General features: G+C 40.8%; 1 protein-coding gene across 1 annotated transcript; it reads left to right on the top strand.

Moving 5' to 3' along the window:
• Positions 1 to 5754: 5754 nt before the first annotated feature.
• On the top strand, positions 5755 to 57199 carry cdc45 (CDC45 cell division cycle 45 homolog (S. cerevisiae)). The gene is made up of 18 exons (XM_060844068.1): positions 5755 to 5892; positions 9860 to 9919; positions 13011 to 13103; positions 17931 to 18068; positions 21024 to 21170; positions 21871 to 21929; positions 23072 to 23120; positions 27012 to 27073; positions 27228 to 27278; positions 33343 to 33462; positions 36541 to 36672; positions 39868 to 39966; positions 41301 to 41459; positions 46792 to 46930; positions 49134 to 49217; positions 52993 to 53111; positions 54810 to 54886; positions 55629 to 57199. The coding sequence occupies exons 1-18, from the start codon at positions 5842 to 5844 to the stop codon at positions 55691 to 55693; spliced, it is 1704 nt and encodes a 567-aa protein (XP_060700051.1). The 5' UTR covers positions 5755 to 5841; the 3' UTR covers positions 55694 to 57199.
• Positions 57200 to 57415: the final 216 nt, after the last annotated feature.

Here is a 57415-nt window from a genome sequence, read left to right as displayed (position 1 = left end):
AAATTTGTGAATATATTTTTTGTCTGTTTTAAACGTAGTAGTCAAGCTAGCTATCTTACTTCGGATAATTTTCATTGTTAACTTACTGAAACAAATTGCAAAGTTATGGTCTAGGGCTGCCTGCTTAAGAATGTTTTAAGTTGTCTGGCCTAGTCCAGAACACCAGCTATCCCAATCCAATCTAGTCCCACCTGCCAGCATCTGACCCATATCCCTCCAAACCCTTCCTTTTCATATACCCTTCCAGATGCCTTTTAAATGTTGCAATTGTACTAGCCTCCACCACTTCCTCTGGCAGCTCATTCCATATACATACCACCCTCTGCATAAAAAAAAGTTGCCCCTTAGGTCTCTTCTATATCTTTCCCCTCCCATCTTAAACCTATGCCCTCTAGTTCTGGATTTCCTCACCCCAGGGAAAAGGTTTTGTCTATTTATCCTATCCATGCCCCTCATGATTTTATAAACCTCTATGAGGTCATCCCTCAGCCTCTGACACTCCAGGGAAAACCTGACACCCCAGCCTATTCAGTCCCTCCTGATAGCTCAAATCCTCCAACACTGGCAACATCCTTGTAAATATTTTCTGAACCCTTTTAAGTTTCACAACATCCTCCCCAAAGGAAGGAGACCAGAATTGCACGCAATATTCCAAAAGTGGCCTAACCAATGTCCTGTATAGCCGCAACATGACCTCCTAACTCCTGTATTCAATACTTTGACCAATAAAGGAAAGCATAACAAATGCCTTCTTCACTATCCTATCTACCTATGCCTTACTTTCAAGGAGTTATGAACCTGCACTCCAAGGTCTTTTTGTTCAGCAACACTCCTGAGGACCTTATCATTAAGTATATGAGTCCTGCTAAGATTTGCTTTCCCAAAATGCAGCACCTCACATTTATCTAAATTAAATTCCATCTCATGACTGAATACCAAACAAATTAAAATCAAAGCAAATTGATAATATATTAATATAATCTGTACCTATGGCATTAATGTGTTTCCTAAAGCTGCCCATTTTTGATGCATACTGACTCGTATAGCATCAACCTCATGTTGAAGGTTGCTCATGAAGGAAGGCATGATTTTATAATCCTTCCTGCCACACAAATAATAATGAATTCAATTTCCAGTTGCGTAGCCCAAATGTGGTACAGTACACACAAAATGACTTGGCAACAGTTTTCCAGCAGCAAAAGTTTGTTTTCTATATGACTATGCAACTTTCTCTGATACAATGGAACTCTTACAACTTAGACTACAGATATAGAATGCAATATTGTTGTCAATCTATTCTCCAGCCAACTTATGAAATTTGAACTCCTCAATATTCTCTTTGTAAAATAACCATAAATTTTTTTTAATAAAAATGAATGGAGTTGGCTTCAGCCTGAATTTGTGGCAATTTCAAGTGCTATGAAAGAAGTTTTACTGATTGCCTAATGCTCCTTTAATTTTTGAGCATTCTTTTACCATGTCACTGAGCAATGAAAATAAATCTACATAATCATAGAATCCCTACAGTGTGGGAACAGGACAGTTGGCCCAACAAGTCCATTCCAACCCTCCGAGGAGCAACCCATCACATTGCTCTACATTTACCCCTGACTAATGCACATAACCTATACACCCTTAAACACGAGGTGCAATTTAGCATGCCAATTCACCTAAACTGCACATCTTTGGATTGTGGAAGGAAACCCATGCACTCACAGGGAGAATGTGCAAACTCCAAACAGACAGTTGCCTGAAGCTGGGATCAATACCAGAGAAAAAAGTGAGGTCTGCAGATGCTTGAGATCAGAGCTGAAAATATGTTGCTGGTTAAAGCACAGCAGGTTAGGCAGCATCCAAGGAACAGGAAATTCGACGTTTCAGGCCAGATCCCTTCATCAGGAATGAGGAGAGGGTGCCAGGCAGGCTAAGATAAAAGGTAGGGAGGAGGGACTTGGAGGGGCAATGGAGATGTGATAGGTGGAAGGAGGTCAAGGTGAGGGTGATAGGCTGGAGTGGGGTGGGGGCGGAGAGGTCAGGAAGAGGATTGCAGATTAGGAGGGCGGTGCTGAGTTCAAGGGAATCGACTGAGACAAGGTGGGGGGAGGGGAAATGAGGAAACTGGAGAAATCTGAGTTCATCCCTTGTGGCTGGAGGGTTCCCAGGCGGAAGATGAGGCGCTCTTCCTCCAACCGTCTTGTTGTTATGTTCTGGCGATGGAGGAGTCCAAGGACCTGCATGTCTTCGGTGGAGTGGGAGGGAGAGTCAAAGTGTTGAGCCACGGGGTGGTTGGGTTGGTTGGTCCGGGCGTCCCAGAGGTGTTCCCTGAAGCGTTCTGCAAGTAGGCGGCCTGTCTCCCCAATATAGAGGAGGCCACATCGGGTGCAGCGGATGCAATAGATGATGTGTGTGGAGGTGCAGGTGAATTTGTGGCGGATATGGAAGGATCCCTTGGGGCCTTGGAGAGAAGTAAGGGAGGAGGTGTGGGCGCAAGTTTTGCATTTCCTGCGGTTGCAGGGAAAGGTGCCGGGAGTGGAGGTTGGATTGGTGGGGGGTGTGGACCTGACGAGGGAAATCAATACCAGGCATTGTGAGGAATCAGTGCTAACCACTGAACCACTGTGCCGCCAATCTTAAATGCTGCCATAAAAATCACTCCTTAAAAACACTCAAATTACCTTGGCAATATATTGAATATCTCTGAGATGTCATCATGCTGGCATTTTGATACAGTACATTTGTATTAGGCTCTGAAGGCAGCTGATGACTAGGATATAAAATGTGCACAGGGAAGGCTAGAATGGCTTAAATTGTTTTTAAACAATTGACTTTTCAGCCATAGTTCAATAATAGTACTCAGTCAGAAATTTTTTGAAAATATATTTTTATTGAAAAATAGATTTTTAATTTTTCAAATACAAAACAAAACAATACAAAGGAAGAACACAAAAAAATTAAAAACCCAGATCGTCTCATGTACAAATGTATAAATATATATAAAAATATACTTTTAAAAAACCCCAACTACTTAACAAAATAAATAATAATTCACAACAAATTAATAAATAGTAACAATACAGCTCAGCCAAACAAAGCACTAAGTCTCAAATATCGAGACTTTGTTTTGTTATCGTTTTGTGAATAAATTTTGTCTGTTTTACAATCTAGTAATCAACCTAGCTAAATTAACCTGGGTAGTTTTCACTGTGCACTTACTGAAACAAATTGCAAAGTTATGGTCTGAGCTGCCTGCTTAAGAATGTGTTGAGTGCTCTGGCCTCGTCCATGACATCTCAGAATTCTTTTTTAAGTCTTACTCAAGAAACTTGAGCACATCAAGGCAGACAGTTTGGTGCACTACTGAGGGAACATGGTATTGTTGGATGCACTGCGTTTCACCTGAGACATTATGGCACCTTTTCCATCTCAGGTGGATATAAGAGATCCTAAGGCAATATTTGAAGATGAGTGGAAAGTTTGACTACTGGGTATTATCTATTCTTTAACAGATTATCTGCTCATTCTTACTGTTGAATGTGAAGACATGCTCTGTGTCAATTGACTGCTGCACTCCCCTCAATTACAATATTGCTAAACATATTATCGAATTTGCCAATAAATGCAAGATCACATATTCAGAGATATTATTCTGCAATTCCGAAACAGGCAGAACTAGGGGCTCTCAATCTTGAAGTAGGAGTACTACTAATGGGCCACAAGAGCCCTTAAGTTTTATTTTTCAAAGATAAGAATCCCAAGATTCTGTGATGAAACCAGTAAAACCTGCCTGAATTACTGAATGTTACAATTGAAACAACTTCTAAATAGTTGATTAGTTAGGTTTATCCGATTACAAATAAGTATCTAATTTGAAATTACACCACCAAAGGAGGGGAGGAGAGTGTTGTTTTATTCAAGGTTATTTTAAAACACAATAAAAAGTAAATCAAGCATCAAATTTGCAGAAATCAAAACAAAATGGTGAAGAAAAGCACCCAATGTGATGGTTATATTCTGCTGCTCAAGAACCTTGGTCATAAAGTTGGTAATTAACTACAAGCAACCTGCCTGGGAATCCTGTGCACCTCAGTCTTGAGTATTTCATCTCCAGTTTACATTATTTGTTCTCCTGTCCTCGACTAAATGTTCTCAGCAGAGTTCAAAATAGGAACATTTAACAATTCAAATAAAGCCTAAATACTGAAGATCCTGGAAATCTGAGAGAAAAACAGAAGTGCTGGATAATCTTAGCTGATCTGTCAGCAGTGGCAAATAGAGTAAAAGCTTCAAGTCCAATATGACTCCTTGTAAAAGGTCTTGTTTATTTGAGATGAGGTCCTGTTGGTTGTTATTTGGTAGGCAGTATGACTGATATTGATAACAGGGTGAAATTCCTGTGAATTCAAGGTTTGTGCGAAGATTTGTAGCTCGGGTGCTCGTTGTTGTGGTTCTGTTCGCCGAGCTGGAAGTTTTTGTTGCAAACGTTTCGTCCCCTGGCTAGGCGACATCATCAGTGCTTTGGAGCCTCCTGCGAAGCGCTTCTTTGATGTTCCTTCCGGTATTTATAGTGGTCTGTCCTTGCCGCTTCCGGGTGTCAGTTTCAGCTGTCCGCTGTAGTGGTTGGTATATTGGGTCCAGGTCGATGTGTTTGTTGATGGAGTTTGTGGATGAATGCCATGCCTCTAGGAATTCCCTGGCTGTTCTCTGTCTGGCTTGCCCTATGATAGTAGTGTTTTCCCAGTCGAATTCATGTTGCTTGTTGTCTGCGTGTGTGGCCAATATACCAACCACTACAGCGGACAGCTGAAACTGACACCAGGGGACGAAACGTTTGCAACAAAAACTTCCAGCTCGGCGAACAGAACCACAACATTCCTGTGAATCTTTGTATGGGTAGGAGGTACAGCTGAGGACCTGCCAATGGAAAGGCTGTGCAGTGACATGGAGATATATACTTTGGTTCTCCTTTCACATTGTTGCTAGTGACATAGGTTCAGAGAGGAAAAGTACCAAGGCGTGCTAACTCCTTCACCCAGACACACATTACTTTTAAGATTTGGAGATGCAAGTGTTGGACTGTGGTGTATAAAGTTAAAAGTCACACAAGACGGGTTATAACCTGGTGTTGTGTGATTCTTAAATTAGTTTTAAGAAAAGCATAAACTGTTGGAGGTGGAGAGAAAACAATTAAAATTGACAGTCACCCACGACCACCTTATGAATGAGCAGCCCTCCAAAAGCTAGTTCTTCCAACCAATGGAAATAGCTTATCAAGCCTGAATTTATCTAGTGGGGTATAACTAGAGTAACTTCTGCATCCTTATACTCCCCATATAAAGATCAGTATTCCATTAGCTTCCTCAAATATTGTGAACCCTGAACTCTTCCAAGAAAAGCTGCCACAATTCCGGAGCGTATGAAGACTCCTCGATTGAGTTCAATCAAACCTTTGTAATTTTGTGCTTTCCATCCAATCAGGAGGTAGGATGTGACCAATCAAGAGCAGACACCCATTTCCCATCCAGTCCATATGCAGCGTGCGATCCGCCTAACCAATCAAAAAACAGGACTCATTCCAATCAGTGAGGAGATGCTATTCCATTGTCCAATCAACTGCGGACAGCCGCCATCCAATCAGTGAGGGAAGTTACGCGACAATCCAATCGGCGAGGAGATCCTGAGCCTCCACCCAATCACTAATCAGTTGCTGCAGCTGACGGGCCGTTTGGCGCCAAGTTTGCAGTCGGCAGGCTCCAGAAACGGGTTGTTGTTGTTCAGTGTCGGTGGTGGCGGCGGCTGCAGACTGAGAGGGTGGAAGTCTGGTACCGGGTGTATTAGCACACCATGTTCCTGTCGGATTTCCGGAAGGAATTTTACGATGTGATTGTACATCAGGTGAGGAAACGGGAAGGTGAGGCGGCCGATGTACAGGCCCGGACGCTGCACAAGCCCAGGCAGCAATTCTGAAGGCGGGGAGGGCAAGGCCTGGTGATATTATCGTTGCACTGTTAATCCAGAGACTCCGGTCATGTTCCAGGTTTGGATCTCGCTACGGCAGATGCAAGAATTTGAATTCAAAAGGAAGCTGGAGTTTAGGGTCTAATGATGACCATGAAACCACCGTCGATTGTCGGAGGAAATAAAAATTTGATTCAATATAATGTCCTTTCTGGAAACTGCCATCCTTACCTGGTCTGGTGACTATATGTGACTTGAGACACACGGTATTCTAATTGACTATTAACCACCCTCTGGATGGGTAATAAATGATAGTTTAACCAGCAAGGCCGTCATCATGAATGAATAAAATAAAACTGACCTTAACCTGCAATCACTGCCACTGGGAATTAGCCTCCTTTTGATTAAAGTGACATGGTAGCATTTGAAATTTAATATGCATCAGTGAGCTGTCACTTTTAAGTATAAATAGGCTTAGGAAAAGACATCGAGTCAGGCCATGAGCTCTTAATAATAGGAATGGCAACATTCAATTTAGATCACTTTGTAAGCAGGCAAACCGGAATGTTTGTTAATAGTGTTAGGTCTTTATTCGTATGTGATCTTGTATTTTACTGTTTATCATATCTGAGAACCAAGGCTACCAGCATTTATTGACCAATCCTTGTTGCTTTTGAAAATGCCATTTTTAAAAACAAATCTGCTATAGTCTCTGCCAGGCAAACACAGTGTTAGGAAGGGAATTGTTCAGCAGGCCCTCCATTAAATTATGCAGCAAAAAGCTTTCAGAGATTTACATGGGGCTTCATTGTAAATCTTCATTTAACGCCAGCACAAATTTCCATCTTTCTCTGTTTGGAAGTCTATTTAAGGGCTCAGAACCCAGAACATTTTTAAATTTTCTAATCGGCCAGTATGGACATGTTATCTCACAGCTTTGGAGCAGTTGGGACTTGAAGCTTTATCTCCTGGCTCGGAGATAGTGTGCACAGCAGCACAAAAGCCCAGTTTTGTTTTTATATTTAAACATGCTTTTATGCACTCCTGAACTTCCCACCACTAAAAAAGCAAAGTCTGATGATCGTCACCTACTCTGAATCAATTCTGGAGCTGTTCTGGCTTACCATTAAAGGGACATACATTTCTAGCACTCATGGAAAGTCCCAGTGACAGTGAAGGAGCAGCAATATATTTTCAGGTCAAGATGTGTGTGACTTGGAAAAGAGTTTGCAGGTACTGGTGTTGCCATATTTTTTTGCCCTTGTCATTCTAGGTGGCAGAGGTTGTGGGTTTAGATGGTGCTGAAAGAGCCTTGCATTTTATTGCAGCGAATGGGATTTGCTGACCCCTACATTCCCCTCTAATCTTGTCAATTACTTCAAATCTTTGACTCTGTAATTTTCCTTTTCTAAGGAAAATGGGTTGTTCTGATCAACTTTATCAAAGTATCTGATAATGTTGCATACTTCACTTAATCTCCCTTCAACCCTCTGTTCCAAAGAAATAAAACTCTCCAGGCTTTACTCAGATAAAAAAAAAATCATTCACAGATTAAATCAAATCTGTGCCAATAGTACTGCTTTGGTGATATTGAAAGTTGGCAATAAATAGCTGGACTTTATCTTATTTGCCTATCATTTGTATGATTGCATTATTATTCAAGGTGATTTGATGCTTCAGCATCATTCAATACCTGAAAGGAAATGATTGAAATGTGGGAAGAAATAACATAAACAAGGAAACTTAAATAGGTTTTGAAGCACAGTATGCTTGAACTGATTGAATGACAGAAACGGTTTTCGGGGCTTGGTGTCCCTGTTTTCGTGAAAGACTAGTTGGACTTCCTTTGCTTGCCTTCTATTTAGAACTTTTTTGTCACCTAATCTAGATTAGTATAACGGTAATAGTAACATAGAATAAACAAGATGTAACAAAGACTCAGCAGTTGAAATTCTGGATAAGTGAAATGCTATGCTTTGCTGCCTTTCATATTCAATTATTTGTGTACTTTTCTCTTGGTTTATCACCTATGTAAAGATCGGTACGTTCCATTCATGTCACTAGTGTCACTTCTGTTTAGATGGCCAATCACCAATGTGCTCTGAGTGGCAAATTTTCACCCTCTACTCCATATAATGATGAATTCAAATGGAATATGTAGCAAGATAAGGATAGAATTCAGGTTTGAGCTGATCAAGTAACAGTCCAGCTGCACAAGTACCACAGAATGATCATCTCCAATAAGAGAGATTTTAATCACCTCTCTTTGTCATGTTCAATAGCATTACCATTACTGAATCCTCAATCATTACATATTGTTTTTACTTGACAGCAGTTATTGAAGACCAAAGGTTCACCTTTATAATGCTTTTTCTGGATGTGCACATCTCTGGAAAATCCTGCATTTATTTCCTATCTGATGGAAAAAGTTCCTCTTCGTCTACCCCATTAATTCCTTTCAAAATCTTCAAGCAAATCATCTTTAATTGTATACCCCATATATTGCTATTGAATACAGAAGTTTGAACTTAGTTCATCTGTACAAGAAGGAATCCTCATTGCCAATACCTTTGGGCTAGTGCCAAAATTGGACAGCTGTTTCCACACCAGTCAAGAGACAGCCTGACATAGTCTTCCTAATTGAATCATACATTGCACACACTGTCCCAGACAACACCATTAACCCTGGGTACACTCTGTTCTATCAGCAGGGCAAACTAAGCAGAGATAATAGCATAATAGTATACAGCTAGGAGGCAGATGCCCTGAGAGTCTTCAACATCAACTGCATACTCCATGAAGTCTCATAGCATTGGGTCAAGTATGGGCAAGGAAACCTCCCGCTTGTAACCATATCTATAAATATCCGCATCCTCAATGATGGGGGAGCCCAGCATATCAGTGCAAAAGGTAAGGGTAAAACATTTTCAACTTTCTTCAGCCAGAAGTGCAAAGTGAATGATGCATCTCAATCTCCTTTTGAGTGCCCCAGCATCACAATGTCAGACTTCAGTCGATTTGATTCATCTTCGGGCTAGTTTTAGCATATTGTGCACATAGGTGTTTGAGGTTTTTGAGAAGATTTGTAGCTCAGGTTGAGGTTCAATGTAAGTTTGCTCGCTGAGCTGGAAGATTTGTCATCAGTGAGCCTCAGGTGAAGCGCGGTTTCTATTGGGACATAACACCAGTGCTTCACCAGAGTCCCGCTAGTAATGTTACCTGGTATGGTGATGAAACGTTTGAAAACAGACTTTCCAGCTCAGTGGGCAAGCATACAACCTGAGTTCGATTCAATGATAAGAAAGGCTGATGGCTGCCCAAAAGTTGATGCTGTTATTTTTAAGTAACAGAGACTTAAATCTCCTTTAGAAACTGTTGACATCCAACAGTGGCGGCATGGTGTCTCAGTGGTTAGCACTGCTGCCAGTCAGCACTGTGAATCAGAGTTTGATTCTAACCTCGAGAGACTGAGTGTGGAATTTGCACATTCTCCCCGTGTCTGCATAGATTTCCTCCGGGTGCTCCGGTTTCCTCCCACAATCCAAAGATGTGCAGGTTAGGTGAATTGGCCACACTAAATTGTTCATTGTGTTCAAGGGTGTGGAGGTTCGGTACATTAGGGGCCAACGTAGAGTAATGTGTGGGGTACTCTTTGAAGGGTCGGTGTCGACTTGTTGGGCTGAAGGACCTGTTTCCACACTCTAGGGATTCTATAAATTAGACCTTTTTAAAGCCAGAAACAAGTTCACGTTTGCTCCCTTCATCTTTATTCTGCAGTGCAATGATGTTAGATATATGGATGCAAAAAGGTGAGTTTACCCTTGGTATTCATTCTGAGTCATGTTGAAATGGCATTCCCACTGTCTGTGAAAAGGCTTACTTTTTGTTTTGTTTTGTTTTCCAGAGGGTATTATTACTTGTTGCCTCAGATGTTGATGCCCTGTGTGCCTGCAAAATTCTTCAGGTGGGTAGTGTTGACTATCATATTCACTAATCTCCATTATGAATTTATATAGTAATTCAAAGTTTGGGAGAAAATTTGTAGCTTGGGTGCTCGTTGTTGTGGTTCTGTTTGCCGAGCTGGGAATTTGTATTGCAGATGTTTCGTCCCATGTCTAGGTGACATTCTCAGTGTTTAGGAGCCTCCTGTGAAGCGCTTCTGTGATGTTTCTTCAGGCATTTATAGTGATTTGAACCAGCCGCTTCCGGTTGTCAGTTCCAGCTGTCCGCTCCAGTGGCCGGTATATTGGGTCCAGGTTGATGTGCTTATTGATAGAATCTGTGGATGAGTGCCATGCCTCTAGGAATTCCCTGGCTGTTCTGTTTGGCTTGTCCTATAATAGTAGTGTTGTCCCAGTCGAACTCATGTTGCTTGTCATCTGAGTGTGTGGCTACTAAGGATAGCTGGACATGTCGTTTTGTGGCGAGTTGGTGTTCATGGATGCGGACCGTTAGCTGTCTTCCTGTTTGTCCTATGTAGTGTTTTGTGCAGTCCTTGCATGGGATTTTGTACACTACATTGGTTTTGCTCATGCTGGGTATTGGGTCCTTCGTCCTGGTGAGTTGTTGTCTGAGAGTGGCTGTTGGTTTGTGTGCTGTTATGAATCCTAGTGGTCTGGCTGTCAGTTCAGAAATGTTTTTGATGTGCTAGTACTTTGGGTTGTGGGATGTCCTCATTCTGTTAAGTATAGTAATCTCAAGCCAAAGGTATTCAATGGATCATTTGATGGGGTACCAAACCAAAGAATTTGTTGCTTTACTCTTCTTTGTTCTTCTGAGGGAAAATTGGAAGTAGTTACGTCTGAAATAAGGTCGGTATCCCATTATTTAAACATGGTCAGAGTCAGTATCCAGAATTTCTTATTTTTATCTGTCAGCCAGGGCTCCTTGATTGCCCCAGATGAACAGGCTCAATTAAGGAACTGAAATTCTTTGATGTCTAGTTGGTTGCCCTCATTACAATAACTGCAGTGTCATATTTTTTCACTATCTTTGTCTTGTTCAGCAGAACTCCTAACTTGGGACATAAAATTGGAGAAAAGTTATCTGAGATCAGTTCTTCCCTGTTCTCTTCACCAAAGGGTTTGAACTGTTGAAATGTCCTGCAATTGGGCACAGAAGGTCTATATATTCTGTTGAATCTCTGAACAAAATTTTATTGTGCATTTGAAATAACAACTGAATTGGTAATACACATGGTAATTGGCCTAACTTTGAAAGCTCCCTATGAATTCCAGAGAATTCACAAGTGACACTGTATCATATAAAGTGATCACAAAACTTGACATGATGTGGTGGATGCTTATTAGGGCTGTGATACATTATAGGTTTTATAGGGACAAGAGATTAAAGCAGTTTTATTTTTTGGTATTGTATGTTATAATTGTAAAGGGAATAGCTTTATCACTTCCCATCATTGTGAGAAATTCAGTGTGATCATAATGTGCACATAACAGGATTATTTAGAGTAGTATTTTCTGTGTTCTTTCTGGCAAGAACTTGTGGATATTGGGTTGACCTGCCTTGGTGCCTTCAGATTCAATGATTGATCTGTTTCATACAGATGTACTTTGTTTTGCATGGAATCCCTTGGATTCTGTACAGTATGGCGAGGTAGAGAACATGATGAATTTTCTCAGTTCCCATCCAAAATCATAGAATATCAATTGATCTACAAGCCTAAAAGAAAGAAAATTAGGCAACAAAACATAGAAAGTAGGATCAGGAATAGGTCGTTCAGCTGTTTAAAACTGTTCCATAAAATTTGACAGACAACAACTTACTAGAACAAAGGACCCAATACCCAGCATGAGCAAAACCAATGTAGTGTACAAAATCCCATGCAAGGACTGCACAAAACACTACATAGGACAAACAGGAAGACAGCTAACGGTCCGCATCCATGAACACCAACTAGCCACAAAACGACACGACCAGCTATCCCTAGTAGCCATACACTCAGACAACAAGCAACATGAATTTGACTGGGAAAACACTAGTATCATAGGGAAAGCCAGACAGAGAACAGCCAGGGAATTCCTAGAAGCATGGCATTCATCCACAAACTCCATCAACAGACACATCGACCTGGACCCCATATACAAATCACTACAACGGACAGCTGAAACTGACACCCGGAAGCGGCAAGAACAAACCACTATAAATACCGGAAGAAACATCAAAGAAGCGCTTCACAGGAGGCTCCGCAGCACTGATGATGTCCCCTAGCCAGGGGACGAAACGTTTGCAACAAAAACTTCCAGCTCGGCGAACAGAACCACAACAATGTTCCATAAAATGCCTTACAGCTCCTTCCATGCACCAATCCCACCTATTCTCCCTTTTATAGATACAATAAACATTTTATTATCCAATCAATGGGACCAGGAATGTGCTGATTGATCAAATATTCTGGATAATCAAAAGGTCCACATAGTATGTTATTACATTGGTTAAACAATAGAAGGGTAATGCAAATGGTATACACTTGTTATACTTTTCATATAGCGTAAATCACTTAAATAATAATGTAACTTTGCCTTGAATAAAACTTATTGGCAGAGAGCCTTCTCACTCACATCCTCAACTGACTATTCGGACTTCGCAATATTTGCGGAGAATTTGACTCAACATTGAATGAATTATTGACATTTTATATTGCCGGTAGATTGAACAAGCATATTTCCATTGAGGTAAATAAAATAAAAATACACTATACTTATTGGACAGAATAATACAGTAAACTTTGGTATTTGAGGTATATAAGTTTTGTCGATTTATCAAGAGCACCAGCTCATAAGGTGCTGGATAAAACAAAAGTTTGCTTTATTTTCTAATCAACCTGTTCAGAGATGCAATTACAAGTCTCTGGGAGGGCTTGAACCTGGCCTCCTATCCAGAGGTAGGAACTCTACTACTGTGCCACAGGTAAAATGGGGAAAGCTGCAAGCGGTACTCAAACTTAAATTAGTGTCTATGACCATGACCTCATAGTGAAGAAAGAATGTATGTTGGAATAATGTAATCAGACTGCATATTTGTATAATTCTGTCCAGGCCCTTTTCCAGTGTGACCATGTTCAGTACACATTGGTTCCAGTGGCTGGATGGCAGGACTTGGAGACGGCATTCCTTGAGCACAAAGAACAGGTATGTAAATTTTTTGGAAGTATGATAAGAAAGACTATGTACATTTTTAATTCAGAAATATTTGGGATTATTTCTCTTGGAAGGAATAGTTAATAACTACCTTTTAGAAACCCCTTAGGCTATGGTAATGTGATAGGAAATGAAGGTATCTTAATGTTGTAGTTCTCTTTTAGTGTGAAGATGGTTTTTTTGGAATAATTTCTGAAGAATATTGTCATTTTTTTACAGTGAAAGGCTTTATAGTCCTACATACACTGGAGTGTATTTAAAGTATATGTTCTAAGTTAGCAGGGAATAAATATGAAGTGCTACAGGAACATTACTTGTCTTACATTGGGTTTTTCATTGAAGGCTAATAAGAGGCAAATCGGATCTGTACCATAAAAATGTCAACTATTGACTATCTTCAATAAGAGAAAATCTGATTGTGTCCCTTTGATATGCCACAGAATCACCATTGTTAAATTCCCAATCATCACCATTCGGGTGGTTTTTGTTGACCAGAACCTGAATTTGATCAGACACACAAACACTGGTTACAAGAGCATTTCAGTTGCTGGGAATGCTGTAGTGAGTCGCCTAGCTTCTATTTCTGCAAGGCCTGTCCACCAATGCTTTAATGATACAAGTCAGTAGTTTAATGGAATGCTATCAACTTACTGTATGACACCTTCAGTGTTTGGGAAGCTCAGTACTCAAAACAAAACACCCTGTTGATCAACCTTCCAAACACCACTTTAAACAATCAATTCCTCCATCACCAACAAATAGTGACAAGTGTGTACGATCCAAAAAAATGCAGAATAGCAACTGGCCAGCACAGTGACCTCTGCGACTTAAACTAAGAATAACAGTGAGCACATTGGAATATCATTACGTTCAAGGACCCCTCCAAGTCACAAGACATCATGGAATTATATTTTCACTTCTGCACTCTTGTCGATTCAATATTCTGGTGCTCTCCCCAATACCACTCTGGCTGTACATATTAGTAACTCAAGACTAATCACTACCTTAAGGGCAATAAGCATTTGTAGAACACTGTTCTACTCCTAATCATGGTCTAAACTGAAACTGTTTTAGCTTTTATTTGAGCTTCAAATATGTTATTATTTCTTTATATTATGACTTTCAAGATCACTTTAATGAGATGACTCAAACCTATAGTTCTAAAATAACTACATTCCATTGCTTGGAAATCTTATCGCTTGGTATGTACCTTTGATCTCCAATTTCTGTTACTGCTTCTATTTCTATTTTTTTAAGGGCTTTTAGAAAGTCCAGTGTTACTTTACCAATGCCTGGAAATTTTCCTGTATTTATCATTTCAAAGCATTTATTTTCAAACTCCTTACATGCATTCTTAGTTTTCTTTTCAATTTCACTATGCTCAATGTGTGTTTCCTTTCTCTCCCCTTTCTATTATCTGTAAACATATGTTAATACATACTTTGTAAGCTATGAACCAATGTTCAATTTGTTTTTATCATCAAAAGCTAATAGATGTGCTGTTAAAATGTGACTTTGTCAGCAGAGATGTGAGATTTACCCATTATCTACATTGGATCAAACAGTGAGTTCCAGGCTAGAAGGTAGACAAGCAAGGATTTTTTGAGTGAAGAGAGGAATACGATAAATCTGTGTATTCTCTCCTAAATTAATCAGTCAGTACACAGAATTCAGTGAGTTAGGTGTGCCTTCACAGGTAAGATAAGAAGCAAGAATATGACAAACTTGCAGTATGCTGATGATATAGCAGTTCTTGCCGAATCAGAAAAGACCTTTAAACATTTTCATAGGTCAAACAAAATCTAGAAGCTAAGAATAAAAATTTTGAGTATGAATACCAAATGGACAAAAATGATTGTAGTTTAAAGGAACATATTAGAAGAAACTAAACGAAAAATACAAGTTGATAGTCTTGTACACAGTTGATACACTGGATCAAGTAGTCAGCTTTTTCTGCATAGGATAAAAAATAATAAAAAATCAGAGGTGTGATGTTGATGTCAGAAGGATAGAGATAGTCAAAGTGACATCATGAAAATGAAAGATGTAAGGAAACACAACCTCAAAAAGGAATAAGAACTCTTTAAGGTACAACATTCTATTCTCTTTGCTGTGAGCCTCAGAAACCTGAATAATAAACCTGTGGGAGAAAACAGAAGGTTATGAAATGTGGCTATGAAGAAGTATGCTTAAAATTTTCATGTATAAACCATAAGACAAATTAAAAGGTGCTCAAAGGAAAAGTCAGCATTTCAACCATTTGAATAAGAGCTGAGAAACTACAGAGATCCCTCCCAGAGGTCAAAATTGAGGGTAGAGGTCAGAAAGAGGGGTAGACTTGACAAAGTGGATGTGTGAGAATGGTGCAGGACATATCATGATTACAGATCATGCAAGCAGGACAACTGCAGTCAACAAGAAAGAGGTGAAAGTTAAGATTAAAAAACAGAACTTAGATTATTCTCCTGACTATTCTCTTCCATTGTGGGAATTTTGCAGTCAACAAGTGGGAAACCTGTCTTCCCAACAAGGTCTGGTAAGCATCTAAATGGTTGCACTGTGGATTGATTTCAAGCTTAGCCATGCCTGCCTTGAGTCCAAGTAAACCTCAACCTTATTTTGAAAGAAAATTGTATTTGACTGAAAATTATCCTATTTAGAAGATTTGACTATCTCTACGCCAGTCTCATCAATTGCTGCACCTTCATCAACTTTTTTTTGATAGATATTTTTATTAGAAATTTAACATTTTTAACAAATTTACAAAAATAGACAAAACTCTCAAGTACAAACATTGATATATAAATAAATCTTAAATGTACAATAACCAAAATTTAACAAAAGAAAAATACCGAGAGAGAAAAAACAAAACTCAATTAACTACTAATCTAACCTACAATTAGCCAGAGTGTATAATTGAGTCACTTACATTTTTCAAATAAGAGAAAGTGAGAGAAAAAAAAAGTGGGGGAGAAAAAAAAAACAACGGTTAACATCGAAGTTGGATAGTGAAATACTTGCTCGGAATGTGTTAACATCATATATAACAAAACCCGTATTCGTGCGGATTCCTCTCCCAAGGGGCCCCGGACCAGCCATGTTTGTAATCTCAATTAAATACAAGCTCTTGTTAGGATAGCCAAAATATCTGTATAAAAGGGCTGCCATATTTTATAAAATAATTCGGTCTTTCAGTGCACCATATTTATAAGTAAGTCAAGGGGAATACGTTCCATAATTAATCTGTGCCAATTTGAAAATCCAGGGGGGCCTTCAGCCACCCAGTTTACCAAAATATTTTTCCTTGTATGGAAAGAGAGAACAGAAAATAGTCTCTTCCTATTTGACATTCCAGGTGCACCACTTAACCGATTGATCAACCATAATCATCCGGGTAAATCCGAGACCCCTCGGGAGGGGAAACCCTATCTAAAACATCCCGAGCATAGAGCAAATAAAATTCACAAAAATAAAGGTTCTCTAATACACTCACAACAGTATTATAAAAAGAAAACTATTTCTAAATAATAAAAAAAAATTAAATGGAGATTATCCCCCTTGTTCCCAGGGGTATCACTTCTTTTCCAACGGTCCATCATATCCTCTCCCAACCAGTGCACCTTCATCAACTTTAAAGGAATTCTGACATTTCTATCTTAGCGAACTGAGCTCCTCTGAATATGAGCTGTTGGAGAAAAGAACCTTCACTGAATGCTAACATTCTACACTTTAAAAATCACGTGACTTGATATCCACACCTTTAGATTTTTAAAAAAATTCATAATTGTCAACTTTCCTTTTTTCTTCTTGTATGCACGTGCACCTGTATATATGTCTGTGTTCTGAATGGTTTCTTTGTACAGGGGAATGCAGAATAGATTTTGATAATTGTTGTATGTAACAAAGTAAATAACAGCTTGTATTTATGTAATACTTTTGACTTCAAGAACCATTCCAAGGCACTTAACAGAATTGATGTGGAGATGCCGGTGTTGGACTGGGGTGAACAAATTAATCAGGTGCAGCGCTCTAAAAGCTTCTGATTTTAAATAAACCCCTGTTGGACTGTAATCTGGTGTCATGTGACTTCTAACGTAACAGGAATGTAATTGGACAAAGACTGACACCAAACTGAAAACAAAACACTAGGACAACGGCTTGTTGGAATAGAAACGTTTTTGGGAGTGTATTTAAGAGTGGATAGTGAAGAGAAGAGTTTTACGGAGAGAATCTACATTCCTTAAGGAATTGCAGGTTCCCGTAGAGCTGGAAATGCTATTAGTTTTGTTTGGATTGTTTCAAGCTAAAAAATATATAAACTGATTTCTATGTATAAGTCATTGGACTTGGAATAGCATTTTGCTTCCTCTCCTACTGTGTGCGTTTGCTTTTGGTTGTTTGTGTTTTTAACAAAGTTGAGCATTTGAGAAGATTTGTGGCTCAGGTTGAGGTTCTGGATGTAGGTTTGCATGCTGAGCTGGATGGTTCGTTTTCGGACGTTTCGTCGCCATGCTAGGTAATATCTTCAATGAGCCTCCGGATGAGCTTTGCTCAGAGGCTCACTGAAGCTGTTCCCTAGTATGGTGACGAAACATCTGAAAATGAACCTTACAGCTCAGCGAGCAAACCTACAAAGAAAGTTGAATATGTTTTGTGTTATGGGTAAGTAAGAACTGGCATATGGAATAAGTAGTTTCTCAAAAAAGTAGTTTACTTCTGGATGTTGTTGTGTACAAATGTTGTGCTGTGCTTCTGGCACCAAATCTATCTTTACCTCCAGGATACAGCCCATTGAATCTGTAATTTTCCTGTTTGCAGTTCAAGTACCTGGTGTTAATTAATTGTGGTGCTAATCTGGATTTACTGGAGACACTGCAACCTGATGAGGATACTGTCTTCTACGTCTGTGATACCCATAGACCTATTGATATTGTTAATATCTATAATGATACACAGGTATGTCTGTCAATTAAACTCTAACCTTAAGCATGCCATAAACTGATTTCTATGTGTAAGTCATTGGACTTAGGATTGAATTTTATTCTCAGCCCTACCTCTGTTTAGTGTTTTCTATTAGTCGTTTGAGTTTTTATCAAAGTTAAGAATGTTATTTTGCTTCCACCTTCTGCGCAAGAAATTGCAGGTGAGGAATAATTTGGCTCAGATACAACGTGAACCCTTTCTCTGTTGATTCATAGAAATGTCTTTTGACCCCAATAATAGTCATAGAGATCTGCAGCACAGAAAAAGGCCCTTGAGCCCAGTGTGGCTGCACCAGTCCAAAACAGCCACCTAACTATTCTAATCCTGTTTTTCAGCACTTGGCCCATATCCTTGTATGCCTTAGCATTGCAAGTGCACATCTAAATACTTCTTAAGTGTTATTGAATTTCTGCCTGTATAACCTGTCAAGGCAATATGTTCCAGATTTCTATCACCCTGTGGGTGAAAATGTTTATCCTCCCATCTCGTCTAAACCATCTGCCCCATACCTTAAATCGCTTGAAACCTTGGATGAACATATCAATTTAATTGATGTTTTATACACTGACCTCCATTACAATTTTCAATTCTTGTGTTGTTGAAAAAGACACGTTTTGTCAAAGCTTTTCATAGAGTCAGGCAGCACGGCAACAGATCCTTCGGTCCAAATGGTCTACGCCAAACATAATCCCAAGCTAAACTTGTCCCATCTGCCTGCTTCTGGCCCATATCCCTTCAAACCTTTACCTTACCCTCATCAAAGCAAGATCCACACATGCAAATTTAAAAGGAAACAGCCCAGTGTCCCATCTGTCTCAGTTTACCCTGGAAGCTAAGGTAAGAAGACCATAAAAAATAGGAAGAGGAATAGGCAATTGACCTCTTGAGCCTGCTTCACCATTCAATAGGATTGTGGCTGATGTGACTTTTCTCAAGTCCACTTTCCTGCCTTTTCCCCATAATTCTTGATTCTCCCATGATCAAGAATCTATCTTTCTCAGCCTTAAATACACACAAGGACTGAACCACAGCTCTCTGTGGTAAGGAGTTCCAAAGACCCTCAATTGTTTGAGAGAAGAAATTTGCTGGTTTGTTGCACAGGGCAATGACCGGACCAGTCAGAGTCGCCAAGCCTGACAGTTAACTATCGATCATTAATAGATACATTCTTCATGACAATGCCTTTACTAATCAATGGCCAGTAAATCTCCACACTCGTGATATAAATGTTGTTTTTTTTCCCCCTTGCATTGCTATTCATGAAAATTGACCTGATGAGTGCCAGGTGAAAAGCCTTGATTTAAAATATCTTTTTTTTAAAGCAGTACCTCGAATAGTGTATTACAAAATTACTATGTTCTTTCCTACGCAGCTGTAGGAATTTAGATAGTTTGATGTGTTCAGAGAAACCAGGAAAGAAGTATAAATTGGAATTATGCACTCAGCAAAGGGAATGTGGCCAAAAATGTAGTACATCCATCTGCATTCACTTATCAAGGGTATTTCCAGCATCGGTCGAAACCAACTCCTTCTGAATTGGGTCAATGTCTGCACTAATACCAGTCAGTGACATTGTAAATGCAATATTGTGGTCAGCATTATTATTTAAAAATGATCGTCGTCTAAATGTGGTTTGTCAAATTTGTCTTTGATATGTAAACTGCTCTGCGTTTGCTACATTATTCAGAATAGCTGAAACAATTGCTCTAAATCTGAAATCTAGACATGCCAAACACTAAACACACGTTTGCTGGTTGTTGCTCGAGAAACCCTGTACACTCACTTGTTTTTGATTGTGTTCAGCAGGTTCTAGCTCGGAGCCTAGTTTTGGAATGTAAGCACTTTACTGTCATATAATGACCATCTAACTGAATATATCATGGCATCATTTTCATTGTTGAATATTACCTTTACCTTTAAAATTTGCAGCTTGGATACAGTGTCAGTATTCAGTAAGGCATCCAGGATAAGAGACAGAACAATTTTTCTGTTAATTGCTTTTAGCAGCTGAAATACCTGCATGAGTTCTCTCCTTTTCAAGAACAATCGCAATTCTCCTTCACTTGCGCACCCAGCCATGCATGTTGACCTTCTGGCCACCTTGTCTCCCGTCACTGTATTGCCCTCAACTTCTTCCATCACTGCTCACTGTCTCACCTTCCTGCTGCTCTACATCTCTTTTACTTTCTGCATATGACTCTCTCACACTTTATAGAATCATTTTATATACAATATGTTTCTTTTCTTCTTGATGATGACTTACCCTATTCTCTTGGGGACATTGAACAAATTTGCAATAGCTACAAATTCATAAATATTTTTGAAACGGTTGCTGAGACTTCCTGGATTTTGAATAACTTGATTTACATTTGAAATTACTGGCTGCTATACATATAACTGAAAAAAAAACACTGTTCAAAAATAGCTTGGCTTCTTCCTCAGAGTTTTGCACATAGCCAAAGGAAACTCAATATTAATAGTTTTCACAGATTCCAGTCCTAGCAATTCCAGTCCTAGTCATTCCTACAGCATTATTAGTACAGACTTAGGTTTATCCTCATATTCTACTGACAGCTTGTTGTCTTGGGCAGTGGCACTCACTTTACAGGCAAGGCTTACTTTATAATCCCATTGATAGCAGTGTAATGGGATAGTGACCAATATGGGACTTCCTAAGAAGCATTTCTCCCCCTTTGTGCAATGTGACTGGATTTCAAGGGACAAATGAAAACAAGCAAAATAATTTTTGACACCGGAATATCCTCCTGTTGAGTCATCCAAATTAGGAAAAATTCAAGATAACAAACGAGACACAGTTTGCTTTCAGAACATGGCCTGTGCACCTATAGTTTTGGGATGGAATTCAATATTGCCTGACTTATGAATTGTACAGCAGTTAGCATGGTTAATGTGTCATATGTCCTTTAGGTTAAACTGCTAATAAAACAGGATGATGATCTTGGTGTTCCTGCCTATGATGACCTCTTCAGGGATGAAGAAGATAAGAATTCAGAGGATTCAGGAAATGAAAGTGAAGGGTCAGAACCTTCTGAAAAGCGCAGGCGATTTGATGAAGTGAGTGGATGATGAGAATGGTGTGTTTACTGCAGAAGTTGTGAGAATATGTTGTTTAATTGCTAGGGCAAATGAAATGTTTACAAACAGACTGAAATTGGAGTTGTTCTGAAGGGTAGGAGTCAAAGAAAATCTGAGGGATCACACATTGCTATGCCTTTTTGTTAGTGCTTATCAGCACGGTTTACTACTCCCAGTTGGGACACATCAACATGCGCATAAATTGCCAGTGTTGACTCATAGGCACAGGACATATTAAAGATCAGGATCAATCAGATTGGCTATGTTATTTCCTAAACAGTGCAAGAGTATTTTAGTTCTGGTATTGCACAAAGTGTAATCGTTTTGAGTCAGTTTTAGAATACTCCCAATTTCCTTTTAACAAATTTAAACTCACTAAGACTCAATGAGAAAAGCACATAGAAAAATTACTAACTGAAATAGAAATTTGGGTTCATAAGCATTCATGTATGATGATATAAATGAGAAAACTCTTCTGTACAGTTTGATCATGTCCTGCACACTGAAGTTAGAGAACATTTGGTTTTTTCCACTTCTATAAGCAATTAGATTTTATATATATATATATAATATTTATGAAATCCTTCTAAGTCAGAAGGAGATGAGCCTTTCACAATGTCTCCCGATTAATTTGTGCTAGTGAGTGTGTTGCATTTCAGAAGATTATACTGTCTTCTAGGCAGCCCTGGAGAGGAGAATAGATCGAAGACGTCAGCGTCGGGAATGGGAAGAGCGCAGGTATTGCTTACTATATTTGGTTTCATTTATCTCTTTGGAAATGTCCAATAGTTTGTTCTGTGCATTTCGAAGTCAAGAAGTTAAGCATGAAACAGCTTATTCTTTGCTGTCCCCAAAACATAGAGAAGATGGAGATAACTGAGTTGATGAGAACACAGTAAATACTGATAGGGTTCTTGGGAATCTAGACATTACGTTTTGAGGAATTACATTGATGAATTTCTCAACTGCCTTTCTCCTTACTAGTCTTTCCTTTCCAAGTTTGGATCTGCATCACCCACTCCATGTTGATAGCTAGTATTACAAAAATCTTATTGTCCAGTGTAATAGAGCTACAGTAACTTCTGCAATCAACTTTTGAAATGATTTTCTAATTCTCATTGTTGTATCTTTGGTAATTATCTCTTGGTTCAGCTGTTTTAAGGAGTTCTCAGGTGTACTCAGAACTTCTCACCAGTACTTTATATAGTTCCCTTACATTGCCTGACTGAGTAGGCAGGTGACTTGGTCTCTGCTAACAAACAAATCCTTTATTTATTAAAAAGGAAAAGGAATCCTTCAAAGGGCTTTCTTGATACTAAACCACTCCCAACATTAGCCAAGTGGTGCGGTGTTAGAGACATTCAGAAGAATTTGCAATTGTAACGGTAATAAAGGACTTCAGAAAAATGATGAGCTTAAGTGATTAATAAATACTTCCTTTCATGTGTAGAATACACAACATTTATGGAACAGTGGATTTGAGGTGGTGGCGATATAGGACATACAGCATTCATTTAGATGTATGGCTGAGCTTTCTAACCCATATATCTGGATATATACTCAGAAATCTCACACATTTGTTCAATTATGTTGGTCAACACAAGGATCATTTGTAGATTAATTCAAGCAGAAACTGTCTTGATTTAATGCTTCTATTTAGAATTTCAAATGACTAAGTATTTTATTTAAGCTTTCAACTTGTCATATTGAAGTCCACTCTGGTCAAAAATGGGGCTGTGGTTATGAGAGTAATAGTGGGGTGAGCATACAGATTTGGAGTGGCAAAATTAAAGCACATGCGTGAGAGGGGGAAAGAGAGCGAGAGATTTTGAGTGGGGAGTTACAGATTACCAATGACCTATTTGCTTGTTTTTTTGCAGGAGGGAGATTTTGTTTGAATATGAACAATATGAATACCATGGAACTTCAGTATGTATCTACAGCTAGTCTGGAAAATATTTTAATGTTTATTGCTATGAAACAGGAATCTTCTTTCATACATGCATGTCACAATCTAACCTTTTCCATCTGAAGCTGATATATTGGGTAGAATTCGAAAGGGTGCTTTTTTATCTCACTGACTCAACAACAATTTGAATTAATAAGGTCTGAAGTTGGAGGCAAGATTGCCTACTTAAGTTAAGATCACAGATTCATGTTATATTTTGGCAATATTTAGTGAAATTAGTCCTTTTCAAAGAAATGCAACTGAGGCTTAGCGGTATGTCACTTTGCCAAAGTCAGTCAAAGAAGGTGATAAACATTTTAATCTCAGACTTCCTTTATCTTTCATCCTCAGTGCTGGTATATTTCATCCAGCTACTGCCTGGAAATCTGTTGTCAGATAACTAAGTACTGGAATATATTGTGCTTTACCCTTCATTGCTGTCCTATAGCATAGCTCAGTGAGTAAACATTCACAGAAGTAAATGCTTACCAGCTAAACTTTTTTCAAGAGTTAATTATTTTTCTAACCTTGATTGACTTGGTAAATCATCTCTGAATTGCTGCTTCTTGGTTGCAGAATTGATTATCAACAGGGTGGCACAGTGCTCAGTGGTTAGCACTGCTGCCTCAGTGCCAGCGACCTGAGTTTGATTCCACCTTCAGGGGACTGCTTCTGTGAAGTTTGCATGTTCTCCCTGTGTCTGTGTGTGTTTCCTCCGGGTGCTCCAGTTTCAAAGATGTGGTGGTTCGGTGGATTGGCCATACTAAACTGCCCTGTAGTGTCCGGGGATGTGCAGGCTAAGTGGGTTAGTCTGGGAAATACAGGGATAGGGTAGCAGGGTGGGTCTGGGTGTGATGCTCATTGGAGGAGTGGTGTGGGCATGATGAACCGAATGGCCTGATTCCACAGAGTAGGAATTCTATGATTCTGAGTTTCACATCTTCTCTGAGAAGGGTTAGCTGCTAGACCAGCAGCAATTATTAACTTTGTTTCATTGTAGTATTCATTAATAAAATCTGTTCCTTGTAGTTTATGGTGTGCCTTAACTTTGTCTCCTATGCTTTAGTAGTTCTAATCAGAAGTTTTTTTACAATGGTGGCATTTTAATGTATTTAATCATAATTGTTGAATTTCAAATATCAGCACGATAACCTGTGAGCAAGCAGATGCACTCTGTTGAAAGGTAAAGGGAATTTGAACTAGCAATGTATCAGTTGAAATTTCCACTAACACCTTTGTCTGTCCTGGACCATGCATGGAGCAGGCATTGTATCTCAAACTTTTAAAATTATTTGGGTGGCTTATGAATTTCTTTACTGAATCAGCTAAAAGACTTGGTTCAAACTCTTTCACATTTTCTAATATCCACAGTTCTTTAACTTCTGTGTTTTGTTGTTTGCAAGAAATTTTCAACACATTGCTTTGGAAATGATTTCCTGTCAAATCAGTCTTAAGTAAAAAATGAGGTCTGCAGATGCTGGAGCTCACAACTGAAAATGTGTTGCTGGTCAAAGCACAGCAGGCCAGGCAGCATCTCAGGAATAGGAAATTTGACGTTTCGAGCATAAGCCCTTCATCAGGATGAAGATGAAGGGCTTATGCTCGAAACGTCGAATTTCCTATTCCTGAGATGCTGCCTGGCCTGCTGTGCTTTGACCAGCAACACATTTTCAAATCAGTCTTAAATAAAATGTTTTTGAATAGCCAAAAACCCTGTCTCCTGGGTCTGTCAGCCTTGGTCAACAGTTTGTAAATTCTTAGTTCTCTGTGGTTAGCCCATGGTGAAACTGCAGTGTTGCTACTGTAGACATCTAGAAAATGATGTATACTAACATTTGCTGATGCTTTTCTTTAAATCATAGCCCATTAACATCAAATTATGTAAAAGCCGCCAAGGCAGTGATTGGACTCTTTAAATGTATGTAAAGCAAGCTCTTACAAGCTGCAATGCAATAACGTCCAGATAATTTATTTTTCTTTGAGGGTTAATTATTAGTCAGGATGTGGGATAACTCCTCTTGAAAATAAGGTTATGAGACCTTTTATGTCCTCCTGTGAATGCAGATGGGGGTCACCGGACTCAAATTGTTAACCCTGCTTTCTCTCCAGAGATACTGCCAGGCCTGCTGAGTTTCTCCAACAATTTCTGTTTTTGTTTAAAGCAGATGGGTCATAGAGTCATAGAGATGTACAGCATGGAAACGGTTCTCGATTTAGTGTCTAAACATCTCATCCAAAAGCCAGCATCTTCAACACTGTAACTCAGTGTTGCTCAAGGGTATCAACCCAGCTTTGTGTTCTCAAATCTCTAGAATTGACTTGAACCCACAACCTTCTAACTCCCATGGTGAGTGCTACTAACTCAGCCACAGCTAATACCATTGTAGCCAAGAATTTCCACTTGAGGTCAGTGATTCAGACATAGTGAACCTTTTTTTTGTTAGGATTTGTTTTGATGGTGAGTTTTCTGCTGAAATATATTTGCGTACCAATGAATATAAAATCTTCTGTGGACCAGTGCAATGTGACAGTGTTTTGGGATGTAATCTTCATAAGAAATTTGAAAGTTTGGGGCACCATCTAGAAAAGAAATAGGAATCATTCTGTTGGTACCCTTTTGCCCAAATAAGGACTGTATAACTTTTAAAAACCACCTTGAATGGCCACTAATGGTTGCAATAAATGGAAACACTGTGATGATCGATACATACAAAAAAGAGATTGATTTTTGTTGTGGAGCTGATTTCTAGCAGATTACTTTCTAAACTTGAGCATGTGTTTGCCCACACGCTTAATATGTCTAGATCGCCCTAAAGCCTCCTTGCATCCTCTTCATAATCCCACCTAATTTTCATCAGCAAACTTAGAAATATTTCATTTTTGGTCCCCTCGTTTATGTCATCTATATATATTGTGAAATAACTGTGAAACACTGATCCCTGCTTTAAATCACTAGTCATTGCCTGCCACCCAGAAAAAGACCCATTTATTCCCACTCTCTTTTCATTCTGTCAATCAATTCTCAATCTGTGCCATCATATTATACCCAATCCCGGTTACTTTAATTTTATGGCCTGTTCTCTGGGACCATATCAAAAGCTTTCTTGAAACCCAAATCCACCACATCAACAGTTCTCCCTTATCTATTTTACAAGTTACATCCTCAAAACAACTCCAGGAGATTAGTTGAGTATGATTTCCTTTTCCCACACAGATAAGGTCTTGCTTTAATATCTTACCTGACAGTGCAGCACTACCTTCAAATAGCAATGAAATGTCCTGCATTCGAAATGGAGTTCAAATCCACAAACCTGAGTTATCAATATGGGCAGTATAAGGGCACCAATGTGATATTCCAGAGAGTGCTGGGTTGTTAGAAGTGTCATTCTTTGGCAGAGACATTAAACCCAAGTGCTCAATAATTTGTATGAAAGTAACCCTGTGATCTATTTGAGAAAGAGCAAGGGATTTTGAGCATTCCTCTAATTCCAGCAATTGTTCATCTCTCATTGTTATTTGTGGAGTGCAGAATCACTGCCATGTTTGCTTGTGTAGTCATCAATATATTTAAACATAATTATTTCTGTGAAGCACTTTTGTGATATTATTGCGTAACATGCTGTATGACTACGAAATTGCACTTGTTCTGAAATGTGTTTGGAAGTGTCATCAGTTCTTTTATATTTCCTTTGGTATTGTGGACTAGCTTAAGTTGCTTAATGTAAGATGATTTGGAAAATTACGGCATGGGTTAAACAGCTTTCTGGTGTATGTTATATTTGAAATGATGCAATGCTGAGCTCTTCTCAAGTCCTTTACAGACCCTGAATCTCAAATGCTGATAAACTAGTAATCCTGTCTCTTTCCTGCAGTCTGCCATGGTGATATTTGAGTTGGCCTGGATCATGTCTAAGGATTCAAATGACATGTTGTGGTGAGACATTCTTCCACATAAGATTTATTTAATAGAGCACTATTTTTGTTCAATTTCCACATTTCTAGTGGTAGGCATTAGAAAAAAAGTCACTTGCCCTGCTTTCTACTGTAATTCTGTGCTTATATATACGTGCATGTTTCTTAACTTCTAGGTGGGCTATTGTCGGTTTGACGGATCAGTGGGTTCATGACAAAATCACACAGTAAGTGTTCTTGATGACTACTATACTACCATACTTTATCAACTTACTGTCAAAAGGGAGTGCTCATACATTAAATATAGTATTTATCAAGTTCAACATGTTGTAACTGTAAGCTGAAAAAAGAATTTCCAACTTCAGTGAAATTTCTATTTCATTCATTTAAACAGTCTTTCTCTACATTTGAGCCAGATTGCTAACCTACACTTACTCAGGCCTTTATAGAGTCACGGAGATGTACAACATGGAAACAGACTCTTCAGTCCAACTTGTCCATGCTGACCAGATATCCCAACCTAGTCCCACTTGCCAGCACCTGGCCCATATCCCTCCAAACCCTTATTATTATTATTATTATACTTATCCAGATGCCTTTTAAATATTGAAATTGTACCAGCCTCCACCACTTCTCTGGCAGCTCATTCCAACCACACATCACCCTCTGTGGAAAAAGACCTTGTCTATTTTCCCTATCCGTGCCCTTTGTGATTTTACAAATCTCTATAAGGTCACTCCTCCACCTCCGACGCTGCAGGGAAAACAGTCCCAAACAACCTCTCCCTATAGTTCAAATCCTGCAACTCAGGCAACATCCTTGTAAATCTTTTCTGAACCCTTTCAAGTTTCACAACATCCTTCCGATAGGAAGGAGACAAGAATTGCACGCAACATTCCAAACGTGGCCCAACCAATGTCCTGAACAGCCATATCATGACTTCCCAACTCCTATATCCAATACTCTGACCAATAAAGGAAAGCATACCAAATGCCGCCTTCACTATCCTATCTACCTGCGACTCCACTTTCAAGGAGCTATGAACCTGCACTCCAAAGTCTCTTTGTTCAGCAACACTCCCTCGGACCTTACCATTAAGTATATAAGTCCTGCTAAGATTTCCTTCCCATAATATGGTACCTCACATTTATCTAAATTAAACTCCATCTGAACTCCTCAGCCCATTGGCCCATTTGATCAAGATCCTGTTGTAATCTGAGGGAACCTTCTCTGTCCACTACACCATCAATTTTGGTGTCATCTGCAAGCTTACGAACTATGCCTCCTATGTTCACATCCAAATAATTTATATAAATGATGGAAAGTAGTGGACTTGGCTCCGATCCTTGTGACACTCCTCTGGTCACAGCCTTCCAGTTGAAAAACAATCCTCCTCCATCACCACCCTCTGTCTTCTATGTTCAAGCCAGTTCTGTAACCAAATGGCTAGTTCTCCCTGTATTCCATCCAGTCTCCCATGGGGAACCTTGTCGAACGCCTTACTGAAGCCCGTATGAATCACATCCACTGCTTCCTGTCATCAATCCTTTTTGTTACGACTACAAAAAACCCCATCAATTTTGTGAGACATGATTTCCCACGCACAAAGTCATGTTGACTATTCCTAATCTGTCTTTGCCTTTTCAAATATGTGTAAGTCCTGTCACTCACGATTCCCATCAACTTGCCCACCACAGGCGTCAAGCTCACTAGTTTTTAGTTCTCTGGCTTATCCTTACCACCTTTCTTAAATAGTGGTGCCATATTAGCCAACCTCCAGTCTTCCGGCACCTCACCTGTGATTATCGATGATACAAATATCGCAGCAAGAGGCCCAGCAGTCACTTCCGTAGCTTCCCACAGTATTCTAGTGTACACCTGATCAGGTCCTGGGGATTTATACACTTTTATGCATTTCAAGACATCCAGCACTTCCTCCTCTGTAATTTGGACATTTTTCAAGATGTCACCATCTGTTTCTCTACATTCTCTATCTTTCATGTCTTTTCCACAGTAAACGCTGATGCAAAATATTAGTTTAGTATCTCCCTCATCTCCTGTGGATCCACACAAGGGCCGCCTTGCTGATATTTGAGGGGCCCTATTCTCTCCCTAGTTACCCTTTTGTCGCTAATGTATTTGGAAAAGCCCTTTAGATTCTCCTTAACTCTATTTGCCAAAGCTATCTCATGTCCCCTTTTTGCCCTCCTGATTTCCTTCTTAAGTATACTCCTACTGCCTTCAAGGGTTCACTTGATCTATCCTGTTTATACCTGACATATGCTTTCTTCTTTTTCTTAACCAAACCCTCAATTTCTTTAGTCATCCAGCATTCCCTATACCTATCAGCCTTTCCTTTCACCCTAATAGGAATAGGAGGAGAAAGTGAGATCTGCAGATGCTGGAGATCAGAGCTGAAAATGTGTTGCTGGAAAAGCGCAGCTGGTCAGGCAGCATCCAAGGAACAGGAAATTCGACGTTTCAGGCATAAGCCCTTCATCAGGAATGAGGAAAGTGTGTCCAGCAGGCTAAGATAAAAGGTAGGAGGGACTTGGGGGAGGGGCGATGGAGATGTGATAGGTGGAAGGAGGTCAAGGTGAGGGTGATAGGCTGGACTGGGCTGGGGGCGGAGAGGTCAGGAAGAAGATTGCAGGTTAGGAAGGCGGTGCTGAGTTCGAGGGATTCGACTGAGACAAGGTGGGGGGAGGGAAAATGAGGAAACTGGAGAAATCGGAGTTCATCCCTTGTGGTTGGAGGGTTCCCAGGCGGAAGATGAGGCGCTCTTCCTCTAACCGTCGTGTTGTTATGGTCTGGCGATGGAGGAATCCAAGGACCTGCATGTCCTTGGTGGAGTGGGAGGGGGAGTTGAAGTGTTGAGCCACGGGGTGGTTGGGTTGGTTGGTCCGGGCGTCCCTGAGGTGTTCTCTGAAACGTTCCGCAAAAAGGCGTCCTGTCTCCCCAATATAGAGGAGGCCACATCAGGTGCAGCGGATGCAATAGATGATGTGTGTGGAGGTGCAGGTGAATTTGTGGCGGATATGGAAGGATCCCTTGGGGCCTTGGAGAGAAGTAAGGGAGGAGGTGTGGGCACAAGTTTTTAATTTCTTGCGGTTGCAGGGGAAGGTGCCGGGAGTGGAGGTTGGGTTGGTGGGGGGTGTGGACCTGATGAGGGAGTCACGGAGGGAGTGGTCTTTTCGGAACGCTGATAGCGGAGGGGAGGGGAGGGAAATATATCCCTGGTGGTGGGGTCCGTTTGGAGGTGGTGGAAATGATGGCGGATGATACGCTGTATATGGAGGTTGGTGGGGTGGTAGGTGAGAACCAGTGGTGTTCTGTCCTGGTGGCGGTTGGAGGGGCAGGGCTCAAGGGCAGAGGAGCGGGAAGTGGAGGAGATGCGGTGGAGGGCATCGTCGATCACGTCTGGGGGGAATCTGCGGTCCTTGAAGAAGGAGGCCATCTGGGCTGTATGGTATTGGAATTGGTCCTCCTGGGAGCAGATGCGGCGGAGACGAAGGAATTGGGAATATGGGATGGCGTTTTTACAGGGGGACAGGGTGGGAGCAGGTGTAGTCTAGGTAGCTATGGGAACCAGTCGGTTTATAGTAGATGTCTGTGTTGATTCGGTCGCCCGAGATAGAAATGGAAAGGTCTAGGAAGGGGAGGGAGGAGTCTGAGACGGTCCAGGTGAATTTGAGGTCAGAGTGGAAGGTGTTGGTAAAGTGGATGAACTGTTCACCCTCCTCGTGGGAGCACGAGGCAGTGCCGATACAATCATTGATGTAGCGGAGGAAAAGGTGGGGAGTGGTGCCAGTGTAGTTGTGGAAGATGGACTGTTCCACATATCCTACGAAGAGACAGGCATAGCTGGGGCCCATGCGGGCCTTTCCATTTCTATCTCGGGCGACCGAATCATCACAGACATCTACTATAAACCGACTGATTCCCACAGCTACCTAGACTACACCTCCTCCCACCCTGCCCCCTGTAAAAACGCCATCCCATATTCCTTCGTCTCCGCCGCATCTGCTCCCAGGAGGACCAGTTCCAATACCGTACAGCCCAGATGGCCTCCTCCTTCAAGGACCGTAGATTCCCCCCAGACGTGATCGACGATGCCCTCCACCGCATCTCCTCCGCTTCCCACTCCTCCGCCCTTGAGTCCCGCCCCTCCCACCGTCACCAGGACAGAACCCCACAGGTTCTCACCTACCACCCCACCAACCTCCATATACAGCGTATCATCTGCCGTCATTTCCGCCACCTCCAAATGGACCCCACCACCAGGGATATATTTCCCTCCCCTCCCCTATCAGCGTTCCAAAAATACCACTCCCTCCGTGACTCCCTCGTCAGGTCCACACCCCCCACCAACCCAACCTCCACTCCAGGCCCCTTCCCCTGCAACCGCAAGAAATGCAAAACTTGTGCCCACACCTCCTCCCTTACTTCTCTCCAAGGCCCCAAGGGATCCTTCCATATCCGCTACAAATTCACCTGCACCTCCACACACATCATCTATTGCATCCGCTGCACCCAATGTGGCCTCCCCTATATTGGGGAGACAGGCCGCCTTTTTGCGGAACGTTTCAGAGAACACCTCTGGGACACCCGGACCAACCAACCCAACCACCCCGTGGCTCAACACTTCAACTCCCCCTCCCACTCCACCAAGGACATGCAGGTCCTTGGACTCCTCCATCGCCAGACCATAACAACACGACGGTTGGAGGAAGAGCGCCTCATCTTCCGCCTGGGAACCCTCCAACCACAAGGGATGAACTCCGATTTCTCCAGTTTCCTCATTTCCCCTCCCCCCACCATGTCTCAGTCGATTCCCTCGAACTCAGCACCGCCCTCCTAACCTGCAATCTTCTTCCTGACCTCTCCGCCCCCAGCCCAGTCCAGCCTATCACCCTCACCTTGACCTCCTTCCACCTATCACATCTCCATCGTCCCTCCCCCAAGTCCCTCCTCCACCTTTTAACTTAGCCTGCTGGACACACTTTCCTCATTCCTGATGAAGGGCTTATGCCCGAAACGTCGAATTTCCTGTTCCTTGAATGCTGTCTGACCTGCTGCGCTTTTCCAGCAACACATTTTCAGCCCCAATAGGAATATACTGCCTCTGGTCTCTCATTATCTCATTTCTGAAGGCTTCCCATTTTCCAGCAATCCCTTTACCTGTGAACACCTGCCCCCAATCAACTTTTGAATATTCGTTCCTAATACCATCAAAATTAGTCTTCCTCCAAATGAGAACTTCAACTTTTAGAACTGGTCTATCATTTTCCATCTCTATTTTAAAACTAACAGAATTATGGTCGCTGGCCCCCAAAGTGCTCCCCCACTGACACTTCAGTCACCTGTTCTGCCTTATTTCCCAAAAGTAAGTCAAGATTTGCACCTTCTCTAGTAGGTTTATCCACATACTGTATCAGAAAATTTTCTTCTACACACTTAAATTCCTCTCCATCTAAACCCTTAACACTATGGCAGTCCCAGTCTATGTTTGGAAAGTTAAAATCCCTTACCATAACCACCCTATTGTACTTAAAGGTAACTGAAATCTCCTGACAAAGTTTGACAAGTCATATGCAAAATCTTTCAACCCACCAGACTGGGTAGAATTATAACCCAGATGTTGGCAATAGGCTAACTGTATCCTCTATTTGTGATCAAATTTCTTTGAACTTAGATTCCACAATTTGAACTTCCTTACCGTCTTATGTTTGAACTTTGCAACAAATAAGAAATGTGTCTCAATCTACTTACTAAAGAAATTATGATAATATTGGATTAATGTTCCAGAAGATGTGAAGTAGCCAGCACATTTCTTTCTAAATTTTTAAAGGATGCGTCTTTAAGTCTGATCATTTAATTCAATTTCAAAATGGGATAGTCACAAAAAGTCCATTATTTTGAAAATATCATAGGTAGAGAAAGAGACAACAGAAGATCACCAGGACAATGTATTTCTCTTATCTTTCTACCCCCACAACTGCTGATGATTGTGTTGTGATGTCCCCACATCACATTCTTCTAACTTTGACCTCTTTGTGCATTCCAATTTGCTTCGCCCTACTATTAGTGCCATGCCTTTCAATGTCAAGGCTCTGATATCTGAAATTATCTCTCTCTCTTTTTTTTTCCCTATACCTCTCTATCCCTCTCTTACAATTATGTTTGCTTAAAGTGCATTGGAATGCTTTGCGATGTCAAGTTTCTAGATAAAGGTGAAATTGACTTTTGTTTCTGTTGATCACAAAGTATTCAGCATACCTTTTATTGCAGCATCAAGTATGTGACTGATGTTGGCATTGTGCAGCGTCACGTATCCCGACACAACCATCGCAATGAGGATGAGGAGAACACGCTTTCTATTGACTGCATGAGGATCTCCTTTGACTATGAGTATCCTTTAATCGCAGAAGAGAACAAAGCAATTAAATGAAGATAACAAAATTTATATCGTTAAAAATCACACAACACCAGGTTATAGTCCAACAGGTTTAATTGGAAGCACACTAGCTTTCGGAGCGACGCCCCTTCATCAGGTGATAGTGGAGGGCTCAATCGTCCTGATGAAGGAGCGTCATTCCGAAAGCTAGTGTGCTTCCAATTAAGCCTGTTGGACTATAACCTGGTGTTGTGATTTTTAACTTTGTACACCCCAGTTCAACACCAGCATTTCCAAATCAAAATTTATATCATAAGCTATTGTGCAGTCAACATGACAAATGTATTCCTAATTCAGTAACTGCTTTCTTAAAATAGATTCATTTTGTTGCTAAGTTAAATATTATTACTTGAATAGGACTGAAAAACAAATAGTTTTGATGGTTTTTAGGATAGTCAAGAAACATATGCAACTTCTCTTGGGTTGCCATAATGTGAGCTGATGCTCATGTTTTGAAGTTCAATATATCTTTAACTATTTAGTAGTTTTCATTCAAAGAGACGCTACCCTTCCTTTCTTTACGTAAGTTGTCCTTAGCATCTCAACTCGTACATAGGATTGTACCAAGCAGGATTGGTCTTTTTTTAATACAGATTTTCTTATTGCAAGGATTAACAGGGGCTCATGAGCTAAGTTGTCTGGCTTTTTTGGACCAAATTGTTCCTTTACAGGAAGTCAGTTGGTGAATAATGAAGTAGAATCAGTCGTGGCACACTTGTTTATGTTTATTTATAGATTTACACTTCCAAGTATAACCACCCAACCCAACAGCTGTAGTTTGTACGTTTATGGGATCAATCCAAAGTTAATGCCCATCACTTGGATACAATTAAACAATGAAATGACTACGTGTTTACATAGAAAATGTATTGTCATTTAGAATTTCAGCAAAAAAAAACATAGCTGACTGAGAAAAGTAATGAAAAGAAGCTTTCCCCCATTGGCTACAACACAATGTAATGCCTGTAATGATAGATAACACAAATGAATGACATATAATGCTAGTGACCATTTGTTGGTAGATGCTGTGATTATCTATGGCTCGTTTTCTGAGTTTGCATGCTTAGAGCATGAAAGAGTGTTCTATTGACACTCGTCAGATAATTTATTAATTCTGGGTTTGAATTACGAAGCTTTGGTCAGAGCAAAACTGCTTTGCGTTCGCACTGCAACTGTAGCATGAATGCAGCCTTCATCTCACTGAGATATTTTGGATCAGTATTTACTGTGGAAAGGATATGGAAGATATAGACTGTAGGGAAATAGATGGTGACACCTTGCAAAATGTCCATATTACAGAGGAGGAAGTGCTGGATGTCTTGAAACGCATCAAGGTGGATAAATCCCCAGGATCTGATCAAGTGTACCCTAGAACTCTGTGGGAAGCTAGAGAAGTGATTGCTGGGCCTCTTGCTGAGATATTTGTATCATCGATAGTCACAGGTGAGGTGCCGGAGGTTGGCTAACATGGTGCCATTGTTTAAGAAAGGTGGTAAGGACAAGCCAGGGAACTATGGACCAGTGAGCCTGACACCAGTGGTGGGCAAGTTGTTGGAGGGAATTCTGAGGGACAGGATGTACATGTATTTGGAAAGGCAAGGACAGATTGGGGATAATCAACATAGCTTTGTGCATGGGAAATCATGTCTCACAAACTTGATTGATTATTTTGAAGAAGTAACAAAGAGGATTGATGTGGACAGAGCGGTAGATGTGATCCATATGGGGTTCAGTAAGGTGTTCAACAAGGTTCCCCATGGGAGACTGATTAGCAAGGTTAGATCTCACAGAATACTTGGAGAAGTAAGCATTTGGATACAGAACTGGCTCAGAGGTAGAAGACAGAGGGTGGTGGTGGAGGGTTGTTTTTGAGACTGGAGGCCTGTGACCAGTGGAATGCCACAAGGATCGGTGCTGGGTGCTCTACTTTTTGTCATTTACATAAATGATTTGGATGCGAGCATAAGGGGTACAATTAGTAAGTTTGCAGATGATACCAAAATTGAGGTGTAGTGGACAGCGAAGAAGGTTACCTGTGATCACAACTGGGTCTTGATCAGATGGGCCAATGGGCTGAAAAGTGGTAGATGGAGTTTAATTCAGATAAATGCAAGATGCTGCATTTTGGGAAAGCAAATCTTAGCAGGAATTGTACACTTATCAATAAGGTCCTAGGGAGTGTTGCAAAACAAAGAGACCTTGGAGTGCAGGTTCATAGATCCCTGAAAGTGGAGTCGCAGGTAGATAGGATACTGAAGAAGACGTTTGATATGCTTTCGTTTATTGGTTAGAGTATTGAGTACAGGGGTTGGGAAGTCATGTTGCGGCTGTACAGGACATTAGTACTGTTGGAATATTGCGTGCAATTCTGGTCTCCTTCCTATCGGAAAGACGTTGTGAAACTTGAAAGGGTTCAGAAAAGATTTACAAGGATGTTGCAAGGGTTGGAGGATTTGAGCTATGGGGAGAGGCTGAACAGGCTGGAACTTTTTTCCCTGGACTGTCAGAGGCTGAGGAGTGACCTTATAGAGGTTTAAAAAATTATGAGGGGCATGGATAGGATAAATAGACAAAGTCTTTTCCCTGGGGTCGGGGAGTCCAGAACTAGAGGGCATAGGTTTAGGGTGAGAGGGGAAAGATATAAAAGAGACCCAAGGGGCAACTTTTTAACACAGAGGGTGGTACATGTATGGAATGAGCTGCCAGACGAAGTGGTGGAGGCTGGTTCAATTGCAACATTTAAAATACATTTGGATGGGTATATGAATAGAAAGGGTTTGGAGGTATGTGGGCCAGTTGCTGGCAGGTAGGTGGGACTAGATTGGGTTGGGATATCTGGTCGGCATAGACGAGTTGGACCAAAGGGTCTGTTCCCATGCTGTACATCTCTATGACTTGACTATGTGGTCACTGCACTCTGATCCTGATTCCTTGGGAGATTTTGAGAGCTCATTTTGTAATCCTTTCATTGCAAACTCTTTGTTTTTCTAAAGATTAGGATTTTTTTTTCTTTAACTTTAAGCTTGTTGAAGCCTACGTCTGGCTCTGTATCAGCATTGGTCACTTTATGAAAGTATGTGCAACTCCAGCTATACCTATTCCAATCTCAAGCTGTGGTCCATTCAAGGCCTGAAGAGGTTGCAGGAATTTCTTGCAGATATGGGGTATGTGCATCTATCAAATTTCCTTATGCACTTCCTTACGATCCTTTTGCAATTCATGCATAAAACACCCAGAGACCTCTGCATTTCTTGGCCATTTCTCATCATTTAGATAATATGTTTATTCTTCTTCCAGACAAAATGGACCATATGTTTTAAAAAAAAAATTTTACCACATTACCAATTGCCTGATCTTTACCCACTGATCTAAACTACTTATATCCTATGGTAGTTTTCCTTGTGTCCTGTTCACAGCTTGCTTTCCTATATATAATAAAACAAAGAGCTACAGATGATGCAGGTATGAAAGAAAAACAAAACACTGGAGAAATTCAACAGGTTTGGTAGCAACTATGGAAAGAAAGAGTTAACATTTTTGAGTCAGATCACTGGAGCTCTCAATGACTGCTACCTTGTGAAACCCATCCCACCATCTTACCTCTGGCTGAATTGTGCAGTGATCCTAGGCCTTCAAAGGGTGTACTTGCCGTGATGCCCACCACCTGCTTGATGGCACTGCAAGCAAAAGAGCTACCAACCTCAGAATGACTTTGTCACAGCAGACAGGGTGCAAACACACTCTCACCACCCTCTCAGGTTTCTGATCCTCTGGAAGGTCTACCTATAGCCTAATAATTACTTAATTGGCTCATTATTCAACAGTCTTCCCCAAAGTAGCAAAATGGACTTCTCTCCAACTCATCAGTTGATGGTTGAGAGTCAACAAGGGTAAAGGTAGGTTAAATAGATCACCGAATTTTGGCAGGAGTATAACGTAGAAAAATTGTGATCTTGAATTCTGGCATACTACAAAGGACAAATGGGAAAAAAGTTAGCCACCAGGATACACCAACACCAGCTCACCACAAAAAGACATGACTCTCTCTCCCTCGTAGCCCTATACACGGATGAAAAAAACCACCATTTCGACTAGGACAACACCTGTATCCTGGGACAGGCTAAGCAAAGACATGCCAGAGAATTCCTAGAGGCCTGGCACTCCAACCACAACGCCATAAACAAACACATAGATCTAGATACCATCTATCAATCCCTCAGAAAACGAACAGGAAATGACATCACCACAAACCCCAGGAACCCGATCCAGGACAAACATATAAATAGAAAGCGGGGATAACAGCTTCACTTCACTTGGAGGTCGCCACTGATGATGTTATCTAGCCAGGTAGTGAAACATCTGGATATCAAACCTACAGCTCAGCGAGCAAACCTACACCCTAAACCTCAACCTGAGCTACAAACCTTGCAGAAAATTAGGGTATTATTGACAACAAGGAGCTTTATCATGGAGATGTGTATTCTACAGGCAGCAAGGTTAGACCAAGCTGTTTCCTGCCCAGAATTGCAAATGACATCATCATTATATCATGTGATCAGACTCAAGTTACAATCCATCATGCTAATGAAAATACACAACAAAGATATATTGTAGAAATCTGTGGTGCAGAAAGATCTGAGTGTTCTGATACCAGGTAAGCTAACATGTTGTTAGAACAGCTTTTAGTTGCCTTTAAAGGAAAAGAAATGGAATATGAAAGTAGGGAATTGTTGCTGTATCAGTAATGCCTTGGTGAGACCACACCTGTAGAATTGTGTGATTAACTAAGAAATGAATCACTGAAAGAGGCATTTAAGTGTACCGGAAGCCATTTTGATTTGGTGAGTAAGCTGATGCCTTGGATGAAGGAGAAAAGGTTGGAGTTTAGATAGATGAACCATGATATTATTGAGGAGATTGGTAGGATGGATGCTTGCCCTTGTTGGGGCAATTTGAATTCGGGGACAGAGTTGGAAAATAAGGGATCTTGCAGCTAAGACTGAGATGAGTACTTTTTCATTGAGAGTTGTTAGCATGTAGAATGCTCTTCTCCAGCATGCAGTGGAGATTGGCTCATTGAATATATTTAAGGCTGAATTGGACAGATTTTTGATTTACAAAGATACTAACATTAGAGGCGGTCCAGAGAAAGTTCACCAGGTTTGGAGGGACTTTATTATGAGGAGAGGCCCAACAAGTCCACACCGACCCGCCAAAGCACAACCCATCTAGATCCATTCCCCTACATTTATCCCTTCACCTTACACTACGGGCAATTTAGCATGGCCAATTCACCTAACCTGCACATTTTTGGACTGTGGGAGGAAACCGGAGCACCCGGAGGAAACCCACGCAAACAAGGAGAATGCGCAAGCTCCACATAGTCAATCGCCTGAGGTGGGAATTGAACCCGGGTCTCTGGCGCTGTGAGGCAGCAGCGCTAACCACTGTGCCACCATGCTGCCTACAAATTGTGGAATTCTTTACAGCAAAAGACTGGATTGTTAATTATGTTCAAGACTGAGAAACAGGTTTTTAATTAGTAGAGGAATAAAGTATTATGGGAAAATAGTGGAGTTGAGGAATATCAGATCAGCCATGATCTTATTGAATGGCAGATAAGACTTGATGTACTAATGTGCTACTTTCTGTTCCTATGTCTTTTGGCCTTGAGGCAACCAGATTATGTAGGGAGGGCAGGAAAGTGGAATTATGGTCACAGTGAGGTCAACCATGTTCTTATTGAATGGCGGAGCAAGGTCAAGAGGCCAAATGACCTGTTCCTGCTACATAGGATATTATGATATTAACCTATTCAAAACTAAATGAACTGTTAGATCCCAATTTCTTGGTTGCAATTTTACTACAATAGAACGTTGAGCCAAGAAAGATCTCACTTCATAACTACAATTGTTATTACCCATGATATTGGAATATAAAAGTGCTTGCATAACTTGCTTTGAAAACTGCGTAATTCCTGATTAACCAATTTTAAGGAAATTGATTGCAAACTTCCAGCGTTTTGTAAATCCCCGGGTTCTGAAGAAGGCTGAGTGGACCTGAAACTTTAACTCTGCTTTCTCTCTACAGATGCTGCCAGAGCTACTGAGATTTTTCCTGTTTCTTGTTTCTGATTTCCAGCATCTGCAGTTCTTTTGGGGTTTTTTTTGTGGTTGATTGAGCTATTGCAAAGGTTACAGTTCTTGATTGGTTGAATTCTCAGATTATTCTTTGGTCTGCCTTTGCTAAAAGAATCGGTGCTTTTGTGGTCATTACCCTGTTTATGATGTAAAAACCACATTATTTTAGGTGCTGGGCTTATCTAATTAATTCTGACTGTTTTCTCATTTATGTTGCAGACTGCCTCTGAAAGAAGTCAGGCAGAAGTTTAACTCCATGGACATTTCGCTGAAGGAGAATTTACAGGAAATGATTGAGGAATCAGCTACTAAGTTTGGGTATGAACCAGAACAATCTTCAATTTATAGTTATCAGATTACTCTCGCCCAATTTTATAGAAATCAGTGACAGCAAATTGTTCAGAAAAACAGGAATTATCTCCATGGCTCACTATGGGCAGGTAGTTTCAGAAAGCGTAAGTGTGTATCTGCAGTATATTTGGAAAAGTCAAGGAGGATTAAAATTTTGATGACCAGTTTGAAGAGTACCTTTTTTTGGGAGAAGGGTGAAAATAATTAGACAATCAGAAACTTTAAGAGTTGATAATTGTAGAATTATCGTCGCAGCTACTGTTCTTGATTGATCTTATTCTCATATTGTTCCTCGTATAGTATATTACTGCTTTTTAATTTTTTTTGGCATATGGATCATTAGCAAGGGCAGTACTTATCACCTATCCCCAATGCTAATAAGAAGGTAGAGTGGCCTTTTTTCTTAAATTAATGGAGTCCCTATGACAATGAAGGAATTAATATATATTTTAAGTGGGAATGGTGTATTACATGGAATTGACAGTGTTGCCATGCAGTTGCTGTCGTTGATTTCTACCTTTTTAGAATGATGTGTTTGAAACTTTCGTGAGGTGCCTTTCGAAGGGTCAGTTACTTAATTGTCAACTTGGTTTAATTCACAGCGCTTAGTCATAAAATCATTCAGCATGAAAACAGACCTTCCTGGGCAACTATGCCGACCAGGTTTCCCAAACTAAGCTAGTTCCAGTTGCCTGTGTTTCATCCATATCACCCTAAGTCTTTCCTATTCATTTACCTGTCCAAATATCTTTCAAATGTTGTAACTGTACTTGCATTTACCACTTCCTCTGGCAGTACACTCCACAAACAAACCACCGTCTGTGTGAAAGGTTGCCCCTCAGGTCCCTTTTAAATCTTTCTCCTCTCACCTTAAAATTATGCCCTCTAGCTTGGAGCCTCCTCATCCCTCCCTAGGAAAAAGACCGTTGCTATTCACCTTACTAAGTTAAAAGATTGTAGACTGTCGCCTCACAACAGACTTGAGTAGAGAGTTGGGAGTGATAGGTGCTAAATTGTTAAAAGTGCTGTCTATGGGATGGTGCAACACAAGTAAATTCTTTCTGCAACAGTACAAGCTATTGTACTCATGTAAAGAGTGCTTCCCTTTCAGATAGACTCCTGCCATGACTAAACTAATTTTCCCTGGTTTGTCCAGTAGATATCATGTTAGAATTGATAGCAGATAGTGAAAGCAACATTCAATGCTTTGGAGTAACTGTTCTCTGTCCTCGTCATTAGCTGTTGATAAGAGCAACTTGTAATTGTCACACTGTTGATGCAGATATTGTTTTTATTTTCAGTATGAAGGATATTCGAATGCAGACTTTCAGTGTGCATTTTGGGTTTAAAAACAAGTTCCTTGCCAGTGATGTTGTTTATTCAGCAGCTTCTCTACTTGAGAATTTAGAGAAAGACAATGGGAATGAAAATTTCATCGAAGCCTTAGACAGTCTTTCCAGGTATTGGTTCTCTTTATTTATGGGCAGGATTTGAAGTGCACTGCAGGTATCATTGCACTGGAGTAGATTGATTTATGGTCAAAACACCAATATGAAATCATTTTCAGCATTTTGTCTTCAATGTAATTGCTTGTCGAGAATACATGAGCAAAGCTTTCTGTTCTGAAGTAGAGTCATGTTGAACTCGAAGCATTAATTCTTTTTATCTCTTCACAGATCTGCTGAGTATTTCCAGCACCATTGTTTCTATGGCAGATTTTTCTGTTCTCTTTCAGCAGCTATTATTTTGTCTGAGCACTGAGAAAACGGGGAAATTTTGCTGAAGTAGAGTTCACAATAAAGGGACTCACCTGACATTGCTTGTATTTGAATTGATGGAATGAATATCGAATAAGTTCTCTTTGGGTTATGCAGTTCTTCCAGCCTGATTGTTTCCTGCCCTTGCTGTGCTCAGAAAATCCAATGGATCCAGGCACAGAAACAGGTAAAATTGGTTTTACCTGTGTCTCTTCCCCCACCCCCAGTGTGAATCAAGTTCTATTGTAGCAGACATCTGATAAATTTAGAAACAGCACTGATTCCACTTGCAACTAGCAGACGAAGACTTGGTGGCTCATGCTTCCAACAAAGGTAGAAAAGTTTGGTCTTAGCGAGTAAACATTACACTCACCTGTGGTTATGATGATAGTTTTTTAATATCATATAGTCTGGAGTAAAATAAAAATAAATTGCCAAACCATTAGGCTGCTCTCTCATTAGACTGGTGATGGCTTAACCTGCTGGTCGCCATGCCTCAGGCAAAGGAGAAGCTGAGAATCCTTCAGGTAACCTTAGCCGTTGCAGAAATTGAATCCATACTGTTGTATAGCTGAGCCAACCAGAACATGTTTCGCATCAGGAAAAATATTCTGAGGTGAATTTACTCTGGTTTAGTCAAACATAATGTCTTTTCCTGGCATGTCCTAGGAAACTTTTCCAATGAATCAAACAAAAGTAGCATTTTTAGCTGATTAAGGAGAGTTTGAGGGGCAACCAGGTGGTTGGTCAAAGAATAGGGTATTAAGAAGCCTCTGAAAGGAGGATAGATGGAGAATGTTAGAGAGAAAATTACAGTGTGAATCCAACACTGGCTGCAAATGGTGGAGTGCAAAGAGAGAATCGTGCACAAGAAGTTAGCATTAATGAAATGTAGAGTTCCAGGAGGTCAAAGGTTGAAGGAGATTAAATGCCTTGAGGCAATTGCACCAAGTTGAGAGATTTTAAGCTGCGAGGTCCTGAAGATTAAACACCTCCATTTCCCCAGCCTCTCCTAATTTTACAGCTCTGCGTCCCCTCCACTCAGTCTCGCACAGCTCTCACTGTGCGGCCACAGAATTGCAAGGCTTGAAATGCTGTACCAGTGAGAAAATGTTTGGGAAGCTCCACACAAATGTCATTATTTTAAATTGAAGGCATTTGAGAAAAATCTGAAGAAATCTGAAATCGGAGAAATCTGAAATTAAAAGCATACTGTCAGTAACTCTGCGATGCTTTTCAAAGTTATTTTCTGGTAATGATTTTTCTTATACTTAAGTTGTATATAACTGCCTGAAGAATAGAAGTGGAGATTGCTTGGGACTTCAGGTGTTTCATTTGATGTCATTGGTTGTGAACTATTCTGTAGTCTATTTACATGAGCAAGCCTGACAGTGAGATTAGATTACTTACAGTGTGGAAACAGGCCCTTCGGCCCAACAAGTCCTCATCGACCCGCCGAAGCGCAACCCACCCATACCCCTACGTTTATCCCTTACCTAACACTACGGGCAATTTAGCATGGCCAATTCACCTGACCAGCACATCTTTGGACTGTGGGAGGAAACCAGAGCACCCGGAGGAAACCCACGCAGACATGGGGAGAACGTGCAAACTCCACACAGTCAATCGCCTGAGGCGGGAATTGAACCCGGGTCTCTGGCGCTGTGAGGCAGCAGTGCTATCCACTGTGCCACCGTGCCGCCCACAAGATAGGCACAAGATAAAATAATGTTTTATTTGAAGTGGTCTTTGAGTGGTATTTATTGTGGGAACTGACTGCAAGTGAGATTATTTTTCTTATTCTTTCATGAACGTGGACATCGCTGGCAAGGCTAACATTTCTTGCCCGTTTCCTGATTGCCCTTAAACTGAGTGAATTGCTAGGCCATTTCATAGTCAACTAATTTGCAGTCTGTCTGAAGTCCAGTGTAGATCAAACTGGATAAGGGTGTGAAAGTCAGACATCCTTCCTAAAAGGGCATTGTTGAACCAAGTGAGTTTTTACAACAACAGATGGTAGTAGTCATGGTCATCATTGCTGTGACCAACTTTATATTTCATATTTATTAATTGAATTTAAATTTCACCAACTGGCATGATGGGATTTGAACCCATGTCCCCAGTGCACTAGCCTGGGGTCTGTGTATTACTGTCCTATGATGTTACGACTGCATAACATCCCCCTCTAAATATATTAATGAACATTTCTTCCAAAGTCCTCATTCCTCATTTTCCACAGAAAAACTCAAATGAAAATAACGTTGAAGGGCTGGAAAAGACTAGTCTGTCAAAGCTACCTCGATCTCCTAACCTGTCCCTCAGTTTCTCAATCCTGTAACTGTATAATCTGCAATTAAAATATATTTGTGTTATGCTCTCAAGTCAGTAAGCAATAGAAAATAGTTTTTTCTTTAGCTGCAAACTGCAGTCACTATCCCATCTATGGTGGTGTATTTCAGCAACAATTTCACCTTTTCTCTGGTAAACCTATTCTTTGAGATGGCAGAATAAGTTCATGGTTATGACAACCATTTTATGATACCTTATGCACGTCCATCATAGATGAGCAAGAATGTTTAACACTGTACTTTGGCTCAGGACGATCCAGTCTAGTGGGAAATCTAGCAATGGGAGAACATGGTTCAGTGTTGTAATGCCCTGTTTAGCCACCAGATGCTGTCCACGTACTTGCAAATTATTTTTAAAAATCAGCCTGTTGAGACATTTTTTGGTACACCTTCCCGGCAGGAGGATCTTGAACCCAGACCTTCTGATCCTGTGGTAGGGATATTACCACCACACCACAACATCCTTTAAGATGAAAGTGATACCACAGAAACGCAGCACTATCCATTTAATTGAACCTTTTTTTAAAAGATGGTGCAGTGATCTTTGAGGTTATCAATCTCAAGCCAGGTTGTTGTGTGATGCTGTATCCCATAATCTTTTGTGCTTTCAAAAATAAGCCTTCTGATTTCTCCAGTCAGATCACGAGTCTGCTTGGTTTAGAATCTGTTGTTACTTCTGCCTGCCATGTAGAGCTGGTTTGGTTGAAAAAAAAACTTCTGAAAACAGAATTTATGTATAATTTGCTTACCACCTATTTATTACAAATGGCAGTACAAGACATGAGGGATTGACAGTGGAGGACCTCCTTTACTCTATTATTTTGTTTTTTGTTGCGTTAAACACCGGTCAATACAGACATCTAATATTGCACAAACCATTGTGAATACATGGGCAAATCATGCAAATTTTATTCATTATTATTACGTAGTTCTTTGTTATTGAGATAATTCACTATAAGAAATCTGCAATATCATATTTCATAACCCAGTGTGATTAGAATAGTGGTTTGCTCAAAATATTATACTAATTCTACCTTTGATCTCTTCATTTCATGCACTTCGCTGCTAAATCAGACAGCATCTAAAGACACAATGTGACAAATTATATCGACATGAGATATCTCAATCTCTCCCTGTTACCTTAACTGTATAGTCTACTTAAACCTTTCAGTTACTTTATCAATATAAAGCAAGTGGTCATCACAACATCTCCAGAATAGATGCATGGCCATCACATATTCTGTCAGCTATGCATCTTTGTGCTTAGGCTTTCTTCACAAAACATTCTGTTCTGACATCTGTTTTGACTCAGTGTGTCAATCTCACCAGTACTCAAGACATTGAGATACACGGTGTTAACCCATATTCCCATTGATTGAATCCCTACAGTGTGGAATCAGGCCATTCAGCCCATCGAGTCCATACCGATCCTCCAAAGAACAATCTCACCCAGACCCCTACCCTAGCCCTGTGACCCTGCATTTCCCATGATCATTCCACCTAACCTGCACATCTTTGGACTGTGGGAGGAAGCCAGAGCACCTGGAGGAAATCCATGCAGTTATGGGCAGAAAGTGCAAACTCCACGCAGACATCCACCCAAGAGTGGAATCTAATGCAGTTCCCTGGCACTGAGGCAGCAGTGCTAACCACTAAGCGACCATGCCACTCTGATAGCTGAGAGGTTTCATATTGCAGGATGTTGTGATATTATGTTGAAGGACTGTCCATCTGCCAAATTCTCCTTATAAAAAGAATTGTAATCCAAAAAAGCATGGAGTCTACATGTACTTCAAGCAACATTTTAATTGTGCAAACATGAATGGATTCTATAAATAATGAAGTCATGGATCGAGTCCAAACCTCCATCTCATCTGCTCAGATATTGACTTGGAAATTCTGTGCAATTCTCTCCAATTTCTCACCTTGATGGATACTGTTAGGAAATAATCATTTGGTTGTTTGCCTAGATGTTCTGCTGGCCTTAACCTGAGGTTATAAACTTGACCAAAAACTGTGCAGGGTTTCACTGTCTATAGATTTATATAAATCTCTCTGATTTTACTTGTCACAAATTGACAGTAGAGCTCTAAATTAAGTTAACATTTCAGACAGCCTTTATAAAGAGTAATAGGGTGATATTGCGAAATGTTTTTTCCAGTCATCTGCTGTAATTTGAGTGAAAGAGCCCTGGATTTCCAATTACATCTAGATTTTTAACACTCTCAAACTTGTTTTCATCTGTGAGTGTATCACTCCCTTTCTCGTGAACTCCCTGTAGCCCTACCATCTTTGAGATCTCTGCTCCACACGACTGTGTGCTCTTGCACATCCTTCATTTTAAAACTGCTGCACAATTGCTTGTCATGCCTTCAACTGTCTGGTGCATAAGCTGTGAAATTCCTTCCTGAAAACTCTCTGCTCCTTTACCACTCTGCCCTTTCAGACACTGTTTTGAACTTGTGTCTCTGTCTGCCCTAAAGCTTTGTTTATCTAATATTCCTCTTGTGAAGTGTTTTTACTCCAGTACAGGACTATATAACTGTAAGTTGTTGATAGAGGTGTTGAGTGAGAGAACCTCCACCCAACCCTCCATCCCAGTCGACACAAAAATGAGTGTCTATACCTTGAAAATAATTTATATTGAAAGTGTTAACTACTTTGTGTTGCCTTTTCTGGCTGTTTAGGAGTAACCCAGATAAGCTACAACAAGGTTTGGAACTGGCCAAGCAGCAGCTCCGAGCCATTCACCAAACAGTTGCTAGCTGCATTTGCACTAACCTCATCATCTCACAAGGACCCTTCCTCTACTGTTATTTACAAGAGGTAAGGATCAACCCGGGACAAACTTAGACATTTTTAGGGAATTTGATCCTGTAATGCAGACTGACTGGAATGTGAGCTAAATAACCAGGGAAGTAAAATCAGACTTGGATAAACATATCTGAGAATGAGTAAAGCATCTGAAACAGGATTATGTTATTTCTACATGAAAGGTATCATGAGAAGCAAGGGTTTCCCACAGACCATAACATAATATATCGAGGGCATTTCCTGTGAAATGAACACCCATAAACAGACCAGACAATAAATTAAAGCCTGTTAAATTTGAAGGGTTTTTTAACCTTATTTATTCAGGAATAAAAGGCAGCACCAGCAAGACTATATTTATTGCCATTGCCAGTTGCTGTGAGTGTCTGTCTCAGTACATTTCTTTCCCTAATGTTAATTCATTTTCTGCATTTCCTTGTGTTTATTCCCAACCACTGGATCCTATTGCTTTCTCATCTAGTTAGTACTTTGCTTTGCTGTAGTTTCTTGTCCCATGTACCATAGTAACAGTCACCTGACTCCAAAGATCCATTTGCAGAACATTGAAATAGTTCCACAATTTAAATGCATATGAAAATATAGGCAAATAAATTATTATACGTGCAATTTGTGTCAGATCCCGCAATATCTTCCATCACTACAATAGTGAATTATAAATTAATGATTTATGTGGAAAGAATGAACAAAAACTCAGTAACTAAGCAGAATTCCCCTCTAATTACAAGACTGTATATTTATAAAAATATATGCAACTATATCAAATAATTAAGAGAGTTACATTTTTCTGGTAGAAATATTAGCTTTGCCTTTTTCAAATATTGCTGTAATATGCTTTATTCAGATTTATACAATAATTTCCCCCAGACATCCTTTTGCACACGCCACCTTCAAAAGGATCGGTCTAAAGATCAAAAGATAAAATCTGGTTTATCAAATGGCTTTGTTTCCCCTGTTTCCCTTGCAAGTTGAGACAATCACTTAAATAAACAAATGGAAAATAGGAGATTGTGCTGCTATTTAGTTCTGTGACAGTAGCACAGCCTTTTTAAAAGTGAATTATTTCTCCTCAGCTTAATATGCAAAAAGATCAAGATGATTTGTGGAATTTTGACACTGACTTCAAGCCTGGGAAAATGACATCTGACACTTTTAATTGTCAAAGTTGCACGGCACAAGTTGTAGAAGAACTACTCAGCAACGTGTTGCCACCATTGTAAAACCAAAGGATTAGTGTCATTTTACATATTGCTTGCACCTTGATCAGTATCAAATTAGCAGATTAAAACTGCTTCAATCACAAGGCTTTACTAGGAGCAGCAACAGGGATGCCTTAGAATAAACTATAAATGTAGTCACATAACTGCTATAGTGAGACCAAACACTAAATGCAGCAGGCTACGGATGGTGCTAAATAGTCTCACAAAAAATGAATCCAAGCAAATTACATCTAATCAGGAATGCTAGTGCAAAAGTAATAGGAAGTGCTATCTCTATATACATTTCCGTCTTCAACTATGGTGTACTTGTAATTGACATGTGAATGCAAGAGCTAAGGCTGAAACAACTGCCCTCAGCCAAAAGTGCAACATCTTGGATTTTTTACATCTTTCTGAAAACCCCACTGTTGCAGATGTATGTCTATCAATTGATGCTGAGAACAGTAGGTGGGGAAAGGCTGGTTGATGACTAATACCCAGAGTCCAAGTACGTACAGCTCACAAAACTAGGGTCTACTCTGGCAATCCCTACTGATTGGATTTCACAATTTGCATGGCTATGGAAACACTAGGCTACAGGTAGTTCAGCAATTCAAGGGAAAGATCTACCACGACTTTAGGGCAACTAAAGATGGACAAAAAATGCAAATCTTGTCATGATCACTCTGAAGAATAATATTTTAAAAGCTAGGAGCAAAACAGGTATCCAATTTCACAATGTACCCTAACCAAATATAACCTCTTCGATTTCTGTTTTATGTAATAAGTACTCAACAAGGTCAAGCAGTATCCGTGGAGAAAAGAAACATTTTGCTTCCAGCTGTGACCCCTTTTCCAGAACATATAGATTGGGCACACAAAATTGCACCTGTTTAATTTCCTTCACTTTAAAACACACTTAACCATGATTGTGATTTAGCTGACTTATACGATCTTGTAATTGTGTTCTTTTAAGTAATTCATTTTTTTTTCATCTACAGGGGACCCCCGATGTAAAGATCTATTCAAAGCCCATTTGTTTGAAACTTCTGTGTAAACACTTGCTGAAGTGCTTTGTCCGTTCGGTATGTATGTATGTATCCTCTTTAAAAGGGGGACACACACGCGCACCAGAGTTAAAGTAGAATATGATCGTGTTAAGGGTGGGCTGCACGATACCCTCAAAGGAGCTACCTCTTTCCCTCTTACCCAACACTAACCTATACAGAGGAACCTCAATTATCTGGACGAGATGGGCGGGCACTATTTTGTTTGGATAATTGATTATTTTGGTTAATTGATTCAATGCCTTTCCTCTGTGGTTGGGAATTTTCTGTTAAGTCCGCTCCCTGTTGAGGAGAGTACGCAGCAGCACACCGCGTGTGAGCAAACCCCCCCCACCCCCACCCCCACCTCCACCTCCAGTCAGCTGTCCAGTCCCAGTCCCCTGTGTGCTCCCGTTCGCTCCCCACCCCCTCTCCAGGGCAGCCAGACTGAACACCAACAGCAAGACCGCTGCTGCTGCCACCTTTTGGGAGGGGGGGGTGGTGAGACTCCAAATAGCGCGCGCACAGCCACACACACACCTTTTTACTGCAACTGTTTGACAGGTTCCACCTTTGCCCCTGTACCTGTGTAGAACTCCTGGGAAAGTGTGGGCAGGAGGTCATTCATTTGGAGATGGTGCCTGGGCTCCCACCAATGTCCAGGACTGTTCTCGTCAGCATTTCTGTAAGCCGAGTTTACCTTTAATCACTGTAAACAAAAGACACCATCGGTGTTGGAAGCTCTTCTTTGATGTAATGTTTCTATCGGGACCTCGAGATCTTCTTCAGATAATTTGATATTCGGATAATCAAGGTTCCTCTGTACAGCTAAAGCTCTACAATTGCCCTCTCCAGGCAGGTCGTTGGAGCGTCCCTACTCTGAGCCGAGATGCCCAGGTTCAAGCCCCACATATCCAGTGGTGTGTAATGACATGGACAAGCAGCAGCGTGAATAGAAAGCAGTTGTTCCCTAAGTTGAAGTGTCAATAAAAGGGACCATAATTTTAGAGTGAAAAGCAGGAATAAAACCTTTCTCACCTATATAGTGGGTGCCTGGAATGCACTGCCTGGAAGGAGACATCAATATTTAAAAAGTACTTGGATGAGGGCTTGAAGTGTCTTAACATTCAAAGCTGTGTGTCTAGTGCAGGAAACTGAGACCAGTGTAGTATATTTTTGGCAATACAGACTTGATAGGCCAAATGGCCTATTGCAACATGCCCAAAATAGGAGCTGGATAAGGTACTTAAGTGACTATTTATTAGCCATTTAAGGGATTCAATAGGCTCAAAGATGAGTGGGCTGTCTGGGGTGCAGGTTGGGACAGGCAGATGAAGCCATGCACTGCATTCCATAGCATCTTCGACGTGCCTGTAGGGACTGTAAAATTCTGCCCACTGTTTTATTTGCATTTTTTAAAAATTCATTCATGGGATGAGGGCATCACTGGCTGGACAAGCATTTATTGCCCATTCCTAATTGCCAGAGGATAGTTAAGAGTCAGCCACACAGGACTGCTCCGAGTGCTATCTTACAGGAGCCGACTGCTGGTCATAAACCAGCTGGTGGCCGCCATGCTGTGGTACCGACTGGTCACTTTGGTCCCACCTCCTGGCTTTGTCGCTGGCATTCATAGAACGTTGGTCGACTTCTTCTGGGACAAAAAGATGCACTGGGTCGCTGTGCAGGTTCTGAGTCTCCCTATTGAGGACGGCCTTCAGACCTTGCAGCGATACCTTTATGTCGAGCCTCCTCCTAGGTGGTGCGCCCTGGCGACGTATTTTTTCCGCCAGGTGCATAACCTCAACTACAACACGCAGCTCCTGTTCGTCGACCATGACTGTTTGGAGGTCACCCTCAAGACGCTGCCTGTCTTTTACCAGGACCTGATCACTGTCTGGAACATGGTCGAATTGCGCAGCGCCTACCCTCCGGCAGGAGTAGCGGCTGTCGTCAAGGAGCCTTTGCTCAGGAATCCGCACCTCCGTGCTCGCGGGTTCGAGTGGCTGTCGGAGGGGAGGGCCGTGGTGGCGAGGGTAACCAGGGTCGGGGACGTGCCGGGGCCTGGACTGGACACTGCCGCAGGACATAGCGAGTAGGGCAGCGGTAGACATCCGGTACATGGCCATCGCCATCCGACGCCTTAAAACGGCGGTGCTCGGACCCAACATAGTGCACCAGTTGGAGGACGCTCAGGTGTGCGGTGGGATCCCGTCCGTGCTCACCCCAACCCGGATGGAATTTCACATTGGCCCCAATGTCACGTACTTCCCACGGGAGCCTGTGCCCCATAACCTGAGCCGCCTCCGGAATTTTCATTTTGTCCCTTTTAAGAATGTAAAAAGGCAGGCCCTGTATTGACTGTTGCTGCACACCGTCCACCTCTTCTCCCTCATCCACCGTCCGGACACGCCTTGGCGTGCCCATTTGCCACCGGGCGGGGGGGATCCCCAGTGGAGGGCTCTCTACGCGGGAGTCCTCCCCCTTTCTCTCGGGGATCTGGGGTGGAGGGCGCTGCATGCAGCAGTCCCCTGCAACCGCAGATTGCAGTGGTTCATGGACTCCCAGCCCAACTGCTTGTTCTGTGGCGCTGTGGAGTCCGTGGACCACGTGTATATTGGGTGTGGGCGTTTGCACTCCCTTTTTGATTGCGGACGAGGGAGGGCAGGTCTGAAGACCTCCTCGTGGGTCTGCTCCTGGGCCTGGACAAACTGGCCGTAAACAGGTCCAGGCAGCGAGCCGAGGAGGGGGTCATTAGGGCCGACTGCCTGCCCCTCTTCCGCGGTTATGTTAGAGCCTGGGTATCCTTGGAGAAGGAGCACGCGGTGTCCACCAACACCCTGGAGTTGTTCAGGGAGAGGTGGGTACTGCAGGGAGTGGAGTGCGTTATTTCCCCCTCCGACTCTATTTTGATTTAGTCCCTGCCCTCCCCTTCACTGTTTGATCACACAGCATTGCCCTTTGATGTGAAGGGCACTGGCCACTCGGGTGTTGTTCTATCTTCCTGGTGGTGGAAATTGAATAAAGATTCATGCACTTTGTGTCTCTCACTGTGTCTCACACCTACACACACACACACACACACACACACACACACACACATGGGTGCTGGGGAAAAATAAGTACTACCGCAGTTAGGCGGTAGTGTGGGGGTTTAAAAGAAAAGATTAAGAAAAAAAAAGTCAGCCACATTGCTGTGGGTGTGGAGTCACATGTCTTGGCCAGACTCGGTAAGGATGACAGTTTCCTTCCCTAAAGCCTCATTCATAATTTTTTCTTGACAATGGTTTCATGGTCATCATTTGACTCTTATTTCCAGATTTTTTTTATTGAATTCAAACCCAAATTTGAATTCAGCTAACTAGAACGATGCCTGAGTTTCTGGATTAATAGTCAAATACTAATGTCGGCTATTGCTTGCCCCGATAAGTTTTATGCTTTCATCTTGTCCTACTCTCCTTTTCCCAGCCCATCCCTTCCTCCTCTTCCTCCCGCCTCAGGCCTCTTCTTTTTCTGTGTTCTCTCTCTTTCCTCTTCTCTGCTCTCTCTTAAACACACTCCTCCCTCCTTTTGCTTTCTTGCTGACTTTCTTGCTCTCTCTCACTCTACCTCTCACTGCTCATTCTCATCCTGCCTCTCCAAAATCCTCTAGCAAGTTTGATCTAAGCACTGCCCTTGATATTGACATCCTGCATGCAGTGCCACAGGTCATTGACTTGCCATTTTGAGTGGACATGTTGCTGGAAATTCCGTACATGGTGTTGTAGGAGAGTAATAAGCAGTGTCTTCTAATTTCATCTGTTCTTCTCTACAGACCAAAAACAAACGATGTAAGGTGCTCCCGCTGGTCATAGCAGCACCAATGGACCTGGAGAAAGGAACAGTGATCGTTATTGGAATCCCACCAGAAACTGAAAGCTCAGACAAAAAAAAGTGAGTCCATAGCTAAGCTCCATGTTTATGGTGGAAAAATGAAAGCTCTATTGTTTCCCTCCATAATGAAAGCAACCACTGCTGTTGTCCTCAGCCAGGCAGAGTCAGCAGATCTGAAAAGAGTGGCGCTGGAAAAGCACAGCAGGTCAGGCAGCATCCAAGGAACAGAGAATTGATGTTTTGGGCATAAACCCTTCAGTCAGCAAGTTCCAAGTCTGATGTTCAGTTGTGCTAAATTTGCTGATGGAGCAGTGTTTCCAATGAATGAGGTTTCTTTTTGAAATGTCAAATAGAAAACTGAATTAATGTTTCCATCTTCATTATATTTTTTAAAACTTATCACTGCATTTAGCTAGAAGAAAGTGCAAAGGAGATTTTGTAGTGGTACCAGATACAAAGCATTTCATGAGGAAGGCAGTTTAGTTTAGTATCGCTAGTTTAGTAATCCCAAGGCCCAGGTTCATGCTGTGGGCTGCTGGTTCAAATCTCACCTGGGCAATCCTTAGAATTTTAATTTGATAAATAAAATCTGGAATTGAATGCTAGTCTCATTTACAGTGACTATACCAATATTAATTGTCAGAAAAATAAATTTGTTTCTGTATTCCCCTTTAGGGAAGGAAATCTGATCTTAACAACATGTAACTCCAGTAATATGGTTGGTTCTTAACTGTCCTCTGAAATGCAACTTAATTTAAGAGCCTTTAAGAATGGCCAACAAATGCCGTCCCATGAAAGACTAATTGTTTTAAAATTTGCATATAGAAGTTTGAGTTCCTGAATTTGCAGCAGAAAAAGATTTGAGAAAATTTTTAGTGGTTTTCAAAATTAGTAAATAGGGGAATCTTTTTCCAAGATCTTAAGTGTCGTTAATCAGAGGACGCAGGTTTAAAATAATTTTGAAGTAACTTTGTTTTTATGCAATAATTTATGATCTATAGTACTAAATATATTTGGTGAATGAAGCAGATTAAATAATGTTCAAAAAAGACAAATACTGGAATGAGAGAGATTTCCAGGAATGTAGACTTAGAAGATCGCTGAGAACTAGGGCTGAGTGGCTGCCTTCTGTGTTGCACCATTTTTATTTATTGAAGAGCTCCATAAAAAATGAAACGTAAACTAAAAAGAATTTGGCTTGATTCCTTTGTATAATTTAATCTTTTTGTACATACAATGCAAATAATGTACAGCGAGTAATTACACATTGACCTTTTGAAATGTGAATTCAACTTCACCCAAGGTTCATGAAATGAGAGCTTTTTCTCACTATGTCTTATACATGATATGAATGTAAATATTGAGCAACCAGTGACAATATTCAATCTTATCCCAATAAGCTGTAGGAAGCCAAAATTAAACTAATTGTGAAAATATTTGTGTAACTCTGAAGTTAGTACAGAATTGAATGTACATTATTCGTCTCGTTGCAATATCATCTAAATGTCATTGCTGCTACTGAATGACAAAATGGCAAGAGTTTAGTATTAACACATTATCCTTTAAATAAGCACAGAATTCATACAAAAGAAATGTTTAAGTGTGGTTCCAGTGCAGCTACTGTATAACCAGAAGCAGCTGGTTTGCAAGCTTGTCTTGATCATTTCTGTAACTCCAAATAGAGTGCTATTAGTTCACATTCAGAAGGAGTATGTAAAATTGCTTGAAGTTCTGTAAACAATCATTGCTCTCTTTCAGTTTCTTTGGTAAAGCATTTGAGAAGGCAGCAGAAAGTACAAGCTCACGGACTCTGCATGACCACTTTGATACTTCCAGTAAGTAACCTTTATGATAATTATGGTGCTGTGAGATTAAGTTCAGCAATAGTGCTGCTAGTGACTCTCCCTCAGGGCCAGTTTGAGGAAGAATCTTTCTTCATTTCTCTGTTTAATTGTGATTGATTGCAGGGAGGTAGCCCTTTGAAGTGTGTATGTGAGGAATACGTGTCAAAGATTTTGTGCATAGCTTCAGCCGATTGTTTTAGGACTTCCTTATAATACAGTAGCGGGAAATCATTCCATTCACAAGTATTACAGGATGGAGTTTGTGGGCTAACTCGGGGGGGAAAAGAGCTGAAGTAATTTTAGAAAGGTCAAATCTAGTATATAAAGAATATTCTCGGTAGCTGGTGTTGTGCGATAAATAAAGAACACATCCTGATGAGTTTTTGATCTCATAGTGTCTAACTCTATGCCTGATGTTGTCCTTTTGAAATAACATCGCTATCCATTGGATATAATGTTTATGAACTTCAGAACAGCATTCGCTGAAAAAACATTTCACAACAGCTATGTAGCAGTGGTAATATCTTTACCCACTTGCATCTTGTGTATATTGACATATTCCATCCTCCCACATTCAGAGCATCCCTTCCGCTAAATATCTGTTTGGTGCTGCTTTGAGCACAGAGACTGATTTCCAGTCACATTGGTAAAGGTATAGTTTAAGGTGTTGGCCAGCTTTGTATACATGCTGAGTGACTAGATTCCAATTAACTAATTAATCTTTTCATTACAGTAATTGAACTGAAAACTGAGGATCGTAGTAAATTTCTGGATGCATTGATCTCTCTGCTGACATAAATGTGAGTGCAACTTGCTGAAGCAGGAGTACCCAGTATTTCTGGTCTTGCGTGGCAATGACACCTCTGCAAACCATCCTTGGAAAGTCTGACTCCACTTTGTGTCAGGTGTTCATACTGTGCCCAATGAACTTGCCAATACATTTTTGAAGTGGAACATCTTGTGAAACTGGGGACAAATTACTGGTTGTAGACCTGTCAACCATCCTGTCTCCCTATAGCGACGGCACCACATAAATGGCAGCTGAAATCAAGGCTAATTATAAATAGATCCAGTAAACTTATGACAGATTAAATCATATGCACTTGTAAGTTTTATTGTTTAGGAACAATGCAGAATTTACAGGGACATGGGTATGGGAAAGCAAACAGTGAAAAATTGTGCTGTACCTGTCGTATGCTGTAAGCATGATCAAGTGATTGTGAATAGACTACCAGCTGATGTTTATAATGTAGATGCTTCACTAATGCTGATTAATTAGTCAGTTAAATAATTGTTGGTAGCCATCCCTTGATTTTGAGAGTGGCATCTACTACAGTCTTCATGTGGCTGAGCAGGCTGGTTCTCAACCCTCTGATAAATCTCTGGCCACCTGCGGCAGGGTATCCCTGGGAAAGTGGGATCCTGAGTGCACAATTTGTTTCCTTTCCTTTCTTCCTTTGTTGCTGCTCTGCCTCATCGTTATGGTGCTTGAGCATGAGTTGGACACAAATTAGCATGATGCAATTTTGATGGACACATTTGTCACCATTTGAATGATTGGTAACAAACTCCTCTTAGTCATTTAAAGCAATGTTGCTACACTTCAAGGAGGAGCTTCAGAATGTTTTTGCAGTATTTTTGTCCTGTCCTGACACTGCACAGGCAAGCAATGTGAGGTTGAAATGACTGCTAGTGTTCTGACATTTTTATTACAGTTTTTAATAGATCTTTTTACAGTGCTCTTTATTTCAAACCCATACTGCAAGATTGAGAGTTTTTTATGCTTATCACTTGCAGCTACTTGTTTATCCATGAGCATTTTTATGATTCTGTTTGGGAACCATTCCCATCAATGGTTTGGTTTAATATCCTGGTAATGGAATGGAAAGTCAACCAAAGTTGCACCTAAAACTGATTTTCTTGTCCCCCCCCATTCCTGAAGAAGCATGCTGTTTTGTAAAAGCAATGAACTTTAAGACAATGTGTTTGAGAGGCTTGATATTTCTTTAAAACTGGTATGTCACTGAATTCTCATTGCCCAAACAAGTATCTTGTAATTTTTACTGTACATTAATTCCTTTAATCTTATGATGTTCAACTAATATTTTATGTTTCTCGTTCTTCAGAAACATGCCTAGTGATTTTTCACTTTGTAGGAAGATGCAAGATTGTTGTTATGTATTTGGTTCTGTATTGTGTAAGGTGTGTAAATTACCTCCCTGCCATGTTGTCATTTACTGGTTTTTATATTGAGTATTTTATTGTAAATTGTGTATTATTGTAGGCATGCTATTTACCCAAATTTTACTGCCTTATATTTTAAATAAAATCAGTACTAATTTTACATGATTGAATTGTTGCATAATTTTATCTTGTATATTTTCATCTGATGTGGAAGTGCCTAATTTTTGCCTATTCCTGTAGAACACTAGATTTTAGTGGCGGAAGGGAAGAAGCTGTGGGCAAAATCGGGTAGGGGGCACAGCCAAACGACTCCACACCATTGTCCCATTGCCTGGG

Source organism: Hemiscyllium ocellatum, chromosome 24 (genome assembly GCF_020745735.1).
Source record: "Hemiscyllium ocellatum isolate sHemOce1 chromosome 24, sHemOce1.pat.X.cur, whole genome shotgun sequence".
Classification (NCBI taxonomy): Eukaryota; Metazoa; Chordata; class Chondrichthyes; order Orectolobiformes; family Hemiscylliidae; genus Hemiscyllium; species Hemiscyllium ocellatum.
The sequence above is the reverse complement of the archived record's forward strand: the minus strand, read 5'-3'. Positions and strand labels throughout refer to the sequence as shown.

Coding starts and splice junctions, on each gene's coding strand:
- cdc45 (XM_060844068.1), top strand. CDS start 5,842: ATGTTCCTGTCGGATTTCCGGAAGGAATTTTACGATGTGATTGTACAT. Junction 27,074..27,227: donor GATTCAAATGACATGTTGTG/GTGAGACATTCT, acceptor CTTAACTTCTAG/GTGGGCTATTGTCGGTTTGA. Junction 27,279..33,342: donor GTTCATGACAAAATCACACA/GTAAGTGTTCTT, acceptor CTTTTATTGCAG/CATCAAGTATGTGACTGATG.